This window comes from Hermetia illucens, chromosome 4 (assembly GCF_905115235.1).
Source record: "Hermetia illucens chromosome 4, iHerIll2.2.curated.20191125, whole genome shotgun sequence".
NCBI lineage: Eukaryota > Metazoa > Arthropoda > Insecta > Diptera > Stratiomyidae > Hermetia > Hermetia illucens.
The window spans coordinates 64794867-64866955 of NC_051852.1; the positions used below are offsets into that span (position 1 = coordinate 64794867).

Consider the following 72089-nt stretch of genomic DNA (forward strand, 5'->3'; position numbering starts at 1 on the left):
TCTGTCCCCTTGTGATTTTTTTCTATGGGGTTTTTTGAAATCCCGTGTTTATGTGAACCGTCCAAGAACCCTACAAGATTTGAAGACCAAGAAGAAATTGCCAACATAACATCTGCTATGCTAACAAGAGTCATGACAAACGCCAGAAATCGATTTACGCAATGTATAGAGAATGGGGGACGTCACCTAACAGATTTGATCTTCAAATCAATGAAAATAAAAACTTTAGACATGTACCTACATTATAAAAAATAAATAAATATTTTCCGATGCATACAATAGTTTTTATTGAGTTTTGAAAAAAGGAAGTTATGCTGCCGCACCCTGTATATATAGCTATAACTACTTGTAACTATGGCTATATATACATAACTATAGTGGAGCTGACATACGTGAGTGCCACTTTAGCCAGTAGAATCGCTTGGCATGGCATAGAGATCCAGGGCGGATCGAGTTCGAAAAAGAGTTTTCGCAGAATGCCGGGTGGTATGCTTGGCTGGACAGTGAAAGCTTTCGAGGGGGACACGTTTTCCGCGGTGCTCAAATCCGACATATCCCTGAATGGTACGGCTGGAGAGAAAGCCACCCAGATCACCCAGATCGGGAGTGATGAGGTCGATCCTGCTATACGCGGCCCCTGCCTGGGCGGGAGCGTTGAACCACTCTGTCAACCGGAGAAAGATAAGTTCGGCACACCGGCCAATTGTGCTAAGGGTGTGCAGCGCATTTAGGACGGCGTCGACCGAGGCAGTATGTGTCATCGCAGGAATGATCCCTATAGATCTTCTGGCGAGCGAGGCACACTGGCTCTACGAAAAACGGAAGGCAAATCCGATTTCCGAAAAGCCATCAGGAGTGAGTTGTGTGGCAAGTGGCAACAACGGTGGGATAACTCCGACAAGGTCCGGTAGACCCATATATTGATCCCGTGTATCGAGAAATGGGTCGACCGAAAGCACGGAGAATTGAATTACCACCTGACACAGTTCCTTACGGGAAGTACTTGCATCGCTTCGAGTTGGACGAGTCTCCCAACTGTCCTGAATGCAGTGCTACACCCGAGGACCCGGAGCACGTTATGTTCCATTGTCCCAGATTTCTGCAGCAGAAAAGGAGGTTGAATAGCATCTTAGGGGCGGACATCGAGCCCTCTAACCTGGTGGAAGAGATGCTGAAGTCGGAGCAAAATTGGATGGCGGTAAATGAGGCAGTAGCCGTGGTGCAGACAAAACTCCTGTAGTTGGGTCGAGCTCAAAAGGTGGCGCGACGGAGACGCGACATGGACGAGGTGGTATAGCGAACCAGAGCCTCCCCCGCGAAGTAATACTTCACGGTGGTCCCGTGGGGAGCGGCGGAAGATTGGGGGTGGTTTTAGTGGGTGCGAATCCCACACACTGCTGCAACCTAGCGCAGCAGCGTCTTTCTAAGATTTCCACCATCCATTAAAAAAAAAAATATAAATATGCCTACATATAACTATGACTATACAGTCAGTCCCGTTCATATTAGTAGAAATTGTAATGGTGGATGATGGTTGAGGAAAATTGGTCCATCGAAAAGTTTGAATATTATCAAAAAGCTTGGCCTTCCCAACAAAATATTTAAATTATTCCATGAACCAATTTTCCCCAAACAAGTGGTACTATCCACCATTAAAATTTCTGCCATCATGAACGGGATATAACTATATATATAACTATAATTACATACATATAAATATGCACATCGAAGTCGATGGTAACAGACCAAAAGGCTGCCCGAAACAATGGTGGCTTGGTACACTGCATCGTAATTTAAAAGCCTCGCGATTGCATGCAGATCAAGCTTTTGATAGAACCAAATTGCGAAACCGATCACGACGAGCCGGCCCCGCTTGTGAACGCGACAAAGGCTGAAGAAAAAGAAGAAGACATAACTATGACTATAGTCTATAACTATAACTACGTATGACTATGACTATATGTAACTATGAATAAATATAACTATAACTAAACATATTTTAAAATTAAACCAAACAAAATTTTCCACAACACAAAAACAAAAATAACAATTACATCATTCATATCATTCACATCACTCGTCTTAATATATTTCTACCTCCTCATACTCTTCCTCTTCTTCATTCGGTCGACCAATATCTTCCCCCACTATTTTCGTCTCCCCACCCACACTTCCAGTTTGACCGGAAGGATTGTACTTGGAACAGTTCATGTACTCTGTCCTGCATAGCCGGGTAGGCTCTCAAAAACATATATTCGGCTAAATAGCCGGCATAGTGATCCTTTTTTCGGCCATATTTAGGAATTTTGGACCGTAACTCCCTCCAATTCCTTTCGATATTTTGGGTGTCCGGATCAATAAAATTTTTGGAGTGATTCACCGTCTCGTGGATGAACCATATTCCTCAAGCCGGGAATAGGACAGCCAACAATCCGATATAATCTTTGTTCCTTTTTCTATCCTTTCAACTATTATTGAAAGAAGGGTTTCATGCGTCCTGTCCGGGACGTCAACTACAAAAATCTTTTTCGTTTCCCTCTCTATCGCCCCAAAAATCCACTGACCCTCAATAATAAGGCCCCGATTATATTTCCTTTTCCCCAGTTTTGCCTCATCGATTTCAACCGTTTTTTCGACCCCACCGAATTTTTCTTTGCATGTCTTTTGGAATGCCCATTCCAAAAGGACTTCTCGAAGGAAGTTATTCCAATCAACGATTGTATGCGGGCTTGCGTCGAATTCTTGCAATAAAAATGAAAATTTGGGAGGATTAATTGTTATGTAATACATTGCGTATCTGCAAATGCGTTCGATGCTCCATTTTGAATTCTCAAAGAACGTATATGTCCTTACGCTCTGCTTAAAGTTACATTTCTTTTGAAACTTCTTCTTACCTTTATAAAAAGTTATCGTTTTTTGGCAACGCCAGAAAGAGATTTTGCCAACCTTCAAGTCAGCATCACATTTGGGGCACTTCAACTCCTTCAGAAGCACTCCATGGGCCTTTAAAAATTTCATTAACTCGTCCTCAGAATTCGCCACTTGCAGCTCTTGCATGCTACGTCTGCCATTTCTCTGTCAATCTGTGTGATAGAAGTATAACAATAAACGTTGAAGAATGAATAAAGATGAAAATCTTACAGTATATCAAACTCAACCGAGCTCGAACAACGCACTCAAAATTGAATTTTCTAAATAAATCATACCATCACATTGGCGAAAAACACTTTATATGGCAGTCCAATATGAACAAATTCCAACGAGTATTCCCGTCAGTGATCAGTGATTTTTCCCTTCGTTATAACAGAACATGTTAATGAAATGAAGCTGATAGCTGTGATTATACCATTTGAAATGAAAATACGCCTATTTTCATACAATTCTACATTGCCCTACAATTTTCTGTAATTTTCATGGAAAATGTCTCTTTCAAATCTGACGGGGAACATTGAAAATGACAGTGCAAATGCCAACAAATTGATTAAAATGTCAACGGACATTTCAATCAGTTTAATCAATGATTATCACAAAAAACCCAATTGAAATCGGTTCGGTTTCTCCCCACCCTACCATAATTTCTTAAGTCGAAATACGTCGATTTCAGCCAATTTGCAAATTGTCTTGTGATTTCCCACAAATGCCGCTGTTCCGATGGTTTTTTAAATTTGGCGGACATAATTGTGAATGACAGTCTAAACGTCAACAATTTGAAAGAAATGTCAACGGACATGTCGTTCTGTTTTTCCAGTAATTATAAGATAAAATGTTATTGAAATCGGTCTCCCCCTAGTTAAAATACTTTCTTAAGCCGAAATACGTCAGTTTCAACAATTTTTTAATTTCCTTCGTGATTTCCTGCAAAAGCCCCACTCAGGAATAATTACCGAAGACTAAATCATGGATGTAATTTGAATTTGCTACTGCAATAATTGAGTTCGTTAAACGCATTTGTAACATCCTATGACAAGTAAACGGTTGGAACGTTCTGAGACCCGTACCGCTTGGAAGCGCAGATCAAACCCCCGCAAGCAAGTGGAAGACACTCACCGACAAGAGGCTCGTGAGCGCCTAGGGAACCACAGCTTGTGCAGATTTATCGCCATATTGGATTCTTCCCCGGAGCATTGTTCCTATTGATGGAATTGCACACATACATGTGTCTGCGATTAGATTCGTTATTCATGCTTTCTAACGACTGACAAAGTAATTTAACCGACGGTCTTTTGTTTACATTCTGAATTTTTCGCCGTTTAAAAAATATTTTACTTCATTTTGCGGTATAATCAATAAAAGATTGGTGGAGAGAGGAGTTTGTCGTGTAGTGGAATTGGCTAGGGTGGGGAAAGTTGAAGGAATTAAAAGGTGTAGTGTCAAGCATGCAAGCATCGTAGGCAGGTGGTGGTTACCAACTGTCACAAAGGTTTGTTTTCCGCAGTGGCGGTGTTCCGTAGGTGAATATTCAGTCGAAACCGCATTGTGTAGAGGTACATTAAATTTGGCATTTTTGTTGATATGATATATTATCATCCGCGGAGTGTTCGGTGTCAATCGTGTTTTATTGGGTAATTTTCAAATGATGACCTACGACTTTTAAACAGTATAACGCAATTGCCCTTTGCTGATGAAAAAGACGTAGTGATAATTGAATCAGTATAAATTAAGGGCCCCGCTTAAAAATGTTTTCAAAGAAAAAAAAGAAACCCCAAATTTCTATGCCAAGCAATTTTGAACATCGCGTCCACACGGGTTTTGATAAACGCGAGGGTCGTTATGTAGGGCTTCCCCTGCAATGGGCTTCGATCGTAGGAAACAACCAAATACTAAAGTCTTCAAATCGTCCACTGCCACTAGTGGACCCGTCCGAAATAACACCAACAGAAATCTTGGATTTAAAAACAATTGTGCGTCCACACCAAAATAACAACAAAACAGATGATTCAGGTTTATGCTCAACCCAATTAAACACAATAGCCGGTAGCAATGGCATTATACTACCCAAAATATCAAATGTTGCTCGTTCAAATTCTCTACGAAGTTCTTCGCCGCCGCGGGCGCGTCGAGATTTGAAAGGAAATGCAAACGTTCCGCCGGCTGTGCCGGAAGAGCCAGTACAATATTCAGGCATGAAACGTGACGGCATACTAGCGACAAAAACACCACCGCAGCAACATATGCAACTTAACGATTGGAATTTGCGAAATCTGCAACAAAACATCGTCCCTCCACCCAGTCAGTTTTATACTGAGGGAACAACTTATACCAGTAAGAATATGAATGGAAATGGGTTGTTATCGATCCACACAGAAATGAATTCAGCACAATCCAGGCAACCACAAACCTCTCCTGCAGGTTCCATTGCGAGTTCTGTTCGACAGCCCCAATTTACTCCTTCCAGTCAATCGCAGCAGCATTCAAACATATCTGCTTCGCATTCCCCCCACCCCTCGAACTATATAAATCAAGGTAGGGGATCTCATCCGAAGCAAAATCTTAATTCACCACCATCGCATCGTCCTCTACCCTCAATCAACCACGACCAGAATCATAATGCCCAGTTGCAATCCTATCAATCACTTTCACAACATCACTCTCATCTCCCTCCTCAGTCCTCAGCTCTTACTGGCAATAGTTTGAAGGCAAATTCGAGAGCGTCCACCTCAAGTGGAGGTAATAATTCGGTCATTCAGATAAATGCGGCGAATCCGTCAGTTCCACCGAAACAGGATCAACGACTAACCCATGAACAGGTATGTTGTGTATGGGGCCTTCAGTGACATGTAGTTTCAATAACGATGTTCTCTTTTAGTTTCGGGCAGCTCTGCAAATGGTCGTTTCAGCAGGCGACCCCAGGGAAAATTTAGAAAACTTTATGAAGATTGGCGAAGGATCAACGGGAACCGTTTGTATAGCAACAGACAGATCAACAGGTAGATACTGATCCCTTTATAATAAAATTGTATTTCTCTAAAAAAGTTGTTCTTTTAAGGGGCTTTCAGGTTACGATTTTCAAGAATGATTTTTCTTTCATATTAATATTATAGGTATTCAAAAAAAAAATTCACAATTTTTGAAGCTGTTTTTTTTTTTCGGATTTTATGAATTTTACAAAAAAATCCTAAATTTGATCGAGCGCGTGATTCCTCAAGTCTGGCACATCTGAGAAAAAAAAGAAAAAAACCGAAATTAATCCTTGTTTAAATGGCTGAACAAGGATAATTTGTTTCCGACGAAAAATAAAATGGCGGCCACTTGAAAACAAAATCAGTTTTTAAGGGTAGAAAATCGGTTGAAAATTAGAATTTTTTTTTTTAACAATATGATCCTAGTTTACGCGATAGCCTCATCAATAACATATTAAAAATTCAGAGTGATCGGCCTAATAGTTATTTTTTAATCGTGTTCGTTAACTCAAATAACGTGATTTCGAGAAATTAACGTTTAAAGTTTTTCAAGTAATTTTTCAAAGTTAATGTTACGTACATCTATTCTGACATGCCTGCACCATTTATTAGTCCCTCCTCTTCCTCGTACTTCTCCTGAAGCTTTAATTGTTCGTCTCTCTTAGCTGTTCTAGCCTCTTTGGCCTCAGAGCTGCAATGATTCGATTGTTTTACGCGGGTGCAATCGATTTCCGCAAGCTGTCTAGAGGCTGAAATTCCGATTGCGATAATGCTCATCAGTTGTATTATTTTTAATACACTTGTTTTTCATTAAAATTGCAAGATTTAGCGTGAGCAGCAACTTTCATAATTATAAATACGAATCTGCGGTTTATTTTCTTTCTATTTTCGGAGATGAATGAAATTGAACTATAACGCCTATTTTTGAAAATTTCACATTTTTGTCATATTTTATAAATTTCAAAATGTTTTGCAAAGCGGTAAAAACACTAAATTGAATATACAGTACTGGAAAACTAACACCAAGCTCTTCACCATTTTTAAGGTTTTGTGTGAGGTGGAAACTATCGAACGCCACAATGTGGGACTTTAACCCACTAAAACTATCTAGAGACATTACATCGTGGGGTGGATTAAAGCCTTATCGGCTTACTCCTACTCCTCCTTTTTCGGAAGCGTTCTAGTCTTCGAAGCTCCTCCTGAATACAGCTTATAGTGCCACTAGCTGCATTCCACACTTCTTGGGATTCGAGCATTTGCGGAATAATCGTTTCCACTTGTAAGAGTCTCATCAGGAGAAGTTGAAGGAGGTTGTGGAGGTTCTCGTATTCATTTATACACTCAGGACAGAAGGGAAAATTGTCATGTTTAAAACGAGGTAAATACCTGCGGTATCCACCATGCCCAGTTAGAAATTGGGTGAAGTGATACTGGACATCATCATGGCTGTGCGTGATCCAACGTTGGATATTTGGAATCAGCCTGTAAGTCCACATCCCCTTATGCGAATTATCCCGACGTTCCTGCTACACCCTGATTGTGCGCGCTCTTTTTTCTCATAGATGTTCGGCATTATGATCACTGCGTACTTTCTAATTGTATAGTGTTCGGATCTCCTCAGCCAAAATATCAATGGGCACCATTCCCGTGACTACGAAAGCTGCCTCGTCTGACGTTGTTCGGAATGTGCTAGCGACTATTAACGCACTCAGACGACATACTGAAGATAATTTTCTCCTATACGCCTGAACATTAAGGGCTTTTGTCCAAACGAGTGCTGCATATAGTAAAATGGATGAACACACTCTGGCTAGCGACAGCCTCCTCAGTGGTTTGAGTCCTTCAATATTGGGCGTCTACCGTTGATCTGCCAGCGCGAAAACCATATTGGTGTGTGGAGATGCCACCTGCTTCTTCTACAATTGGGAGCAGCTTGTTACATATGGTACGTTCCAGCAACTTTTCTATACTGTTCAGCAAACAAATGGGACGATACGACGATAGATCTCTAGGTGGTTTACCACTCTTTGGTAACAGCACCAGTATTTGCCTTTTGCACTGAGTCGGGAAGGTGCCCTCTTCCAAGAAGGTATTAGAAGTGGAAACAAATCGCCCCGGTCTTGCTTTTATCGCCGTATTTTCGCAGTCAATGGTAAGCTCATCCTCTTTTATACTTGGGATATTCATTGTGCTCTCTTTTGACTGCAATAGTGCATTTGCTTTGCTGTTGGAATAGAGTGGCCACTATTCTTCGCAATAAAACCGGGCACTTTATCTCCGTGGCCCTGCTTCCCTTTAACTTAGCCATTACCGCTGTATAGGCTCCTCCCCACGGGTTAATGTCGGCCTCTTCGTAGAGTTCTTTCTTTACTCCGTTTACTTTCACGCATTGCCTTCCACAGCTCTCTTTGACTAATTTTGCACTTTGCTTTCTACTGTGCAATTTCCTGCTCATCATTTGCCCGTTGGTAGTTTCTTTTCGGTTGCAGGTATATGAAACGCAGTCGTTTGATTTCGTCATTCCACCACGGTTTCAGTAATCTGTGAGCGTATTTCTGGCATAGAGGCATCACAGGTTGCGACCAGGTTTCTGACAATTTGCTTAGATTTTTCACTCTCTGTAACTGTTGGGGTGGAACTATCCCTAGATGGCTTAGTGAGCATTTCCACGACAAACATCTTTGAACTCCACTGCTTCGTCCGGCATGACTTTGTCTTTTGGATGCTCCATTCTCTTGTTTTAAACTGTTCTTAACAGTATAGCTTGATGGTCGTTATGCGTGTAATTTGCCAGGTAATGTCCCTCATCAACGCACTGTTTACGAAGGTAATATCTACTACTGAACCTATCCTCCCTTTCCGGAATGTATAGGTACTTCCCATATGTATAGGTACTTCCCATATCATACTAGCAAGAACAATGTCCAGGGAGAAAAAAACTTCTAGAAATATGAGCCCTCTGTTATTAGAAACGTTGCTTCCCTATTCGGTAAACCATGTGTTGAAGTCTCCCGCGATGACAACTGGGGATCGTACACTTGTGTCTAATGCTAGTTCATGTAACATTCGTTCATATTCCACATTTGTTGCACTTGGCGGAGTGTAGCAACTATAGACATGAACACCGTTAATTTAACTCGTACTAACCCATTTTCAGGCGTTTTCTTCTTTGTATGGTTCGCTTATAATCGCCGCGTCCATATCGAGCTCTAGACTGATTGGCTCGAAAGATCGTGTGCGGCCTCATAACGGTTGAGATTTATCTGAATAATTCTCATTTACTCTTTGCTTTTGGTTCCATCCTAGACGACGGTGAACGTTATGCTTCAGCACGACAAATGCGTATAGAATGTTCAGGGTATTACCCATCTCCTTCAGGCAATTTTCCACTTTGATTACTTTTGCTAGGACTGCATCAATTCTCTCGTCGTTGGCATGCATCGCTTCTTCTTTGCTGGGCCCGGTATGGCCTTTGCCACAATCAATACCTGGTCGTCCATGCGTCTTCAAGGACCTGGGTGGAGAACGTAGCATTTCACCATTTCCCCCCTTAAGTTCATGCTAGAAGTAACAGTTGGCAAGAACATAAGGAATAACATAAGTCATAACTTTGGGAAGTTTGAAAGAAATGCAACTATTATTAACAAAGTTACAGAAATAAAGGTGAAAATTTTCCTCTTTTGTGAATTTCACTCATTCTGTAACGTGTATTATGTGATGTGAATTCGTCAATACCGCCACAATGTGACCTCATGTGAATGGGATGTCACAGGGAAACATTTTGTTTTAGTTTGTTAATCATTTATATGTCAATATCAGGCCTAATTCAGATAAATATATTTGTACATTGAACAAGCGGTATTCAATATACGTACTTTATATATACATATGTATAATTTAATGCACGAAGTAAATCGGAAATATGTGTACGATCAATTTATCTACATGCATATTTAATACAATATTCGGTGATAGGCAATGTTTGCTTCTTTAGGGTGAACATATTATATATGTCTGTAATATGTACGCATTTCTTGTAGTGTGAAAAAAGTTTGAAGGAATATTTTGGGTTTTTAGCCATATGCGAATGGAAAAATTTGTGTAGAAAGTTTTCGCTTAAGATGAACCCAAAACCTTTATACCCCAAGCACCAGCTTCTGGTATTCCGACTTCTTAACTTTTTCGTTGAGGCACTTGCAAGATCCGTACTTTTAGCTTTTTTGGCATTTTTTCTATTTTTATGAAATTTTCCTTTTTTACTACATGAAGGTCGAGTACTATCATATTTAGAACACCTTTTATCCATATTTCAACTTATATCATAACAACCGATATTTTTGTTTTGATCGTCGTACATGAACTGCCACGTTGTATAATTGAAGGAAGATGTTAGCCTTCAAAAATGCATGACTAACGGTTCGTTTCCCCACTTTTTCTAGAGAATATGAGTAAAATATGTAATATATAGTCGAAGTGTAAATAGCAGCAGATGTTTTAAAACAAGTGGTCAGCCGCTGGAAAGTTGAAAAATACGCTCTCGCCGCATTTCGTCTTATGTGTTTAGTAACTAGTTTAAAATCTCCCCACATATGTGAATGGAGGGTGCAACATTGCTCAATTAGTACTTTTTGAAACTGGCCCCATATTTGATATCAGGTGAAGCCCCAAAAAGTTCTCATTCTCAGAACCTATCCAACCGAAAAATCTGAAAAAATCACAGTAGTGTATCTAACCGAAATCTAGGCCTCAAAATATATCCCGTTCCGATATCTGCACAAATTAAGTTAATAATAGTATATTAGCCTATTTCAGAAATTTAGCCGGAAGCCCCCTTAATTTCATGCTAGAACTATAAAGGCAATTGCATAAGGGGATAACATAAGACATAACTTTAGGGAATTTGAAGAAAATGCAACTGTTGTTAACAAAATTATAGGAGGTGAAACTTTTGTTTTTTTTATTTGCATGAATTTGGTGCATCTTAAAACGTGTATGACGTGATCATAACATATCAATTCGTCAAAACTACAATAAAATGAGCTCACGTGAATGGGAGGTCACAGGGAAACATTTCGTTTTAGTTTTTTAATCATTTATATATCCATATCAATTACTCCAGACAGATATATGTATAGTGCCTAATTCAGATAGATATGTACATTAAACCAGCGTATTTCATATGCACATATGTATGCTTTTATGCACGAAGTAAATCGGAAATATGTGTACGATCAATTTATGTACATGCACATATAAGCATACTATTGGGTAATAGGTTTTGTTTGTTTAGGGTGAATATAATATCTACGTCTGTAATATATACGTATTTCTTGTAGTTTGAAAAAATATCAAGGAATATTTTTGGTTTTTATCCATATGGAATGAAAAAATGTGCGTAGAAACTTTCTCAGATAAGATGAACACAAAACCTTTATATCCGAAATGCCAGCTGCCGGTATTCCGACTTGTTTAAATCAGTCATTTTATCGAGAGTTTTATTATTTGTCTCAAAAGGCAAGAGCGCTTTTCGAGTTTGGTATTTCTGAGAGTATTACGTGCGTTTTACTACAGGAAAACTTGTTGTCATGCATTGTCAATGATATATATCTCCTTTCTGCAACGACCCCGTTTCAGCCGAACAGCACGAGCACAATCTCGATTGTTGAACCCGTCAATGATGAGGCAATGCACTATGAGGCGGTATTGCTTAGTAGTGGTCATGAGGGAACAACTGGGGAGTAAATAGTGCGCGGAGCTTTTTACATGTAATCTGTCATAATTTTGAAATATTTAAGGCAAGGGGATTTCTTTATTATGTTGTATTGTTTAACGGGTTGAATTCACTAACTGGGAGAGCAGTTGGGAGCCAGTTGCTTTGCTCAATCCTCACCCTTCTTGATTAAACAGGAGCAACACAATCATTACGAGTCAAATTGGTCCCTTTTCCAACATTTTGTTCATTCAATTCTTCGTTTCAACACAGTGATAGGACGGTTACGAGATATGTTACTCCTGTCTGTACACAATATGAATATATTGAATAATTCCCGACTGCAAGCATTCGGGGCTAATTAACTACGACAGAGCAATTGCGGTTCAGGTGCTTTTGTCCCAATACTATAATTATAGTCTCTTGATCGAAGTTTATCTAATACTCACTCAGAATCCGAGTTGAAACACAGTAAAGAGAATAAAATTCTTGCGAAATTTTTATTTTTTGATATATTTGAAAAAAATTGTGTTGAAGCTTTCTATATATTCTTTCCTATGGAAATCATTACTGTGAATTTAAATTTAAAAGAAAAAAACAATAAATGTTGGATATTTAGTTTTTGAAAGATGCTTCGTACTAAAACACTTTCAAATGAAATGAAGGAACTAATTTTAGGTGTGAGAATGGTAACACTTTAAGAGAAGTGCCTTTTGGTGTCACAAAATGTGCGGTATGGAGGGTCGATATAAAATTGAAGGAAAGTGGTATAGTACCTCAACGAAAGCAATGTTTGGTACTAGCCTGAAACGATCCAAAGTTCCAAGTACCAACGGTGAAGCATGGGGGAAGCGTAATGATCTGGGGCTGATATTACTTTTGTGTGAAATTTTCGGCACTATCAACATTTACTATAAGGTACCGCCGTGATAGTGTTGGTCCACTGATCCAAGTTGAAGGAACTACGAAATCGCCAATGTGTTGTAACATTTTAGAAAAGCAAATGTTGCAATATACTCAAGAAACGATGGAAAAAGACTAGGTCTTCCAACAGAATAACGATCCTAAGCACATGTCTAAGTTTGTTCATGTGGTTTTACATGAAAGTTTCCAAAGTTTTAACCACTATTTTATGCTTAACGGGTTTTCTGTTTGTAATTTTTTTTTTTGTTTTATTGGTTTAGAGTACGTGAAAAGAATCATGATTAATAATTTTTTAGTATAAAAATAACGTAAAAACATTCGTAAATTTAATTTTTCTGAAGTAAGTCTTTTAGAGGGAATCGCTAAAACCGCTAAATACTCACTCTCCTATATGGCAAAGAGACTCGACGCAGCATTGTATAGATCAGGAAAGAATTGGAGGAGTTCTGAAACGGTAATTGTATGGTGCTGGGAAAACAGTCAAGTTAAACAAATTTGTATGGACTATAATATCATCATCTCAAATAAAAGACATAATATTATGATTTCGAGAAGGTTCAGCGTTTTTAAACTTGAAACGCGTTTTTCTCGAGCAGAAGAACAGAATAGAAGAGAACAAGGGCCCGAACGTAATGTGCAACACGGTTCCACCTGTCAGCAGTCCTCCTCTCTTCGACAATGTTGTCTGGGGAGAGATCCCCTGTGTTTAAATAGAGCTGTTGACGAACCCCATCCCACCTTCCACAAGAAAAAAAACGTGTGGTGGGCGTTGTCCACAACTCCATTGCAAAACACATAATCCGGAGATGGCGCCTTTCCAATCTTGTGCAGGTAAAACTGAAAACTTCCATGCCCACTTAAAAATTGGGTAAGGAAATAGTCAGTCTCACCGTGCTTCCGATTCAGCCACGCACCTAACTTGCCGATGAGTCGCGCAGTCCATCTGCCACTAGTTTCATTTTGCCAAGAGAGCTGCCACTCGTCTAGAGTGTGGTGCCGTTCTTCGCGAGCAACCACCTCCCTTGGCTCATCTGACTTGCGCTTGTATATGGCCTGACGCTCCCTAGCAAGAAAGACAACGGGGATCACTCCCGCGATCACCATCACGGCCGGTTCAGAGACAGTGCGGTACGCAGAACTTGAGTGTTGGGGTGTCAGCTTTGGCCTCTCTAGAGGTGGGGTCCTGTTGGTTTCTCCGATTTGTTTCATTACATATTCAAGTTCTGTCGTGGTTTCAAAAGAAGTTGCTCGAAATGTCAGCACTGCTGGCCGAAATAGTAGAATTCCGTAGCGGGTCGACGTATCGTTTTTCCAACTAAGTGTATTCTTGAGGTGTTTATAGCGATTAGATTAACTTAAATAATTAGACACGCTAGTGGTTATTTATTTTACTACGCATATATCGAGTTTTCGAGAACAACTTGTTAGTTCTTCAGTGCTACACGTTCTGACGTGTAATGTGTACCAAAATAAAAAGCCAATAGCTAAAATGAAAATTCGTCTAAGCATCGTTCTTGTCATTAAGATAGCAGAAATGTTCGTCATTTCCAGTGTACACTTTATCGTAAAGGTATTTATATTGGGCTTCTCTGGTAACAGTTATCGTTTTCTTTGGTTCTTGGATGGCATTCCTAGAAATTTGCCAGCATTCGATCATTTATTTAACCATGCTTACGTTATCCTTATTCAGAAATATCGAAATGTATTTCAGACCTTTCCAGAGTTTCTCGAGAACCTCGCGCTCTTCCGTAGTTCTGCACCATGTGTTTCTGCGGCAACCAAGGCGTCGGTCACTTTGGGATGCATGATGTAATTCGCATTGGCGTTGTTCCTGTAATGGGTGATTTATCCGTTGCCTTTTCCGGCTTGTGATAAATACGTTTATGGCTATCTGGCCCGTGCATCGACTAAATTCTTCGTTCGAAACTGCATCAAATTTATCCCACGATGAAAGTACCAAGTATTGACGAAGGCTTGGAACTTTCGAGTCGCTTTCCAAGTGCGACCCCCATATATCAGCACAGAAAAAACGTTAGCACGGAACTTGATGATGGTGCTGAGATACCTTCGTTCTCCGACTTTGGGCATATATTTCGGTGCTGCTATCGACAGAAATGACACCTTCTAGATATTAAATTGGTCAACCGTTTAATGCAAATAGAAAAGCCCGACGACCAGTGAGACTAACGAAGGGTGAATCATCGACAGGCTGCCATTGAAAGGCAGGCTGTTATCTTCCAAGGACTGCAAATTAAAACATGAATCCAATGGGATATATAAAGTGAAATGTCCAGATTTTGAGAAGTGCTACATAGGACAAACTTTAAGACTGGTTTCGGTGCGTTGGGGAGAGCACAAGAGAGAAGCAGAAGCGGCCAGGAGAAAGAATGAGAAGAGCACAACACTGGAATCAATGATAGCACGGCACCTGATTGAAGAGAGACATAGCATCACATGGGACAATGTAGAAGTCATCAAGGAATATGGGAACTGGAGGATGTTGGATGCGCTAGAGAGGTTGGCACCAGAGAGGGAATCAGAAGGGAACAAGTTGAATCACTCCACGGGCAACGTGCAATCCAAGGTTTTGAAACAGGTGGCAAGGGTGAAACCAGGCAACGTTAGTGTCTCCACGATCTCTAATTAAGTAATCGGGTAACAATTCTAAGATCCAAATGTTAAATTTAATATTTATAGTGTAGAACAGGCCTTAATATTTTAGTTGATCAGGTATTGAAGAAGGGCACAACTTGTGCCCGCAGGAAAAAATCAATTGTATTTTATTTTGTTTAGATTCTTTTAGAAAGCATGGATAAAGGAACAAAATGGATGAATTCTTACTTTTTAAAATTATTTCAATGACAATTCTGGCGCACTAAATTTAGGACTTTCTTATAACATTATTTCGAATGTATGTGCGCACAGAGATTTTTTTATATATTTTGGGTTTTAAAAAATTACTGTTTTTTGGCTTAATTTTCTAAAAAGGATCCTCCATTTTTTATGGTAGACAGCAGATTTTTTTTTGTACCAGGTTGCTCCGCCAGTCTTGTTTCTGTCAACATGTAGGCGAGCCACTCAGGTGGGTGGAATTGCAGTTGTGGCGAGTTGCGCCACTTTCCTGTGTAACGAATCTCCGCTAAGCGACTCCACACTATCCCACCCCCAGCCGATACTGGGGTTTAGGGGCGCAGGTCGACTCTCACGCGCCGTGTACATTTCTTTCCCGAGCCCTCAGCCCTGGGACAAAAGACTTTAGCCTGGGCATGGAGACGTTCAAACTTACAAAAGTGCTCCCCTCTGTTCAATATTCATATGGTGATTGTAAGGCCTTTCGGGAAGCATCCACGCGAATTAAGACGTAAGTGCAGACGTCCAGGTCTTTGAGGTGTTAGCCTTCGTCAAAAAATAACGGGATAGCGGGGGTAACTTTAATTTGGTCACGGCATCCTGGAGCAAGCGTAAAAGGCCAGTGGTGGAAAGGGCTAACCTGGTATCGAACACAGGATCTTTACGATGCGGTGTACGTAGGCCAAGTAGAACAAAAGGCAGGACTTCTGACCACGAAGAGTGTGCCATTATAGCAGCCTTTAGTGCCCTATGCCAGCGTTCCAGAATCCTGTTGGATTGCGGGTGGTACGCACTCACCTGATGGCGAAGCCTAGAAATTTGCCTAACTCCGAGAACAGGGTAGACTCGAACTTCAATTTCCTGGTCAGTAATGACTACGGCTGGAACTTGGGATCCATTCCTGACAAAGGGTCTCGGCGCACGATTGTGCGGAAATTTCAGCCAGAGCTATTGCTTCCGGACACCGCGTGAACCAACCGATGATTGTGAGATAATACTTAAAGCCATGCGAGTCTCGCAAGGGGCTAATGATGTCAATGTGGATCGTACGAAAATGCTTTGTAGACCTATTGAACCTACTTCTTTCTATACGTGCTTGGTAACTTTACACTTGAGCCGAAAAGGGGAAACTCCTGCAATTTATATTTGGATTTGTCTCTGAGGCTCTGAAGCACTGCATAATCCTTCTGTGTCTCGGCGATTGTCGAAAAATCGACCGTGTCAGAAATTTTAATATTTGAAACGCGTGATAAAGCGTCTACAACTACATTGTCCTTGTCGGACACATGCTGTATGCCCGAAGTAAGCTAGCTTTAGAAGTTTAAGTGTCAACTGAACGCTTTGCCGCGCTTCTGCTTAAAAGCGAAGGTCCGTGAAAACTGTGCTTACCTTCTAGGGAGTATCGGAAGTATTTTATTGCCATGTACGCGGCTAATAGTGCACGATCGTATGTGCCGTAGTTCTATGGAGCTGAATCCAATTTCTTGCAAAAGTAGCTCAACGGCTGCTAGATTTGGTTCACCGTTTGATGAAGGGCAACACATACTGCGATGTCTAAGACCGCGATGAATACGGCTAGCGTCGCATCTGATTAAGGGAATGGCAGGAGTGTAGCACCCCCTTAAGTTCATGCTAGAACTTCGAAATTTTGCAGTCATAGGGGGTAACACAACAGGCATAACTTTCGAAAGTTTGAAGGAGATCCAACTATTATTCACAAAATTATAGAAAGTGAAACTTCTACATTTTGTGTGAATTTCATCCATTCTTGAACGTGCATGACGTCATCAGAACATATTAATTCGTCAATACCAGAACAAAGTGTGTTCACGTGAATGGCGGCTCTCAGGGAAACACAGTTTTTTCTTCATTTATACATCAATATCAATTACTCCAGACAGACATGTATGTATTCATACGTACATATATGTAAATGAAAATTTGGCGTAATGCTTAATTCAGATAGATGTATTTGTACATTGGACAAGCGTCTATATTTTAAAGCACGAAGTAAATCGTAAATATGTGTACGATCAATTTATATACATGCATATATAAGTATAGTATTCGGTAATAGGCAATATTTGTTTGTTTAGGGTGAGAATAATATCTACGTTTGTAATATGCTCGTATGTATATCTTGTAGTTTGAAAAAAGTATGAAGGAATATTTTGGGCCAAAAACGATTTGAAAAATGTGTGTAGAAAGTTTCTTAAATAAGATGAATGCGAAACTTTTATATCCGAAGCGCCAGTTTCCGGTATTCCGACTTGTTTATAAATAACTGTGCCTATAATCATTGTGTGTTCGCGGTGTTTCTAGTGAAAAGTTTTAAGGAATTAAGACGTAACACCGTCTCTATCGCTGGTAGTGATTATTTTATTCAGCACTCGTGCACTTGAGAAGAAAACAAGTTGTTGCTGAAATATCGTTATATATTGAATAAAATAATCAGTCCTAGCAATGGAGACGGTGTTACGCTTTAATTCCTTCAAGTTTGTGCCGCCTCCTGCGGTTTAACATTTTTTACTTTTGAAAATAGATTTTACAAATTATTTTATACATATACACAACTTAATGTTTATCAATTAAAAATTTTCAGTTAAAATAAAAGAAATATATGTGCTTCATATTCGAGGCTCAAATTATAATATATTGCTAGATTGAATCCTCGTTGACTGAGAACATAATTAAAATGGGCAAAGGCAGACAGTGGTTGCCGTACGCACAAATTACACGCAACAGAACAAGACAAAAATTGACAAATTTTGACTGACGAGCCACATGCACTTATAGAGTTGTTCACTACTTCAGTGCTGGAGGGAGGTCTCCGTACAACTTGTTTCACAGCTCGGCACCACTTCAACAGTTTTTTTTTTGTCGCAGTCACCGTTTAGAGAATATATATATATTTTTAAAATTATTTCAATGGCAATTCTGTCGCACAAAATTCACGACTCTCTTATGATATTGTTTCGAACTACTAACTAAGTGATATTCCTCCTGATATTTTTTTTTCATATTTTGGGTTTTACAAAGTTACTGATTTTAAGGTTTTGTGTAAAACAGACAGGTTTTTTTCGGAAATTTGGTGGAAAGGTAGGAACTGTGAACGCTCACGCAAACAGTGAGTTACATGATTCTACCTCGAATTTAAGGGGACGTCCCATTGCATGCAAAAGGAGGATGTAAATTGTTTGTTCACCAAGTCATGTGGGGTATCAGAAGAAAGCGCTCGGTTAGTACTTTTCGGTGTTAGTTTTCGAATTTGTTGCAAAGGTGGGTTTTTTGGCGGGTTGAAATTGACCATTTCTTTCACGGATCCATTCTCGGAAACTACTCAACCGAAAAAGGTGAAAAAAATCAGGAGGCTGCCACTATATGGTCCCTAGGGTGCGAAGTATCCTTCATATAAATATCTGTTCAAATAGAGTTAATAATAGTATATTACTACAATTATTGTCTGCTTGATTCTCTATAACGGGATTCAATGTAGCCATCATACTGTGTACCCTCATACAAATTTTTCCAAGATGTTTGGATTATGCTAAGTTTACTTTTTCCCCAACTTCCTGCACACTAATAAACTACACGTTTCATGTTTATTATTAAAATCAACGCAAAATGGCTTGCAGAAGAAATCCCCGGTAGTGTTTGAATGTATCCAGTACACCTTGATCCATGGGTTGTATTAAGCTTGTTACTTTCTCTGGTAAAAAACTAACAACAATATCACCACTTCTAAGCTCGCTTGGTGCGCGGGAGCTTTATTCATAATTAAAAAAGCCTTTCTTGGAAGTTGTTTGGATTTTAAGGAATTTTTCCACGCTTAAAACAAATTTGTCATAGAACCTTTCATTAAATAATTCAGTCGACGTCCAAGCGTTCATGGTAATACACTGGCACATAGTGTTTGGAGCAATATTGTTTAAACATCTTGGAGAGTTAGATTTTATAATATACATAAGTCATAACGTCAACACCGTCAGCGTCGCCTGATAATTTTTCGTCGCATAGATTTAGCTGACAAATGCCGCGTTCTATTTTTAAACCTGTCTAGTCAAACTTAACAGGTAGTAAATGTTTTTTCCGTGTCTCCTAAAATTTAGCCAGTGATTTAGCTTTTCTTGGATTCCTTTTTCACGCTATTGGGTAAACTAAAGAAATGTAGCTTCATTGATTTTGTCATGGTCGGCTAGTTTCATTTGCTATTTAGCACTTTAGTGAAATATTGAATCAATTTACTTTTGGATTTGATCCCATCTACTATTGGCAGTATTTCACAAATTTTAATTTGTCTGACAGCTTCAACTTTATCAGTCATTATCACAACAGCTCGTTTACGCTTCGAAGACATAGTGGAGAAAAATAAATTTGCAAAAACACACTGCAATATTTTATACATCTACATTAATGCCCAAAGACACAATCCCATAATAATATACATTAAGTTGTGACTCGGATATGGAGAGTACAGTAAAAATAAAAAAATATCGATTGTCTGTCTGTCACACTCGATTTGCTTGGAAACGGCTAAACCAATTGTTACGAAATTCGATGAGAACATGTCCTCTGTGAATCGTCATTTTGCACTGGGTTTAATTGGGCTCCCCATACATATGAAAGGGGGTGTTCATTTTCTTTTTCACAGAATATGGTCGTTTCTGGAGGGGGGGGGGATATCAAATGAAAGGGCTCAATTAACTTGACTTTTCAAAACTAATGTTATTTCTAATATTGGGTGAAACATATGGGAGTGGGGGTTCAAAATGTGGGCCCCAAAAAGTGTAACAATTCTCTTTGTCAGAACCTATCCAACCAAAAAAAGTCGCAATGGTGCATTCATACGAAATCTCCACATCTCATTCCGATATCTGCTTAAATAAATTATATTAAAGCATTCTTGAAATTTGCCTGAAAATCCCCCTAAAGTTCATCCTAAAAGTACAAAATTTGGTACGATTCTAAGTGATAATATTGGGTTGGGGAAAAAGTAATGTATTTGTGATTGAATTTGAACGCTTTATTTAACATACTTAGAAGGCGTTGATTCGGTCCAAGAGATTTTTTTGCGTCAACTCGTGTGGCACCCAAACATCCAGCTTTTTTGGAATCCAATCTTCTGTAAATGGTTCCAAATGATTTTATGGTCCTTACCCAGTTCCTGGCCAATCGACCGAATGCTCGCATGCCGGTCTACTTTGATAATTTCGAAGATTTGTGTATTTCGGGGTCCACTACACCAGGACGAAATCGATCGAACCAACGCTGTGCTGTGCGAATCGTTGCAGTATCGGACCCATAAACTTCACAAATTTTTTTGGCCGCCTTCGTTGCATTTTTACCTCTCAGGTAGTAAAAATGTAAAATATTACGGATTTCTTCCTTGCAATGCGACAAGTGCAACACAAGATATGTTTAAGTGTCGCCATCTATTGACAAAATACGACATTACTTTTTCCCCATCCTAATATAATGCAGCATAATTTTGGACAAAAATCCAACTATTACTAAGAAACTTAAGGTCATAATTGTGTATTTCACGTGAATTTTTCGTACTCTAAGAGGTGTATGAGGTTGGCGGAATTGAAATTTGGAAATACATATGTATACCAAGGAATTGAATTGGGGGTATACATGGGAAAATATGAATAGGAAATTTCTCAGACAAGATAAACACAAAACATTTATACTCGAGCATCTGGTATTCCGACTTGTTCACCTAAAAATATGGGCTTTTCACATTTCTAGTGGTCAGTTATTAATTTTATTGTGCCTATATTTACCACAACAGGATTTTTTATGCAATTATTTCTTATTATACAGGGTACCCCGTTGACGATGGTAGAAATTTTAACGGTGGATAGCAACACTCGTTTGAGGAAAATTGTTCCATGGAATGGGCATCCTATATTTTACCTTTACAGAGTTATAGCGTGAATAGTGTCAAAAAGCTTGACCTGTCCGAAAACAATACAACCCCTCCACCGCTCTCATCTAAACTCAGATTTGACACTATTTTTAAAAATTCATATAAATTTCATATAAATACATATTTTCCTAATTGCAAAAGTCCCCGTCACTTCAAAGACAACTGAAACTAATTTAAAAAACAATTTTTCGTTTACATTTTTCGCTATATTCTAACGGCACATTAAACTTACAAACCAGTAAAGTTGATAAAAATTGTCCCATTATGTTAGCTTTCGAATGACATGTAAAAATTATGAGCTTAATCATGAGAAATTTATGAATGTTGCGCATTAAATGCGAATAACCAAAAACCTGAACCTTGATGTATGTAATTAGAAATGTAAGACAACAATATATCGTATTGGAACGGTATTGAATCACATCGGGGCAAATTTCATTTGTAGTTTCCTAGAATATTTTTCTGAAAAATATTTTAGTGGAGATGTGTCGTGTAGACCTGTAGTCCTAGCAAATTCAACAAATGTTCAACCAGGTTAAGGGTAACCGATTGGCGAAGCATATAGAGTCAACGTGTACCCATTCTTGTGCCGAGAAGGAGCTATATTTGGTGTTGTGGTCCTATTGGAAGGCAAGCTTTACAACAAATTAAAACACAGAACATTAGAGTATACTTTCGTTCATGTCCTAGTCAATAAATGCCAATCTATTCACTCTGGTCGCTTTAGAGCCCCAACTGATTCCTGCCACTATATTGCACGGTTGCATATAGCAAGTGAGCTGAAAAGTTTGTAGGCTAACATTAAAATTTTTTTAAAAAAAATTTTGCTTTATTACTCTTATTATTATATATATGTTTGAGGACGATACAACGACTAAAGCGGTCATACAATTTTTTGATATAATTTTAAGGTTTTGTGTGAAAAAAACCTTATTAGAATTGATTCGGTGTCTTCTGTGACAGACAGATTTATTCGGAAACGGCTTGATCGATTGTCACGAAAATTGATAAGAGTGTGTGATCTGTTGTTCATTTTACATACAGCAAGTGGTGCCATTTTGTGTTAAGCGTAAGCGGGTTCGCCATACATGTGAATGGTGGGTGCAAATTTTTTTTTCATAAAACGTGGGGTATCAAATGAAAGAGCTCAATTAGTACTTTTCGAAACTGGTTCCATATTTGACATTGGATGAAACATAGGGCTCAAATTATGACCCACAAAAAGTGTAACAGGTCTCGTTCTCAGAACCTATCCAATCGAAAAATCTGAAAAAAATCGCAGTGGTGTATCTAAACGAAACCTAGGCCTCAAAATACATCCTGTTCCGATATCTGCACAAATAAAGTTAATAACAGTATATGTCCACATTTTAGAAATTTACCCGAAACACCCGTTATGTTCATCCCAGAAGTACACGGGTGGCATGGGTGTATGGATAACATAATACACAATTTGGCCAAGTTTGAAGAAAATCTGACTATTATTAACAAAGGGGTCAAACTTTGCCATTTTTTGTGAATTTCGTGCACTCTACAAACTGGATGACGTCATCATCACATATCAATTCCTCAATACTACAACGAAATGAGTTCTTATGAATGGGGTCGCAAAGAATTATTTTGTTTTACTTTTTTAAGGTTTTCTTTGTAAAACAAAACCTTATTAAAATCGGTTCAATGTCTGTCTGTCTGTCTTTCTTTTTTCGGTGTTGGAAGGTGGAAAGGTTCAAAACCTACTGCTGGCTTCTGCCACGCAGTTATGTGCGACTTCTACTCACCAAAACCCCCTCCTTCTCATTCCACTCTCCCCACGGAACTCCTATCAAGTATTGCGTCGCGGGGCTGGATCAGCTTTTAACTGCAGCTCATTATGGTTCTCTCCCTTCCTTGTTTTCGTCGTAGTTCTTCCTGCCTAAGCTATTCCAGGCATCCGTTGACTCCAGCATAAAGTCCACAATGTTTTCGGCTGTTAAACGCCTGTCTGCGATCGCTTCCATTCTTGTTCGGTGCGCGGTGAACCTGGGACAATCAAATATGACATGCTCCGCATTCTCAGCCTATCTTGGGCAGCAAATCGATGTAAATAAGCACGATAACCTCCATGATCACTCAAGAATTGTGTTAACTCGTAGCTTAATTCCCCATGGCTTCGTTCAAACCATCTCCGAATATCCGGAATGATGCGGTATGTCCAACGACCAGTTTGGGACTCGTCCCATCGCTTTTGCCACCGTTCGATAGATTCCCACCGTGCCAGCTGTCGCCGAAATGCGCTAGACTCTCCAGCTGCATACGTTTTGTCGTAGAGTCGCCGACTTTCCTTCGCCAAGATGTCTATGGTGAGCGTCCCTGCTAGTACATATGCTGCTTCTCCTGATGTTGCCCGATATGCACGGCATACCCGGAGTGCATTTAGCCGATACGCCATTCCCAATTTTCGGCAGTTCACTTTGTTATTCAGAGCAGTTGCCCAAATTGGAGCTGCGTAGAGTAGCACGGAGCTGACTACCCTGGAGAGCAGAAGACGTCGACTTTGTCTTGGCCCACCAATGTTCGGCAGTATCCTCGAGATCGTTGCAGCGATGGAAGACGCTTTAGTTGCGGCGTACTCAAGGTGGCTTTTGAAGTTGAGTCTTCTGTCAATGATTACTCCCAAGTATTTGAGCGATGGTTGGGAGTAAATTGTTTTTTCGCCAACTTTGATTTTCACAGTTGTGTTCTTTCTTCTCTTGCTAATGAGAACTACTTCTGTTTTATGTTCGGCAAGTGAAAGGCCAGAATTTCTCAACCAGGAACTGATCCCCCATATCGCTTCATTTGCGTAGATCTCGATCTCGTCTTGGTGCTTTGCAACCATTGGTATTCCGATATCATCGGCGAAGTCAATATTTGTCACGTTGTCCGGTAGGCGTAGTGTCACACTCCAACGTACATAATTAACCACAGCAAGAGTCCTAGGACAGAACCCTGTGGCACTCCGCAAGTTGTCGAGAATATTCTAACCCCATCGTCCGAGTCGCAGTAAAGTCTTCTCCCAAGGAGAAACTCGACCACAATGCGCACAATGTACTTCGGGGTCTGTATCTTGTCGAGTGCCTCGAAGATTTTTTTCCATTTTGCATTATTGAACGCATTTTTTACGTCGAGGGTTATTACTGCACAGCATTTTCCTTCTTCTATTGCAGCCTGAGCCAAGCCAGTCAGCATGCCGATTGCGTCGACAGTTGATTTCGCCTTACGAAATCCGAATTGTTTTTCGGAAAGGCCTCCTTCCTTTTCCGCAACAGCGAGCAGTCTGTTATATATTACTCGTTCAAATAGTTTGACCATGGTATTGACCAGACATATCGGCCTATATGAGGAGGGGTCACCCAATGGTTTACCTGCCTTCGGAATGAGTATTAGCTTTTGTATTTTCCATTGCTCGGGGAATTCTCTTTCCTTAAGGCATGCCGTGAAAACTTTGGCAAACATACCTGGCGCTGTCCTGGCGGCTACTTTCAGGGCAATGTTAGGGATTCCATCCTGTCCTGGAGTTTTTTTTCAGTCAATCTTTTTGCTGCGTCTAGAACCTCCTCATTTACCACTATCGGAACTTCGTCGGGATTTAAATGTACTGCAGGCAGACTTGTATCGTTCACATCCACTGGGAATAGAGTGTTCACTATATTCTGCAACAACTCTGGGCAAGTAATCGGTGGGGAGCGCTCGCCTTTTAGTGATGACATCACCGACCTATATGCGCCACCCCATGGGTCAGATTCAGCTTCAGTAAACATCTGCTTAAAATGTTTCGATTTGCTCTTTGCCATAGCTACTTGCAATTTTTTCCTCGCATTTTTATATTGCACGTGTAGCTCCTCGAACTCAGGTCGGTTTCTTCTGCGCTGGGAGCGTCTCCTAGCTTTGAGGCACTTTTTCCGGCATTCTTCAATTTCGGAATTCCACCAAAAATTAGGATTTCGTCTTCGGAAAGTGCTACGTCGAGGCATAGCGGCATCGCATGCCCGCTGCAATTTTTCCACGACCTGTGAAACTTTGTTTTGTGCGCTTCCCAATAGCAACGTATCTTCCAGAAGTACTTCCTTGAACATTTCTGCGTCGATTTTTTTAGTTACCCAGCTCATCGTTATTTCTTTTAATGGCTTCAAATTATTCCTTTGCGAGGTTTGAAAGATGATAGCCTGATGATCGCTGTGTGTGTACTCCTCGCTGACACGCCACTGCAAGTCTCTGATTAGAGTATCGCTGACGAAGGTGAGGTCTACCACCGATCGCAATTCTCTCCTCCGGAATGTGTTGGCACCCCCAGAGTTGGCAAGTACTACGTTCAAGCGCGAGAATGTCTCCAGCAATATTCGTCCTCTTGCGTTAGTTTCTCTGCTACCCCATTCTTCTGCCCATGCGTTGAAGTCGCCAGCTATTACTTTGGGATTGTAGCGACTTGCATTGAGGGATAGTTTCTCCAGCAATGACGTGAATTCCTCTAATGTGAGGCTCGGTGCTGCGTGACAGCTATAAATGTATATCCCTCCAATCTTGGCACGGGTGAACCCGTCCTCTGGATGTTTTTTCGTATCTACTATAGCTTGGCTTCTGCAGCTCCATATCGCCGCCTTACTGGTTTTGTCTGCTATCCATACTCCGCTATGCTTCCTGCAATGTGGGCGCTGTCACTATTTTTTGCTTCCACGCAGAATACGCACTTGGGCATTCCGTTGCAGTCCTTTGCCAAATGGCCTTGTTCTCCGCATTTGCGGCACAGATTTGATCTGTCTTGCGAGCTAGTGCAAGCTTTCGCTATATGACCAACCTGCCAGCACTTATAGTATTTATGCACTGGACTCTGTTCCCGTAGCCGACAGACCACCCATCCAATACGTACTTTGCCCACTGCAATCGCCTTTGTTGCTGCTTCAATAGGAAGACTTATCGACGCTATCTGCGTGTCGCCGTACGCTTTTCTAAGGTGTAGCATATTAGACTCGCTCACTGATTGTAATCCCAATTGGGTTTGCAAGGGCTCGCAGATCTCAGATTGTGGTGACTTCATCCAAATCTTTGCATTCGATCGCCATCTGTCTGTCTGTCTATCTGTCGCAAGCACTTTTCTCAGAAACAGCTATACCGATTGACACGAAATTTGGTGAGAAGGTAGGAACTGTGGACCCTCAGACATGCAGTGAGTGATATCCTTCTAGGTTGAATTTAGGGGGGAGTCCCCGTACATGCAAAAGGGGAGTGTACAATTTTTTTTCACTGAATGTAGTCATGTGGGGTATCAAATGAAAGGTTTCAATTAGTACTTTTCGAACCTGGTCTTAGTTTTGAGATTTGTTAGAAAAGCGGGGTGTGGGAGAGGTGGAAAGTGATGATTTCTTTAACGGACCCATTCTCAGAAACTACTCAACCGAAAAATCTGAAGAAATTCATGAAGCAGCCTCTATATGGTGCCCAGTCCTCCAAAAACTCTTCATATCGATATCTGCTCAAATCAAGTTAATAATAGAATATTACAATATTTTTGGGAAAATTGAGCAAAACCCCCCTTAAATTTATCCCAGAGTTACAGAACTTGGTAGTAGTATACAATATAATATGAAGCATATTATCCCCAAGTTTGATCAAAATTGTACTATTAGTAACAAAGTTACAGTAGCTTAAAGTTGTCTTTACCGTGTAAATTTACAACCCGAAGTGCTAATTCTGACATGCTAAATGCATTTTCATAACGGGCTACGTGCAAATGGGATAGTTCTACACTTAAATATATTCACAGAAGAAACAAACAAACCCTTTTATACCTGAAGCGCCCAGCTTTCGGTTTCCCGACTTGTTAGTAATTTGTATATGAATGTCAATTACTCCAAACAGACATGTGTGTAGGTAGGTCTATAATATATGCGTGCTAATGAAGTTTGCGGGTAGTTTCTAATTCAGATAGATATATTTGTACAGATTGTACGGATAGAAAAATATGCGGAAGCAATACGAAGCCCATTTCGTACAATTTGACATCGTTTTCATTGATGTGTGACTCGATGCATTGCCTTTATGGAACAGCACTTTCTTTTTCTTCAAACATTCCAATAACGCTTTTTAATAGTCGCTGTTTATGGTTTTTCCCTTCTCAAGATAGTCGATGAATATTATACCATGCGCATCCCAAAATACTGATGCCATAGTGTTCCCACTGTTGAGCCTTTTGCACGCTTTGGAGTCGGTTTACCACCTGCAGCTACCCAAACATTCATGCACGATATGTCCAATACATTCCTCTGATATCTGTAGAGCCTCAACTATCTCAATCAACTTCATTTCGCTGTCATCCAAAATGACTTTGTGGATTTTCTTTTGTTTTCTTCGGTAAAAACCTTTTTTATGGCGTCCACTGTGTGCATTATCCTCGGTGCTTATTTCGTCTCGTCTCAAATTAGCAAACCACTTCTCAACGGTTGATTTTACTGGTGAAAAGTCCAAATAATGTTTATCAAGCCAAGCCTGGAATGCAACAGTATTTTTTTCGCGAAAAATCAATGCTTTATTAACAGGAAATTCCTTTTTATCTATTTTCTTCAAAGTAACAAAAGTTGCTTCACTCAAAATGCTCTATCCCTCAAACTAATAGTCCGACAACGATTAACTAAAAATCATACGGATTTAATAACAGTAGCGCCCACTTTGTGTTAACCTACGAACTCAGCCCACCGGGTTTTTGATTTGATTGATTGATTTACTTTTGCTGGACAACAGAACTCTAAAACAAAAGTCAAAGATTTTGAAAGTATGTTCTTTCACAAAAGCAGACTCTTTTCTCGATTATTTTCGGAGATGAACGGTTTCTTTTTGGGCGGGCAATCATGAAACTTCGATAGCCACAATACTCTGGGTATGCTCTAAGAATGAACCTGTTCGCCCGTGCAAGCACTTTACGTCCCGGCAGCGAGAGGATACCAGTTCAATCATTTCATTTAGCAAAACGTGATATTTCCAAATACTAAGTTCGTTTTAATTTCTACTCAAAATTATTTAAAAATACTTATTTATTAAAAAGGTACTGAACATTGAGGAAAAGTGCGGATGTCTTAATGAACTTAAAAAGGAATTAAATTTATTACCTTTGATTAATACTGAGTCAGCAACTCCATTACCTGCACCTTTATAATGTGCCAAAAGTTATCGAAGGTGTCTAATTTCTGCTGAATAATCCGGAAAAGGCAAAGCAGATGTAAGATCACATTACTATTTTTTTCGGCGATGGCAGAACACAGAATCATATTCAAAAGTCGGCCATTTTCTCGAGAATAGTGTCCTTCTATTGATGCAATTACTTACATAATTACTGTTATACGTATTTTAATTATTTGTTTATTTCTTCCATGTATGGAAGAACGTTCGAATATTTTACTTAAATAGCCCTCAGCAGTTATTCCCAATGTTGTAGACTTGAGCGATTACATGCGGTCGCCTTGAAATATTGCAGATGATAACAATGTTGTAAACTTGCAATGTTGTATCATGGAAAGTTAATGCTCTGGTGCAACCTTTCGTGATGTATATAGATGATTTAAAGAAATCTTGACGATTGATTTAGTGATAATGTTGTAAACATTCTCTCGCCTGAAGAAGTCTAGAGCTGGTTAACTGAGCAAACATTTTTCTCCCGCCTGAGGAATCTGCAACTGAATAAACGTGCAAACATGGTTCTCCCGGCTGAGGAATCTGAAAATGAATAATTATGCAAGCGTTGTTCTCTCGCCTGAAAAATCTGGAACTGAATAATTGTGCAAACATTTTCCTCCCGCCTGAGGAAATCTGGCCCTGGCCGCGATGATTCGGAACCTCATTACGCTAAGAAAACTAACATCGATTTGCACATAAATTAGATTTTCCCTTGTTCTAGGATTCTTACGAATTACAACTTTTACACCACGTAATCGCCGAAAGCTAAACTAATATTTTTATGTACACTATTTTATTAAAAGGATTTTTATGAAACAGTTATAATACAATACAACCTACAATCTTACATACAAATACATATTCTTAGGTACTTACAAGTTTACAAATGTAATGAAAAGTGGGGAGTGCGGGGGGTCGACAGTGATCATTTCTTTAACGGACCCGATCTCAGAAACTACCAATCCGACTAACAAAGTTATAATAGGTCAAAGTTGTTGGTTCTTTGAAAATTCAAGACTTTGAATGTCAAATCACCTGAAAGTGGATATTCCCACATAACATATGCATATATTACGTGCTACGCACTAATGGAACAAATGCACACCCAAATGTCTTTTTAAAAGAAATACACAAAACCTTTCATACTTGAAGCATCCAGTTTCTCGACTTGTATATACTATATTCAACCTTGGATCAATAAGATCTTAAGATTGTTCTTTGACTTTTCCAGATGAATATATGATTCAATTTCCTGACGTTCGTCAATGTACTGCAAAACATCTTTCTTGTTAGAGGCCCACTTTGTTAATGGAAGTTGAGCCTTCCCTAACGTCTCCGCAATTTTGCGAATGGTTTCCTATGTGGTCATATTATGGGCCCCATATAGCTGGTCATTCTTCTTGATAATCTAGCGGATTTCTTTCTTTGTAATATTATCATCTCCTACTTCAAGAAGTATGCGCGTGGTTTGCCATGGTGCACGATCCAACCCGTAGGACACTGTCTTTAAGAAGTATTCCTTAAGTGGTTTTTCAGGATTTTTTCTCCAAAGGATTCAGAGTGTTATGTGATCGCCAGGTTTCAATAGTATCTTTCGATACATTTTAGTGATACAGCTAGAATACACATACACACGGCGAATTTGTTTTGCAATTTCAGCCCCGGGTGGATCATCTCATTTAAGCTGATCCGATTTTATGTGGGACTAGATGCATTGAACACATTCCGTATTTTCGTTGAGGTTGACACTTAAGTACGGAGTGTAGTATGCTTCTCCACTGGTGTTCCCCTCGAATTCCTTTGGGACCTCTTCCCTGTGCCCCAAATTCAAATATATGAATTCGTCTGACGTGAGCTTAAGGACTTCATTCTTTAATCATCTTTTTTCCTGCGCGAGATAATATTTAACTGGAATTCCCAAACCTTAAGTTGTCTTGCCGCCAAGGAATTGGTACCACGTATCGCCCGTCTTCCATCCGATAATGGTTTTTGAGTAGAGCTCCTCACAGCCCTGATCATCTATGAGATTCGAGTCGTCTTTACTTAACGGCTTATCAAATTCTTCCATTGACACATATGTTGACGTATACTGTGGCAATGGATTTTCGGCTGGACTGGACACTATCTAGCCCAGCCTCGTGTTTTGGAGAAGAAAACTATCCACTGTTTCTACACCATTCACAATTAGCTGCGGTAGGACATTAGACCCTAGTAACACGGGAACATGCGATGCATATTCGGTTACAGGATCCGCCAACTTCTTCCCCTGTAGCAAGGCTTGCACTCGATGTGGCACTTGAGAGAGGCAACCTTTAGTCACCCTTTTAACCACCAAAGCCTTTGTGCTGACTTCGGAGCCATCATCCCACTGAACTGATACAGACCACCGATGAACCCTTTCCGACTGAAATTCCGCAACGCCGGAAACCTCGATATTAGTTTTCTTCTTTTTTAAGCGAAGTTTGTGCACTAGGTCCTCGGTTATATAGCTGCTCTGGCTACCTTGGTAGATAAAACAACACACGCGAAAAACGGCGCCATCTTTATTTCCCATTTTAACCACCAGAGCCGTTGAGTTTTCGGCATGGTGAGTGGTGCTACACTCCAATTCAGTCTTAGTTGGATGCATCATTGTTAAATGCTGCTCTTTACATATCTCACATTTGAGGTGCTTGCGTTTATTGCAAGTTTCGCCTCTCTTGTACTTATAAGAAGCATGATAAATGCATAAATAGTGCAGATGGAGCATCTTTTCCTTGTTTTCGCTTTCAACAAGTTTGGAACACTGGACGGTGCTATGCTTCCCCAAGCAGAAAGCTTGTAGATAATTTTCTCCGCATACCCCCAAATGGTCCACTATTCGCTTCACGTCACTTCTCAGCTTGCTTTGGAGTATCATGAGATGCTCCGCGTAGCCGATGTCAGACCCATTATAGACTGAATTGAACAGACTTCGGAATGGTTCGTACTGGCTGATATCGCTACTGAACGCAGGGATTCGCGGGATAGGTGGATTGAGTCGAGGATCGTGCCGACCACAGAGAGGGAGATTCTGTTGGTGGCCTTGTTCAGGATGAATCCATGACTGGCAGAATTCGGTCCATTATTCCCCGCAGGCTGGTTTCGACTTCCAGTTCCACGAGCCCCCAAGCCTCTCCATATGATATTGCATATCTGCTGGGTGCCTGTGGAAGATCCCTAGTTACTGAAATGCCTTGATTATATACGTTTGGAGCTTCAGGTGGGTTTCTGTCACTCGATCTGTCCTGGAATTGGTCGTTGCTGAAGAATTCTCTGCTCCCTATCAACACAAAGGCGTGGTATGGCTCCCCTGCTAGAACCTTTTCCCATCCTGTTTCTAATCGCGATTCCTTATCCTCGCGAGGGCGTAGAAGTGCTCCATTATTTTGAACTTCCTTCTTCAATCATGGGGATCCCGGATACCGCACACGATGCCTCTTCCAATGTCTCCACATTGACCTGAGTGTGACCTTCCTCCAGAATGAGTGATCCATGAACTTTGCGTATGAAATCTTTTGCCCTGGCATAGACACTTTGCATAAGTCCAATCTTGTTATCCCGGAAGTATACTTAATCTTCTGGTGGATTTTCTAGTAGCAGGCGCTTGTTATCGATCATAAAATCTGAATAAGCTTTCTGGATGTCCTGCGCTTCTCTTATCACAATTTACATAGAGATTCCCGGATTTCCTCGATTTTGAAAATCCGAGAAACTGAGTTATTGAAGAGGGCGCACTGCTGAAGAAGTTTCCTTCTGTGACCACTCAAGGAAAGAAGTTTTTTGATGAAGGCGCACTGCTGATGGAGCTTCCTTCTGCAACTACTCAAACGAAATCCAAGAAAATTAAGCTTGAGGAGGGCGCACTGCTGAAGGAGCTTCCTTCTTCGACTACTCAAGCGAAATCCAAGAAAATTAAGCTTGATGGAGGTAGGTAGGTATCAGTGGCCGCTCCGAGGAGCACAATTAGCGCTTTGGTGCGCCGTTTTGCCACAAACTCCTAAGACCATGACTGTTGTTATGGGAGCAGGGAGGCAGAGTCCAGCCGGCTCGGACCTTCAGAGCCAGCCCGTAGCATTCACGAAGGAAAGCAGCCCTCCGACCCTGCAGCTAGAAATCTCTCTGAGGTCCCCAAAGAATGGTTTACCCAGTGTCCGCAGCCTGACTCTAGCCAGAGCTGGGCAATCGCAGAGAAAGTGCATGAGGGTTCCCAGGCCCAAAAATAGCGTAAAGACCTGAACCACACAATTGAAATCCCAAACTATAACCAGACCCAAAAATAGTGTAAAGGCGCGAAACTCAAACCACTCTCAGGCCCAAACTGTAACAAGGCCTAGCAATGGCGTAAAGGCCTGAACCACAAGCACTTGAAGTCCAAAATCAACGTGCAGGCTTGAGTCACAAACACTTTAAAGGCCTAAACCACAGTATATCTAATAGGCAGTACCCACACTAAAATGCGCCAACTTGCAAATGAATTGCGGAAGCCTATCCGTATACGTGCTACGCGCTAAAGGACAAAGCATAATCTTCCTCAAATCGTATTCGTATGAGAGGGATGAAAATAACATGTCGGCCATATTTGATTGAACGAAAACTTATATGTCATGGCTTCTGCTAAATTGGTATATTTTTGTATTTTGAATCGAAAAAAGATAAATTTCTGAATGAAAAAAAGCATTTAGATGGCATTTATCTTGCGTAGTCTCAAGCAAACTATATTTGGAAGCTGCCGAAGCGATAGTTTCATTCATGAAATGCGTGTCCCTCGAGAATTTCATTCCAAAAGTTGGAAATTTAAAGTGTACGTTTCATTGTTTACTTTAGTGCAAATAAAAAGTAAACAAAGGTAATACAACGAAACGAGTTTTTAGTGGCAATGGAAACGGGAATTTTATTTGGAAGGGTGTAGTTTATCTCGAAATAATTGCGCTTTGATTGCAAAATTAATGAGATCAATTTGTGTATGTAAAGCGTTTCTTACCGCAAAGTTTAAATATAATAATAATAATAATCGTTGGCGCAAAGGCTTTTGATAGCGTTCCGCATACCTAACTGCAACCTAAACTAATAAAGTTTTTGGCGACAGTCATGGAAGGGTGGCATACCACCTTATCGGTGCATACATCTGAGGGTGCTAATACCTCAGAGCCCATCATATACGGAGGGGCATCTTCCAGGCGGATTCGTTGAATCCCCTTTGGTTTTGTATGGCTACTGAATGAAGCTAGAGGGCATGGTTTTGCTAAGTGCGAACTGACACATTTGATGTACTTAGATGACATCAAGCTGTATGTTGGTACTTAGAAGTCTGTTGCGAATAATAGACATGTTCAGCCGTGATATTCGGATAGAGTTTGGATTAGGCAAATGTCGAATTCAAGCCATCCGCAAAGGTCATCATGAGCCGCATGCCGGACATAGCATTGGTGACCTCCACATCGAAATTATGACCGAGACAGACTTCTACAAGTACCCAGGAATTCTGCAAGGAACCCATGCTCGACTTGGTGATCTGAAGGATGCTTTGCTGTCAGAATTCCTGCGACGTGTAAAGCTGGTGATGAAATGGCATCTCTCGGGGAAGAATAAAATAAGCGCTTTGAATGTATTCGCTATCCCTTCACTGGCTTATGCATTCGGAATATTGCCGTGGACGAAGACCGATCTGGAAAACGTCCCGCGGCGGATATGGACAACTATGTCCAAATTCCGAATGCATCATCCAAAGTCTGCTGTGGAGTGGATGAACGTGCCTCGTGACATCGGAGGTAGGGGCGTGGTTGACTTGGTGACACAACATCATCGCCAAGTCGATTCGCTGCGCGCTTATTTTTACGGCAAAGAGCAGACGAGTCCCTGGCCAAAAGTAGTTTCACGAATTCACTTATCCATAGCCAAAAACGTGCCAATCTCATCAACACATTGGCAAGTTCGGGCGGCATGTCAAACACAGCTGATCCGATTTTCATTATATCTCGCTCATGCTCAAGGGTAGAGCAATTTGAATTCGTGTGTACTCACACTGATTTCCCTTTTTTGAGGGGTAAGGGGGAGTGTGGTACCTGTATAGTATCTACCTGTGGCCTTAAACTATAACCAGGCCCAAAAATAGTATAAAGACCTCAACCACAAGCACTTGAAGGCCCAAAATTAACGTACAGGCCTGAACTACAAACACTTGAAGGTTTTAACTGCACTATTTTTTTTATTTGTTTCCGTAGCACAACATAATTTTCCTTCTCCTTCCTTCAGTATAAAAAGAGTCGACAAAAGGTTTTCTACTCACTGATGTTCCCGCGTTGATTTGACCTCAGCGTTGTGGTTTTTGTGCACCTCACGTTGAAAGTACTCCTCACTGATGATTAATTAATCCAAATTTGAACTCTGCTTGCTGGCAATAAAACTGCTCGATGGACCAAAATGTTTGGGGCAATCCTCTGCCGTCGGCCGTCCTTCGATACTCTCACGGGGTTTACCCGGCTCGCTCGTTCTCGGACGTAAATGCTTGCCTCTGGCTACTCTTCCCAAAGGCCGCCACCTGAAATTACTGCAACAGGGCGGAAGAAAAGAAACTCCCAAGAGATATTTAGTTAAATTGAAAATCTTTATTGATAAAATTGCTTAATCTAACATGTACTCATACTATACCACTAACGGACGGTTTACTTCGATGACTTGCTGGGTATTAGTTTCCAGGTGGACAGCGACCCGTAGCACACACGGCCCAAACTTTATATTTGCTTGATGTCTTGCCTATGCCTATGGAAACTAAAGAACGAACAATATCGAATCGCACTGCTCGAACGAAAACAATAAAGGTAGGGGGCTACAACCTTGAGACCTGTGAAAATTTCTTCTATCTAGGGTCGAAAGTCACAACCGATAACAGCTATTACGATGAAATCCGCGCACGGTTGTTGGCTGCCAACGGAGCCCATTTCAGCTTACAAAAACTATTTCGCTCGAAACGTCTTACCATAGGGTCAAATCTCTTACTGTACAAGACTACAATCTTACCAGTTCTTATGCATTCCTCGGAAACCTAGGCTCTTAGCAAAAAAATTGTGAACCCTTGGCCGCGTTCAAGAGTAGAATTCGCCGAAGAATTTTTGGCCCCCAACATGAGGATGGACGATTCCGTAGCGTACATAACGACGAAATCTATGAGCGATACCACGACCCTCGGAATGTGGATAAAATCCGGCTCAACAGGACGAGGCAGACCCTGCCTGAGATGAAGCGATGGCGTAGATGAGGACGCCAGACAACTTTTAAGGATATCGAACTGGTGGACCTGGGGTTCCTTATTAAGGCATGCCTAGACCGGATACCGGTTGTTTCGCCATTGATGATGATTGAAGTTCATATTCTTTGAAAATAAGCGAGTGATATAAAAAGTATTTGAAAAAGGCCCTCTAATGTGGTTTCCCCCCTAAAAATGTACTTCGCAGCATTCGAAGCTTTTTTTTCCTCGAATGTTTTTTATTGCGAAAATCTCCTTAATAATAGGAAAAAAATCATTAATTTTACTTACTTCCTTATCAATTTTTCATACAAAAAAGCGAGAAATGTTATTTTATCGAACATTTGCCTTTTGTCCAGTATAATTAAAAATTAGTATAACTGTATTACTTACCTTGTGAATTATTTCGTTCGTTGATTCAACCAGGATAAATAAATACAGAAAGATTCGATCATTCGAAAAAAGTAACCAAAACTTTCAATAATTTTTATACAGTAACAATTTAACACAATTAGTAATAGTAAATAATTAAAGATATTTTAGACATGTATTGTTTTCTGTGTCCGGATAGCTGAATGGTTAGAGCACAAGGCTGTCGTACGGAAGGTCGCAGTTCAAATCTCGCTGGTGGCAGAGGGATTTGCATCGTGATTTGACGTCGGATACCAGTCGACTCAGCTGTGAATGAGTAGCTGAGTTAAATCAGGGTAATAATTCCGGGCGAGCGCAATGCTGACCACATTGCCTCCTACAGTGTACTGTAGTGTACCGTTTCGGTTTTGAATGAAGTGCTCCAACACACTTCAAGGCCCTGATCCACTATGGATTGTTGCGCCAACGATTATTATATTATTATTATTATTCACTTATTTACCAGTAGGTCCGGTATAATTATTTCATACACTGTACTGTGGCGCGCTCGATTCTATGTGCTATGCGAAAGGGGGTGTATATTTTCTTTCACAAAATATTGTCATTGAGGTACTTTCTGAAGCTGATCGGAACCGCGCAGTCGGATTGAGCCGTCAAAAGGGAGGAACCATAACCGAGGCTGCCACCAGCGGCGGTATCGCGTCTTCCGCGGATTTCTCCTCGCGCAACATATTCCTACTAATCCAGGGGAGCGGAAACAGAAAAGAGGACGGCGGAACACCGGAGCAGAGAACAGCTGTGGGCCAATTGAATTCGCGTCCGCTGACGCAACAATTTCCGCCGCCAAGCGGTCTGGCAAATGACAAAAAAAAATTGAAAAACTGAAGTGTGAAAGAAAATCCAAGTTCAAAAGGGGTTTTTCGATTGCATGTGAAGTTCTTATTATTTACACCAGCAGAAGTTCTATCCAAATAATATGGTGGAAAGGAAAGTTAAAGTTTTGAGAAAAAGGTACGTTCGTCGAAGATTTGTGTTAATAGTAGAGTACAAAAAAACTTCGAAAAAAATATATACGCAAACAATTTGTTAAACAAATTTTTTTAATGAAAGTAGATAAATGAAGGTATCTATAAATGTCAAATTAGAGGAAATTATTTTTCGCTTCTTTTTATTTTCGGTCTTTAGTATTTCGTATGACTGCCTTTCGTTCTAATCACCTCTGCAACTCTCATTAAGCCATATCTTTTCTAAAGTGTTTTCTAGATTTGCTTTGTTTGCTTACAGTACGAGCTCTATGACACGGAGCCGAATCGTCCTGAAACACCAAAGTGCTCATACAGTGCTACCGTCTCAACAACGCAATCTTCGATAACTTTTTTTTACTTTTCTGCGTTGACAATACCGCTGAGGTCAAATCTCACTCATTTTCTTCTTCGCACTGGGGACGGACTGTCAGATGCCAACAAATTGAATTTCAACTCATCAGAGAACACGATTCACCTCCTACCGTCCACAGTTCAGTCACGTCGTTCCAATGTCCAATTCAGTCTTTTTTCCACCATAGCTTTCATTAAAATCGCCTTTTTTGTTGATCTTCTTGTTCTGCGTCCTAATTCATTCAGCCGCCCCTGCACCGTTCTCACACTACTTACGCATTTTCCCCTTCCAGGAATTTAGTACGTAATTGGTGAGCAGTTGCAACTCTATCTCGCGAGGATGCTCGCTTTAATGGCCGCGCGGTCATGGGAGTAATCACTTGCTTTCTCCCGCTCCGTTGTTTTGGTCCTAGACTGCCATTTCTGGCATACTTTTTAATAAGATTTCTAACATTTCCCTTAGAACAATTGGTTTTTCTGCCTAGTTCCCTTATTACTATCACCCCGTTCCCGCAGTCATTATACGGGCCTTTTCTCCAACACTAAACTTTTTTCTTCCTGACATTTTTTCACACAAAATTAGGGGTTCACTTTCAATACTTACAAATCTCAAAGCAAACTGATACTGAACCAAATCTGAATATGACAATCTTTTTATAACACGAATATTTAGCTTTAAATCCCAAAATGGACATCATTAGGCGAGACTAAATGTTATCTACAAGTAATTAAAAAGGTGGAATCATAAAAGTGGGAACCACCAGATTTGGTTGTGCAAGCCGAACGCATATATGTCGAATTGGAGTTTCGGCGGCTTCAGAGTCAGATGTCTGCGAAAATACAATCGGCAACAGATTATATCCAAGACTGTTCGGAAGCTCAGTTTTCTTCTACATTATCACCGACTTCTTCTTTTTCTTCAGCCTTTATCCCGTTCACAAGCGGGGTCGGCTCCTCGTGATCGGCTTCGCCATTTGGCTCTATCGAATGCCTGATCTGGGTGCAATCTCGAGGCTTTCAAATCCCCATCCAGCGTATCAAGCCACCGTTGCTTAGGTCTGCCTTTTGGTCGATTACCATCGACTTCGATGTTCAGACCAATCTTGGCAAGTGAATTCTCGTTTGCACGAATTGCGTGACCATACCATCGAAGACGCCTCTCTCGCAACTTTTCCACGATCGGTGCAACCCCATAACGATCGCGGATATCCTCATTTCGGATGTGATCTAAACGTGTGACGCCACTAGTCCAACGTAGCATCTTCGTCTCCATTACCGCAAGACGCCGTTCATTGTCCTTTATGGTCGGCCAACACTCAGAACCATAGAGAGCGACTGGACGGACGACATTGCGGTAAATTTTAGATTTGAGACGTTCGTTGATACGTCGATCACAAAGGACACCAGTTGTGGAACGCCACTTCATCCAGGTTGCGTATGCGTGAAGCAATTTCATAACGCAGTTCTCCATTGGCTGATAGCGTTGACCCGAGGTATTTAAATCGCTCAGTTCTGGGGAGATCACTGCCGCTGACAGTGATTGTGCCTGTTTCATGGGGATCGGTCGTCAAAAATTCAGTTTTGTTTAAATTCAATCTGAGACCGTGTTGCATGAGGCGATCATTCCATTTTTGAACAAGTTGCTCGAGATCATTTTTGCTATCAGACGCTAGGAAAACATCATCTGCATAAAGCAGTGTGTAGGGCGCTGGACGTTGGATACCCCGTGTGACGGTGTCCATAACAAGGACAAAGAGGAGTGGTGAGAGGGCACTTCCTTGATGAATACCAACAGAGACACGAAGCGGTTTTGATACACCTGCCATACTTCGAACTTTACTTTTCGGATCGTGGTAAAGCAATTGAACCCAGCGCACGAGTTCTTCTGGCACGAAGTGTTATCGTAAAGCATACCAGATGAGTTCGTGTGGTACACGGTCAAACGCTTTCTCTAGATCCAGAAAGGCAATGTAAAGGGGGCGATGCTTCTCACGGTGTTTCTCCATGAGTAACCGCGCAGCGTGTATTGCGTCAGTAGTTCGGCAGTTCTTGACAAATCCGGCTTGATTCACGGTTATTTCAACGATTTCGCGAATACGGTTGTCAAGAATGCGTTCAAAAATCTTCATGGTATGGGAAAGTAACCGGATCGGACGGTAATTTGAACATTCTGCTGGGCTACCTTTCTTTTTCCATATTGGAACAGTGGTACTTTCTTGCCAGTCAGATGGTGTTCTTCCTTCCTGAATAACCCGGTTAAAGAATTCACTGAGCCACAGTGTTGGGTCCTAGCTCTTCACTTTCCAGAGCTCAGATGCGATGTCGTCAGGTCCTGTTGCTTCCCCGATTTCATTTGTTTTATTGCCTCCTCGACTTCAGTTGCGCTGACTGGTGCTCCAAATGTCGGCAATGATTGTGGAAGTGGAGGATGAGCAAATTCTTCAGTTGAAATCTGCTCGAAGTATTCTCGCCATCTATCCGTTGCGGCTCGATGGTCGGTAAGCAAAATACCGTTCTTGTCATTAACACAACAGAAGTGTTCAATATCCTGTGTGCGTTCATCACGGCTTTTAGCAAGTCGATACAGATCTCTCTCGCCATCCCGAGTGTCCAGTTTATCGTAAAAATTTTTGAAATGGTTCGCTCGGCATTCTTATAAATTTGCCGATTAGAGGGCGTTTTATCGTCGAGAAATTTGTGGTAGAGGCGTTTCTTCTTTCTTCTCACCAAATCGCCATCATTTAATGCGTGGCGGGCCAGTGCGTTCCTCACGCTGTTCTATCGGTGGCTTAATTCGCAGGACGGCAATCAACGGCCGATGTTGAGGTGCGATGGTCTCATAGGGAACGATTTTGCAATCAGTGACAGTGGTAAAATGTTGGTGTCTTATGAGAATATAGTCGATTTGCGTTTTATTGTCCCCACTATAAAATGTGGGAAGATGAGACAATCGTTTGATGAACCATGTATTCATAAGTACAAGGTCATGGGTGTCCGCAAAATCGATTATACGCTCGCCACCTTCATTGCGCATTCCGAACCCCTTTCCCCATGGCACATGACCATTAAGGCAATGATTATGTAATCGTCAGCAGGCACGTGACAAGTCTTTTCATCGAGAAGTTGCCAGAAGACATCTTTCTCGGCATTAGGTCGACCTGTCTGTGGTGCATACGCGGTGAAGAAGTGAATAGTGCGATCAGCTGATATAATGGTGAGCTTCATCAGCCGGTCATCAAATCGTTCGACTTCTTTAATGGCATCACGGAAACCCTCTGAGATGGCAATGCCAACACCATATTGAGTGTGTGGGTTACCAAAATAGAGAAGTTTGTAGCCATTTTTACCGCGTTCGCGTTCAATGTCGCAGCTTTTGGCACCAGACCATCGGGTTTCTTGCAGAGCGCAGATGTCAATGCACCTTTTCCGAAGGGCTCTTGCGAGTTCCTCGGTCTTTCCAGTTAGGGTACCAACATTTAGCGTGCAGGCACGCATTTGTTTTGTTCGTTGTGTGCGGACTAACTTGCTTACGTCCTGACACCGTCCATGCGTCAAGAACCCTTGCCCATTTCTCGACAGGACCGGGGCCCGTCTTTCCGCGTCGACTGAGGTGGACGCCCTAGCATTTCTCCGAGGCTTGTGACTCAATCCGATTATCATATTTGTAACGACATTCTATGCATTTTCTTGGTCGACCTGTCGCGGGGCCTGTCACCAAGAGAGATCAGGTAGGATTTGGCATAGTAGGATAACTCCAACTATACTCTATTTATCTCTTTCCCTGATCCCAGCATTTTATTTTTGTTTTACTGAGGATAGTACAGAGTACGTTGCCTCAAACCCTCCTCCTTTACCTGGGCTTGGGACCAGCATACTATGTTAAAAGCATGGCGGAGTTTACATTAGCACCGACTCTGTGTCTAAATTAGAAATTAGGTGAGAACTGAATTTGCGTGCCCTTATCAAAGTAAAAGAAAATCTGACTTTATTCTCGTGCACTACTAGAAACCACTTGATGCACTTAGAGGGTGCACTGAAGCCGTTTGTTGTTTCTCACGGATTTTGGAATATATTCTATCTGACATTGCGTATTTTTGTGTTCGCCTCTCTATTTACTAGAGTTTGCTGAGAGTATAAACCAGATTCAGTATGTAGAAATGCAAATATATGTGTTAAAGTGTAGCTGGGATATACTCCGCACGAATTCCCGACGTAATCGACAGCTCGATTGCAACCTCCCGGTGTGCCGTTGTGAATACCGTACGTTTACATATGAATGATATTCCTACTGGGATCACTTCCGGTGAATTCTATTTTCGATATTGCACGCGTCCCAAACGTTGTCTGATAACTCGATTTTAATTCACACTATGCGTGACAATGTAATACCGGAGCTTTGAAGTTCACACTTTGCTCCTGTTTCACACACACTTCGTTTCTTTTCGGTTCAACTGTCGGGGTCACCAACTTTGAGGAAACCGTCTTCCCCAGCAAATGCTTGTTTGTACCCGAAATCGTAAGACTAAAACAACCGGACTAATTACGTTTAATATCATTTAATTTTCTATTCTACTTAAATATTTAATTGTACATATTGACAATTTTTTTATAAATGTTAAACTCGTATATAATCGTTTGTGTGATAAAAATTTGGAAATGCGAGTTATGTTGAAAGCCAATTCATTTTGTTTTGGTAACATCAACTGAAATATTAAATCTTAAAGTGTGAATAAATAGATATATAGTTAAAAAAGCTCATGAATTTTCTTTCCGCCCAACCGGACCGAGGGGCCACCAACCTAATGATGGGCTGAAGGCAACATCCGAAGGCCCGCATCACAACGAGGATGTGTTTCAAACACTTCAAACAGTGACGCGGTGGTTTTAAGCTGCAGAAACCTATAGATTTTAAATTGAAGACAGTACGAATCATTCAGTCTATTCACTGGGACTACTTCGATCTTTTGTAGTCTCCAAGTGTGCTTCATATCGTTTGCCAAGGGGCCGTAGTTCCGGATTTTTCTTGCTGTTTTTCAACAGTGTTTTGCTCCAACGGTAGGGTTACATCGATTATGAAGCACGGTCGTTCGTCTTTGAGAAGCAGAACTAGGTCGGGTATATTGTGGTTAACACTATGGTTAGTGGCAATAGTTTGACCCGATCATTTTCTAAGATTCTCTGCGGAGTATACTTATAATAAGGATGGTAGATTGGCACTCATTTATACTTCAACGAAAGCTTTCGCCGCGTAATCTTTCAGATGGAGCTACGACGATTGGTGCACTCGGTACTGCTCAACATCCTATATGCAGATGTTACGTACTGGATAGTTTCCTTTTCACAGTTGCATGATTAAATAGTCGTGAAGAATGTACCGTATGTAATTTCTTTTTTCTTTTTTGGGAGCGAAGCATCCTGAATTGAATGAATGCATAGAATACCGTTTGTTGCGCTTCATGAATGGATTTCTCTTTTCACATGCCAATTTTCTGTTGGACTGAAGTAACATTCGACGTGAGATCCCATTCTCCGCGATTCAAGTTCAAATGAGACAATTTATTATCTGCCATGACGGTAGCGTGATGTCATTGGCCCGAAGATTGTTTCTCAAAGAAAATCTCACGAAGAGAATGTACCTGATTGTAGTGCAAAGTTTTTAAATCAAGTACCCCCTTCCTCCTGTTGTTCGTAAAAACTACCTTTACCCGTCTATTGACAGATTCTAAATCGGTATCAATCATACTGAAAGTATATAGAGGGACGGGAATGGCGTGCCATGACTCTATTTTTTCTGAACAGCTCTGTTTTAGGGACAAGATCCAGACGCCTTTCAAATTCCCCCAGCAAACTTGATGTCGCCAATATACATTAAATGACTTTGTGGCGCAGGAGGATTCGCGGCATTCGAAATTTATTAGCGAACGAAGACTAATTGGTGATATTCCTTTTGCATAATAACGTTAGAGCTGAACGACCCTGGCCCCAAAACTAGTTGCGGAGCGAAGAATAGCTAAAGTGGTGACCCCGGAGAGAACACGGCAACCATTGCTACCGCCGCAGCACAAACCCTAGACGCCATCATCGCAACCCTAGCCACCATCACCACCGCAGCAGCCGCCAACACCAGCGCCGCCGGCTTAGTCGACGCCACAGCCGTCGCCACCAACACCAGCGCCGCCGGCTTAGTCGACGCCACAGCCGTCGCCACCAACACCAGCGCCGCCGCCGTAGTCGACGTCACAGTCATCGCCACCATCACCACCGTAGACGCCGCCGCAACAGCCCCAGACGCCAACACCGCAGCCCCAGACGTTATCAATAACAGCAAGTGCAGCAGTTAATGTAATAGTAAAATTAAATTCAATATTTAAAAAATCAATTAAGTTATACCCGCTACAAGAGACGTCGTCAAGGTGTTTATCATCATCGCGGGTTCTCTATTCTCTTGGCGAGGTCCTTCTTAATTTCGGTCTGCGCTTGAGGGTGTCCGCTTCGGGGTGTTGTTGTCTTCCTTGTTCGTTCGGTTATTTGTGGGTGCGGCCTGCGGTGTCGGTTAGAGCAAATTCACCGTGTCTTCATTATAAACTCCTACTTTTCTTTTCTCTCCCGCTTCAACTACGCGGTGGTCGGCCTGGACGACCTCTTTTGGTGGCCAATGTGGTGAAGTCCGCTTCGTATGCGCAGTTGAAGAGCGAATTGATTAGGCGCCTGTCGGTAAGTGAGTCGGCAAAACCAGACGACTTGCTGGCGGGTTTAACGTTGGGAGATCGAACTCCCAGCCAATTGCTGCGCGAAATGAGGCAATTGGGTGGGAGCAAGATCGGCGGCGACCTGATCAAGTCGCTCTGGCTGCGTCGGCTCCCGGAGGGCACCCAGGCGGTCCTCGCTTGCCTCTCCGGTTCCCTGGAGGAACTGGCAGCTGCGGCCGACAAAGTCCATGAAGTGCACGTACGCCCGACCATAGCGGCCGTTCAACCGCCGTCTGACAAGGTGGGCGACTTGAGGCGCGAGATAGCCGCCTTAGCAGCCGAGATGCGCGCGACGCTGGACGCTCAGCGGTCGGGCGCCAGATTGCGAGCTCGCTCACGGTCTGCCACTCGAGAAGGGCGTTCGGGTAGCAGGTCGTCAGGACAGCTTACGGACAAAGGCATATGCTGGTACCATCTTAGATTCGGTGATAAAGTGACCAGATGTACGCTCCCGTGTAAATTCGCGCCAATCGCAAAAAACTAGGTCCGCGGAGGGTCCTGGCGACGGCCACCCAGAACGCAGCGCCACGTCGCTTAACTATTTTCGACCCCCTCAGCAGGCGCGACTACCTCGTCGATACTGGTGCGGAGGTTTCGGTTCTTCCCGTACCCCGGCAACATCGACTTTTCCCACAGCCGCTCAAACTGGCAGCAAATTCCTCCCGCATAAACACATGGGTATAGGCAAGTGGATGTGAGTCTTGGCTTGCGTAGGACGTTTTCGTGGCATTTCATCCTGGCGGATGTTAGCTTCCCTATACTAGGCGCAGACTTCTTGTGTCACTATGGGTTGCTGGTGGACTTGCAAAATAAGTTTTTTATAGACCCCAAGACCAACCTTAATTCGTCGGGCCAAATGTTATCTCACACAGGCAATAACCTTTCCGTTCTTTTGGAAGACATCACCGACTCTCGTGTTCTGACACTTCTCCAAAAGTTCAGCCAGATTACCACCGAGTGTAGTCTCTCAAAACCAGTGAAGCACAATGTGCAGCACCACATTAACACTACTGGTTCCCCGATCTTCTCGAAGGTGCGTCTTCTACCACCCCAGAAACTGACTATTGCGCGTAAAGAATTTGAACAACTTGTTCGCATCTTTTCGACCTTGGACTTAGCGGAGGCTTATCATCAAATCCCTGTAGCTCCTGAAGACATTCCAAAGACGCCAATATGTACATCCTTTGGACTCTTCGAGTTCACCCGACTGATTTTCGGATTGTGCAATGCGGCGCAAACCTTTCAAAGGTTTTAAGTAATCCAATTAAGTAATTATGATTACTTATTATTTTTATTGAAATATTTAAGCGAACTCAATGCGAATTTTATACAGCAAACTCAACGCGAATTCTATACAGTAAACTCAACTCAAATTCTATTTTCAAAAAGGACTTCCATATTCTTTAGCAATTTTCAACTTAATAATTAAATTCAGTGACAGGTCTGAAAAACATAATTACTGCGATCTTCCACTCCCTTGGTGTGCCACGCAAAGTGGATAGATCCGCGCCATCTATTCGCTCGCAACATTCGAAATAAATTTCGAATGCTGCGAATCCTGCCGCGCCACATCACTCCGCCCCCAGATGAAACCTAGGGGGTTTCAGCGACTGATCCCCGAACTTCGTTCGCCGTTAATCTACAAAGCGGACACGACGTTGCTTCGGGGCGCACGCGGGTTTCAGCCTGGACAAAGAGACCGCCTTTTTGTGACCACCGATCTCGAGCTGGAAGAAATGTTCTCCCCGCTCGAGAACGCGGTACGGGCCCTCATATGGAGGCTGCAGCGGCTTCCGGACGGCATCCGTCCTGATCAGCACATGCGTGCATGTGTCCAGTTCCTTGGGCGAACAAGCAGGTATGGACGAGTGTCGAGTGGGTGGTGTCGCCTTGATGCGCCGGAGATTGTCCCTCAGCAGACGCACCAACCCCGACTCCGTGAGACCCGATCTCTTGTCGAAGACCGGATCGCTTGGGAGTCTTGGGTTCTCCCCGTAAACCAGCTCCGCGGGGCTGGCAGCAAATTCCTCTCGGCGGGTTGTACGAAGGCCGAGTAGGACGAGAGGCAAGACTTGCGTCCAGGACGGGTCGTCGCGTGCCATAATGGCGGCTTTCAGCGTCCGGTGCCAACGTTCCAACATCCCATTGGATTGTGGGTGGTATGCCGTAGTCCGCTGGCGTTTAAAACCAAGGAGTTTGCCTAACTCGGAGAAAAGGGTGGACTCAAATTGCATTCCCTGGTCAGTGATGACCACTGCAGGGACGCCAAAGCGAGGTATCCACTCTCGACAGAGGGCTTCAGCACATGATTGCGCCGTGATGTCTTTCAGAGGTATTGCCTCAGGCCACCGCGTGAACCTGTCGATGATTGTGAGGCAATACTTATAACCATGCGAGTCTCGCAAAGGCCCTATAATGTCGAGGTGTATGGTGTGGAAACGCTTGGTAGTGCGGGGGAATGAGCCCACTTCTTTCCTAACATGCCTGGAGACCTTACATTTTTGGCATGCGATGCACTCTCTGGCCCAGGAATTAATATCCTTGTTCATGGAGGGCCAGAAGTATTTTCCGGTGACTAACCGGTTTGTTGTCCTGATGCCGGGGTGCGCCAAGTCGTGAACTGCGTGGAACACTTCCTTGCGAAAGGTGGCCGGAATGTATGGCCGAGGTCCCTTTTCCGAGTCTTCGCAGCAGAGCGAGAGGTTTGAGCCGAAGATGGGCAACTCCCGAAATTTGTATTTGGGGTTGGACTTGAGGCTCTGAAGTGCTGCGTCATCCACTTGCGCCTTGGCAATAGCCGAGAAATCGAGTGAGGCGGGGATGTTAACTTCGGAGACACGAGACAAAGCGTCAGCAACAATGTTGTCCTTCCCGGACACGTGCTGGATGTCCGACGTAAACTGGCTTATGAAGCTCAGGTGTCGAAGCTGACGAGGGGACGCTTTGTCGGGCTTCTGTTTTAAAGCGAACGTGAGAGGCTTATGGTCCGTGAACACTGTGAACGGCCTGCCTTCTAGGGAGAAACGGAAGTATTTGATGGACAGGTATGCGGCGAGCAGTTCGCGATCGTAGGTGCTGTAGTTCCGTTGAGCGGGATTCAACTGCTTCGAGAAGAAGCTCAACGGCTGCCAAACTTGGTCCACCTTTTGGTGAAGGGCAGCACCTACTGCGATGTCAGAGGCATCAACAAAAACGGCTAGGGGTGCATCTTGCAGAGGGAATGCCAAGAGTGTAGCGTCAGCCAGTTGTTGACGAGATTTGTCAAACGCGCAGATAGCCTCTTCAGACCACACGATCTCTCGTGTGTCCTTAGTTTTGGGGCCAGACAAGTACGCGTTCAAAATGGACTGGAGATGGGCGGCCTTGGGCAGGAAACGACGGTAGAAGTTTAGCATGCCCAAGAACCTCCTCAACTCCCTCACTGTCATTGGACGCGGGAAGCTTGTGATTGCTTGCACCTTGTCTGGGTCGGGCTGTATTCCTTCAGGGGAAATGAAATGGCCGAGGAATCTCACCTGTTGTTGAAGGAATTTGCATTTCTCAACGTTTAGGACTAAACCGGCCTCAAGGAGACGTTGAAAAATGCACTCGAGATGGGCTAAGTGCTCAGACTCAGTGGAAGAAGCGACCAAAACATCATCCAAATATACGAAACAGAATTCGAGGTTTCGCAGGACTGAGTGAATGAACCTTTGAAAGGTTTGCGCCGCGTTGCACAATCCGAAAGTCATCCGGGTGAACTCGAAGAGTCCAAAGGGTGTGCATATTGCCGTCTTTGGAATGTCTTCAGGAGCTACTGGAATTTGGTGATAAGCCTTGGTTAAGTCCAAGGTCGAAAAGATGCGGCAATTCGCGAGGTGATGCGCAAAGTCGTGGATGAGTGGAATTGGATATCGGTCAGGAACAGTCTGTGCATTTAGCCTTCTGTAATCCCCACATGGGCGCCATTCGCCGTTTGGCTTAGGGACCATATGCAGTGGGGAAGACCAACAGCTGTTTGAGGGCCTGCAGATACCCTGTTGAACGAGTTGTTCAAACTCTTTCCGTGCAATTGCCAGTTTCTGAGATGGTAGAGGACGCACCTTCGAGAAGATCGGGGAACCAGTAGTGATAATGTGGTGCTGCACATTGTGCTTCACTGGTTTGGAGAGACTACAGTTGGTAGTAATCTGGCTGAACTTTTGGAGAAGTGCCCGAACACGAGAGTCGGTAATGTCTTCTAAAAGAACGGAAAGATTATTGCCTGGGTGAGATACCATATGTCCCGACGTATTAAGGTTGGTCGTGGAATCTATAAGAGACTTGTTTTGCAAGTCCACCAGCAATCCATAGTGACACAGGAAGTCTGCGCCTAGTATGGGGAAGCTGACATCCGCCAGGATGAAACGCCACGAAAACGTCCTATGCAAGCCAAGACTCACGTCCACTTGCCTATACCCGTACGTGTTTATGCGGGAGGAATTTGCTGCCGCAAGTTTGAGCGGTTGAGGGAAAAGTTGATGATGCTGGGGTACGGGAAGAACCGAAACCTCCGCACCCGTGTCGACGAGGTAGTTGCGCCTGCTGAGGGGGTCAAAAATAGTTAGGCGACGTGGTGCTGCGTTCTGGGTGGCCGCCGCCAAAACCCCCCGCGGACCTAGTTTTTTGCGGTAGAAGAGAATCTACACGGTAGCGTACATCTTGTCGCTTTATCCCCGAATCTGCGGTGGTACCAGCAAATCCCTGGGTCCGTGGACTGTCTTGACGACCTGCTACCTGATCGCCCTTTTCGGATGGCAGACCGCGAGCGTGCTCGCGATCTGGCGCCCGAACGCTGAGCGTCCAACGTCGCCCGCATCTCGGCCATACTGGCTGTTAATGCAGCAATCTCGCGCCTCAATTCACCCACCTCATCCGACGGTGGTTGAACGGCCGCCAAGGTTGGGCGTACGTACACCTCCTGAACCTGGTCGGCCGTCGCTGCCAGTTCCTCCAAGGAACCGGAGACGCAAGCGAGGATCGCCTGGGTGCCCTCCGGGAGCCGACGCAGCCAGAGCGACTTGATCAGGTCTTCGCCGATCTTACTCCCACCCAATTGCCTCATTTCACGAAGCAATTGGCTGGGAGTTCGATCACCTAAGGTTAAACCTGCCAGCAAGTGGTCTAATTTTGCCGACTCGCCTGCCGACAGGCGCCTGATCAACTCGCTCTTGAGCTGCACATACGATGTCGACTTCACCACGTCGGACACCAGAAGTATGGACTCTTCGTCCAGGCCGATCACCGCGTAGTTGAAACGGGTCGCGTCCGATGTGATGCCGGACATTTGGAACTGTGCTTCCAGATGCACGAACCACAGTTCGGGGTTCCGCCGCCAAAACGGAGGAACGCGTACGGCGAGGGCGGTCACTTGCGGGTTCGATGGGCCTGCTGCGTCTTTATTGTCAAAAGACATCTTGTTTCACGAAAAGTACGAGATTGAAATGCAAACGCGGTGAGTTTATTCTGAAACGCGGTGAACTTTACACCGACACGGCAGGCCGCACCCACAAATGCACGCACGAAACGAGAAAAAACGAAGCGGACGCTATCCAGCGCAGACCAAAAACACCACCAATGAGAATGGAGGACTCGCGATGCTAAACACCTGCACGCCGTCTCTTGCAGCGATTTCAATTCTTTTATTACTATTTTTTTTTTAACTGAATAAATAATATATTATATATAAATGAATAATAACTTCTCTTAAGAATAACTCCTCGTTGTTTGTCGGCTGTAGCTGCGGCGTTGGCGGTGCTGGGGACGTCCGTTTGTTGCCGTTGTTGATCGTTGTGGCAATGATGACTAGTTCGGTGCGTGAAAGGTGTTGTGCAGGAGGGCGTGCGTACGGGAAGTCGCGTGAAAATCCACTTCTGGTGAGGGTCCGACGTGTGTCGCGCAGTACACTGTGTAGAGAAGGTTTTCTCGCGTTTTTCTTTCTTGCTTCTGCTCCGACTCGGGATGTGGAGATGTGACACGTTTTCGTGATGTTTACCACGGCACTCCACACTCAACTGTAGATGCGAACGCGTGAAAATCGCTTGCCGTACGGTCTACTGATGTTTTGGAAGGATTTCTCAGTCCTTGGAAGTTCTATTTCTGCCGTGTTGTTCGGACGAATTTTTGTCGTTAATAGAACTTCACCAATGTCGGCGATGGTGGAGTTGAGTGCGGCGGCGAAAGTGGCTGCGGCAGCGATGGCGGCTGCGGCTGCGGAACTCTTATTTATCTCCAATCGGTTGTTGCGGCTGCCTGCTGGGCGATTGTGCTTGCGCAGACTGCGATTTGTTGATGGGGATGATGATGTGCTTGAGTTTTTCAATTTTGCAGGTTCTGGGAATTCGGGATCCTAGTTGTTGATGCTGTTGGTGCGAGTTCCGGGGTCACCAATTAAGTAATCCAATTAAGTAATTATGATTACTTATTATTTTTATTGAAATATTTAAGCGAACTCAATGCGAATTTTATACAGCAAACTCAACGCGAATTCTATACAGTAAACTCAACTCAAATTCTATTTTCAAAAAGGACTTCCATATTCTTTAGCAATTTTCAACTTAATAATTAAATTCAGTGACAGGTCTGAAAAACATAATTACTGCGATCTTCCACTCCCTTGGTGTGCCACGCAAAGTGGATAGATCCGCGCCATCTATTCGCTCGCAACATTCGAAATAAATTTCGAATGCTGCGAATCCTGCCGCGCCACAGGTTCATTCACTCAGTCCTGCGAAACCTCGATTTCTGTTTCGTATATTTGGATGATGTTTTGGTCGCTTCTTCCACTGAGTCTGAGCACTTAGCCCATCTCGAGTGCATTTTTCAATGTTTCCTTCAGGCCGGTTTAGTCCTAAACGTTGAGAAATGCAAGTTCCTCCAGTCAAAGGTGAGATTCCTCGGCCACTCCATTTCCCCTGACGGAATACAGCCTGACCCAGACAAGGTGCAAGCAATTACAAGCTTCCCGCGTCCAAAGACAGTGAAGGAGTTGAGAAGGTTCTGGGGCATGCTAAACTTCTACTGTCGTTTCCTGCCCAAGGCCGCCCAACACCAGTCCGTTTTGAACGCGTACTTGTCTGGCCTCAAAATTAAGAACACACGAGAGATCGTGTGGTCTGAAGAGGCTATCCGCGCATTCGATAAATCCCGTCAACAACTGGCCGACGCTACACTCTTGGCATTTCCTCTACAAGATGCACCCCTAGCCGTTTTTGTTGATGCCTCTGACATCGCAGTGGGTGCTGCCCTTCACCAAAAGGTGGATCAAGTTTGGCGGTCGTTGAGTTTCTTCTCGAAGCAGTTGAATCCCGCTCAACGGAACTACAGCACCTACAATCGCGAACTGCTCGCCGCGTACTTGAACATCAAATACTTCCGTTTCTCCCTAGAAGGCAAGTCGTTCGCAGTGTTCACGGACCATAAGCCTCTCACGTATGCTTTGAAACAAAAGCCCGACAAAGCGTCCCCTCGTCAGCTTCGACACCTGAGCTTTATAAGCCAGTTTACGTCAGACATCCAGCACGTGTCCGGCAAGGACAACATAGTTGCTGACGTTTTGTCTCGTATCTCAGAGGTTAACATCCCCGCCTCACTCGATTTCTCGGCTATTGCCGAGGCGCAGGATAATGACGCAGCACTTCAGAGCCTCAAATCCAACCCCAAATACAAATTTCGGGAGTTGCCCATCTTCGGCTCAAACCTCTCTCTCTGCTGCAAGTACTCGGAAAAGGGACCTCGGCCATATATTCCGGCCACCTTTCGCAAGGAAGTGTTCCACGCAGTTCACGACTTAGCGCATCCAGGCATCAGGACAACAAATTGGCTAGTCACCAAGAAATATTTCTGGCCCTCCATGAACAAGGATATCAATTCCTGGGCCAGAGAGTGCATCGCATGCCAAAAATGTAAAGTCTCCAGGCATGTAAGGAAAGAAGTGGGCTCATTCCCCTGCACTACCAAGCGGTTCCACACAATACACCTCGACATAGTAGGGCCTTTGCGAGAATCGCACTGTTATAGGTATTGTCTCACAATCATCGACAGGTTTACGCGGTGGCCTGAGGCAATACCTCTGAAAGACATTACGGCGCAATCATGTGCCGAAGCCCTCTGTCGAGAGTGGATACCTCGCTTTGGCGTCCCTGCAGGGGTCATCACTGACCAGGGAATGCAATTTGAGTCCACCCTTTTCTCCGAGTTAGGCAAACTCCTTGGTTTTAAACGCCAGCGGACTACTGCATACCACCCGCAATCCAATGGGATGCTAGAACATTGGCACCGGACGCTGAAAGCCGCCATTATGGCACGCGACGATCCGTCCTGGATTCAAGTCTTGCCTCTCGTCCTACTCGGCCTACGTACAACCCGCCGAGAGAACCCAAGACTCGCAAGCGATCCGGTCTTCGACAAGAGATCGGGTCTCACAGAGTCGGGGTTGGTGCGTCTGCTGAGGGACAATCTCCGACGCATCAAAACCACACCGCCCACCCGACACTCGTCCGCACCTGCCAGTGCGCCCGGGGAACTGGACACGTGCACGCACGTCTTGGTCAGGACGGATGCCGTCCGGAAGCCGCTGCAGCCTCCATATGAAGGCTCGTACCGCGCTCTCGACCGGGGGGAACATTTCTTCCAGCTCGAGATCGGCGGACGCAAAAAGGCGGTCTCTCTGTCCAGGCTGAAGCCCGTGTGCGCCCCGAAGCAACGTCGCGTTCGCTTCGCGGACTGATGGAGAACGCAGTTCCGGATTCAGTCGCTGATACTCCCTGGGGGCGGAGTGATGTGGCGCAGGAGGATTCGCGGCATTCGAAATTTATTTCGAATGTTGCGAATGCGAGCAAATAGATGGCGCGCCGAACTCTCCACTATTTAGAACTCGTCACGGGTGTGGAGGACTAGCGGTGAGAAGGTGCCGTTGGTTGGGACAGGAAAAGACCGCATGGAGATGAGCCGCTCTCTCCTAGCGGTTTTATAAAATCAAGTTCAATTAAAATTAGTAACTAGCTAAATTCGGTGTATCGTTTTATTTAAACCAAAGAAAAAACAGACGTAGAACTAAATTGAAATTGTTTAACAATTGATCCCAACTATAACTAAGCTGACAACGTGAAACTTTGTTCTGCCTAGCATTAACCGTAAAGGTTCAGGGAAGATATTTTGGAAACTACGACCAAAGTGGTGAAATTACCAGCTGCGCTCGATGCGAAAGTGGAATTGTTACAGTGAGGTGACACAAAGCATCTTGAAATTTGATTTTTGTATGAGCTGCCGAACGGCCAGCGAACGAATACTAATTGGTGATATTCCTTTTGCATAATACCGTTCGAGCTGAACGAGCCTGGCTCCAAAACTAGTTGCGGAGCAAAGAATAGCTAAAACTTAATGTACATTTCGACAATATGCTATGTTTAACTTGGAACCCGTATTTGCTTCCATGCAAAAGATGGAATAGTGGATTCAAAGCCAAACAAAACAGTGGGCTTAGAGAGTCGTCTCTCCTGATATTTGTGAGGATGCCAAAAACTTCGTGCTCCAATTCTTCATCACTGTTCTCAGGAGAAGCACGACATTCGGATTGATTTTATACAAGCCTCACGCTTGTAAATGTTATATGGAGTTAAAGGGTGATTCATAGGGTCGATGTTAGTGAGATTTTTATAAAATCCTCTTTGGTTTTGGAAAAACAAGGTGTTGTTTGTCCTTCGCTGAAAGCTCTTTTGATAATTACGGATACGAATGGAGCATATCGCAAGTTTCTGCTTCAGCGTCGAAAGGATTTCTTCGATTGGCATATTATTGGACAGATGGTAGTTTCCAATGATTTTCGCAACACATCAGCTCATACTGGATGATAGATTTCCAAGAAGTGCTTGCGTGACACGGCCAATCTGCTTCCTCAATTTTTCGACTCTTTTGTTGAGTCGATACACCCAGAAAGGTGAAGTCCTCATGCGCACACCTATGTTATTCGCTCCAAGAATTTGATTATTGAGACGAATAATCGTATCTGCTGGAACGTGGACCAGGCCGTGAACCTCTGTCGCAGCAATCTCACTAGGCACACGGCCAGTCGAAATTCTGTCAACGGCAGCCAGTAGTAGTTGCTGCAGTAAACTTTAGTGTGTGATCTTTGGCCTGGCGTCTGGGAGAATCTCAGCATATTCTGTGAATCTAACCCTTTGATCGCATTCAATCAAAGTGTGCATAGAATGCCTTACAGGTGGAATGATTGTGTTGCTCCTTTGATTAGTTCGGTAAGTTGATGACTCCACATCGAGCTCAAGTGAATCTTCTTGGAAGATTTGTTGTCTACCTGATAGGGCAATTCGCTTGTTATTCACTATCATTGGATACTGGTTGACTACGGTCTGCTCCGGAACATGATTTAGTTCCGAAAATCGGGTTATGAACGCATCATGGAATCGGTGTTTGTACTCTAATGGATGGCACGGACGATAAATTCATTGTGTTGGTTCATCAAAACTATACGACGCCTAGGTCTTCCGTGCCTGGTGGTTGACGGCATAACCGCCAAAACAGGATAGTTGACCCGGTGCGTCATTTCATTATCCGTAACTCATGCGCAGACTAGCTTGTGAATCACGGGCGCCATGACATCGAAAAATAATTTTTGATAGCAAAAATTATTTTTCGATAATTTTTGATAGCAAAAATTATTTTTCTCCGCTTGGAAGGAAAGTCCGAAGTGAAACAAGCATTCCCAACGTTTCCCCGCTGTCATTAGACACAGTTAGCCGAATTTTCTGCGCATCTTTCTAAAACGATCCATATTTTCGTTCTCAAGTCAACAGCGAGTTCGATAATTTCCAGCGTTTCGACTAAAGTTTCGGAATCGGCACCCAAGCCGGTGTTCAGCCAGCATATCAGTCACTAAGCCAAACAAAATACTAAAATTCGAGACGCTTCAAAAAACCTTACCTTTCGAGAAGTTTACAACTTCTCTGAGACTCCCTTAACTCCGTTTGAAAAGGTTAAGCAGAAACCAGTATTCCAATTTTTCCTTATTATACACAATTTATGAATCTGGACAATATTTGCCGGGAGGTTCATACGAGGATACCAGAATATTCAGCTTCAATGTCGACAAATCAGTTAAGGAACGCAGAGCAGAAGGCACGCATGTAATAAAAAATTTCCCACATAACCTTGGAATTTACTTCACCTCCGCAAAGCCACAGGAAGAAGAGAAAGCTAAAAAAGCACGCAAGCGCTGGAGAAAAGTTGAAAGAATGGCTGGCACGTAAAGCCAAAGCTGAAGCCGCCAACAACCTCGCGAAAACCATGGCTGGCGTGCCAAGGGATTTAGAATCCTGTACACGTGTCCTAATTAGGACGGACATCCCTCGGAAGTCGTTGCAGCCGCCTTACAAGAGCCCCTTCGAAGTCCTTGAGCGAGGCCGGCATCATTATAGTCTCAATGTCGGGGAAGTAAGTGCGCGCGACGCGTCCGTTTTGACCCCGGTAGCCGAATTGAGGGAGCCGTACGCCTGGTTCCCCGCTGAAACTCTTTTTTGGTTTCAGCTGGGGTGAAGTGTTGTGGCAGAGCGAGCAATTTGCGTGTCGGACTCACGCAAGTGCGAATCGCGGTGGCCGTGACATCGAAAAATATGCAATATGTGACAGCGAAAACTGTTTTTCGGTGTCATGACCGAATTCAGCACAGAAACGAACCCGAAGGAGCGGTACTCCTCTCTAACAATTACGTAATAAATTTTAATTTAAATGTAATTACAAATAACAACGATTATAAAATTAAATGTATAAACAATCAGCGAATAAATTTTAACTTAAGTGGTTGCTCACCAATGCACCTATTGGCATAGCTGATTCACCTTTAAAGGAGATCCTCTAGAGATGGACAATCCAAATTCCAGAGAATTTTTCTCCGATAAGGAACCCCCGAAGTACTTGAGTGGGGCAAGCCTTATAATGTGTAATCTCTAATAGCTTCTTTTATCATTGTTTCTTATGCTGCGTATTTGCCAGTTAGATTTAGTTATGAGTTTTTCTGTCAATTGAAAAATAATATTGATCGTTGCTAATTGGACATTTTTTAATGCTTGAAATTAAGAAATTTTAATCCAGTACTTCGAATGATTTTCAGGTCGACAAGTCGCCGTAAAGAAAATGGATCTTCGAAAGCAGCAAAGACGAGAACTTTTATTCAACGAAGTAGTCATCATGCGTGATTATCATCATCCGAACATTGTGGAAACATATTCCAGCTTTCTGGTTAATGATGAGCTTTGGGTAGTAATGGAATATTTAGAAGGAGGTGCGCTTACAGATATTGTTACACATTCTCGAATGGATGAGGAGCAAATTGCAACAGTGTGTAAGCAATGTTTGAAGGCGTTGGCATACCTTCATTCTCAGGTAAATCGAAAAGAGACAAAAATTTCCATTATAGAAAACATTGTTTGCTTTTAACAATTGATTTTACAGGGCGTGATTCATCGAGATATTAAATCTGATTCAATTCTTCTGGCAGCTGATGGGCGTGTTAAACTATCAGATTTTGGCTTTTGCGCTCAAGTATCGCAAGAGCTTCCAAAGCGTAAATCACTGGTTGGCACTCCATACTGGATGTCGCCAGAAGTGATATCGCGCCTTCCCTACGGCCCAGAAGTTGATATTTGGTCGTTGGGCATAATGGTTATCGAAATGGTTGACGGCGAACCACCTTTCTTCAATGAACCACCGTTGCAAGCGATGCGTCGCATTCGTGACATGCAACCACCGAACTTGAAAAATGCTCATAAAGTTTCACCTCGATTGCAAGCTTTTCTTGATCGAATGTTAGTTCGCGATCCTGCAGAACGAGCAACAGCAACCGAGCTTCTTGATCATCCATTTCTACGACAGGCTGGGCCGCCATCTCTGCTCGTGCCTCTAATGCGCGGAACAAGGCATACCTGAGCGGGGTAATATAGGACTAACTTAGATGTTTTAGTTCTATTTTGAGTTAAGTGAGTTTGTTTCCCTTTTACCAATGATGTATAATATTTTATTGCATGTATAATTTAAGTAGTTTGAAAATAGGAATGAAAGACCAATTAGATATACCCGCCGTCCAAAGTTGCGTTCTAAGTTACGCGTTTACTACCAGCACCTTGAGAACTTCATCCCCATGGCATGTTTTAGTGAAATATTTTTAATAAATGCAATTTTTTATTCGCTTGAGAAACACGATAAAAATCTAAAAGATGAGTTCTGAGATGTTACTTTTATTTTACTTTCCTTTCGGGTTGTATCAATCATTAGTTTTTTATAATCATTTGTAAAAATAGATAAACAATTAAGGTTAAAAAAAATATTTAGAGATTGACCGTGCCTATTTTTTATAGTTGATATCGTTTTAAATGAATTTAAAATTTAGAATGATCTATTTATGTTTTTGCAATTCAATTTCTTTTCTAACTCGTTGATTTTCAAATGAAGTAAATCTCTTCCTCTTTTTACATGTTGAAATTATTGTCACCTGGAGGAGGCAGTAAGAAGGTAACTTTTAGAAAGTAAAAGTTCATATACTGAGCATTGGAATAAACTTCTCTGCTTTTATTTGAGATAATGTAAGTGTTATCCCACGTAGCTATAATTTCTAAAATTCTTGATTAGAGAGAAGCAAAATTGGTGAATTGTACTTCGTTGTTGTACAAATAACAAGATGGGATGAGGAATTAGAAGAAAAATAGGGGGGATATCCATGTCAAATATTATAGAAATATGAACTCAAGCGTAGTATGTATCTCTTCTTCCTTTCTCTCTGTCGTTTATTATTTTTGTGTTGTTACAGGGAGGTGACACATACTTGCGTAATGCGCCCTTTGGGTGGCAATATTAATGATGCAAATTATTGTTCCAATGAAGGTAGTATTATGCGATGATTGGTAATTGGAGATAAATATATATTAAAAAAGAAAAACAGGACAGAAAAATAACATGAATGTACGGTCAGTAGTCATTCATTATTGTTAATACAAGAAAGCCCCAATCAAATACGAGGAAAGAAAACGTTAGTATAATCATAGATATAATATTTAATAATTACCAAAATTACGATTCTACTATCAAATTGCTTTTAATATTAGATTATCGGGCATTTGACGCAAGCAATAAAACGTCATGTGTGGAAACACTGCTTTCATTGGGCATTGTATACATTTATTATTGCGTAGGTACATGTATTGATCATATGTTTCTCTACAATAAAACGCCAATTGGCCGAGCGGTCCATTGTGAAGATCTCTACGATACACTGGGCACTCGGGACGACGAGGGCGATATGAACCGACTGGTTAAAAAGCGACACCAACGCATTCAGGATATCGAACAATTCTGTTGTATTAATGGCGACAACAGTACTTTCCTTATCGATCGACGAGCTGCAACAAGTAGATGGCACGAGGATTTCAACAGAAAATTTTTTTATCCTCTACTCCCACGAGCATTGTCGACATTTGGACCAATTTCACCAATCAGCATGACTGAGGTCGAGAAAGCAATAAATGAAATCGGGGAAGGCAACAGGACCTGAGGATATCGCATCTGAGCTGTGGAAACCCAACACTGTAGCTCAGAGAGTTCTTCAATAGAGTTATCGAGGAATGAAGTGAATAGAGAATAGGGTTATTTCACTGGCAAGAAAGTGCCACAGTTCCAATATGGAAAAAAGGTAGTCTAACAGAATGGTCATATTTCCGTCCGATCCATACCATGAAGATTTTTGAACGCATTCTTGACAATCGTATTCGCGAAATCGTTGAAATAACAGCGAATCAAGCTAGATTTGTCAAGAACTACGGAGCTACTAACGCAATACACGCTGCGCGATTGTTCATGGCGAAACATCGCCTTCTTTACATTACATTTCTGGATCTGGGGAAAGCGTTGACAGTGTGCCAAAGGAACTCATCCTGGCATGCTCTATGGCAATACTTAGTGCCAGAAGAATTCGTGCGCTGGGATCAACTGCTCTACCATGATCCGAAAAGTAAAGTTCGCAGTGTGGCGGGTGTATTAAAACCGCTTCATGTCTCTGTTAGTGTTCATCAAGAAAGCGCCCTCTCATCCCTCTTTTTGAGGTTTTGTGTGAAACAAAACCTTATTAGAATCGATTCGATGTCTGCCTGTTCGTCTGTCTCTCTGTCTAGACCGATTGTGAGAGCGTGTGGTCTGATGTTCCGGTATTCCGACTTCTTTGTTCTTGTTATGGACACTGTCACGCGAGATATCCAACATCCGGCGCCTTATACATTGCTTTCTGCAGATCCAATAGCAAAAATAATCTCGAGCAACTTGTCCAAAAATGGAAAAATGCAGATCCAATAACAAATAATTGCAAGCAACTTGAATCTGAATAATTAGAATTTTTGACAACCGATCCCCATGCAACAGGCAGAATCACTGTCAATGGCGGTGATCTGCCCGGAATTGAGTGATTTTGAAGTCAGTGCTACCACACAATGGTGAATTGTGTTTTGATATTACTTCACGCGTTAGTGCGGCCTGGATGTGTGATGCCTGGCGTGTTTTCCTATCGTCTTATAGCAAAGCTGATCTCCAGAAACTTATCCAAAAATGGAATGATCGCTTCGGCAGAGTTTTTAAAGACCGATCTTAATGAAGCAGGCACAATCACTCAGTGGCAGTGGCAGTATGGCTGAGCGATTTAAATATCTTGGATCAATGCTATCAGCCAATCGAAAACTGCGTTGTGAAATTGCTTCACGCATTAGCGCAACCGACGTGATTGACGTAACGACGGACGTCTCGAATTGAAAATTTACCGCAGTGTCTTCACTGTCACTCTCTATGGTTTTGAGTGTTGGCCAACTGTAAAAGACAATGAGCGGCGCATCTCAATAATGGATACCAATAATGGACCACTGGCGTAATAAGCTATGATCACGAACGAAATGACTGAACATCGAACTTGATGGAAAAAGACCAAAAAGCCGGCCGAAACAATAGCTTGATACGCTGGATTTGAAAGCCTCGCGACTGCATCGAGATCAGGCTTCTGGCTGAGCAAACTGGTGCAACCGATCAAGACGAGCTGACTCCGCTTCTGAACGGGACAAAGGAGGAAGAAGAAGAAGATACATGTATTTCGATAGCCATACATATCGCAAACGTAATGTGCAAGCAGTGAGTCGGTCTCGTGTATTAGGAAACCAATTTTTTTCAATAGAAACTTAACTACAAGAAATTGGCATACTAAAACGACCATTTTCCAAATGTTTTTTTTATAACCAGAGTGCTTAAGAAAAGGTATTGGTGACATTATTGTCTTTTCGGCAGCAGATTTTGTTTTTGAAAAAAATGCTTGGATAGCCTCTGATGAGTACGGAGATTTGTTACAAAATTCGCTGGGTTTCAAATAAACGGGAGAATTATGACTACCAATGTTAATCCTTCATACTAAACGAGATGTCCTTTTTGAGTGTTTTCGAATATTATCACAAAGGTTACCTGAAACAAAGGGAAATGGAAAGTCAAAACTTATGTAGCAGGAAGTGCAATATGTCTTATTCGCAAAAGTATTCAAATTATGAAGTCGTCAATCAAGAGTTTTCATATCCAATTAGTCTCTTGCCAAAGAAAGTGTCGATTCCAACATCTTTAAAGTAATTTCATGTCTATTAACGTGTTTTCAATTAAGCTAGAAATCAGTTTACTTTTAGTGGCTCAAATTAACGTGGTAATCACCCATTTGGATTGGTTACAATGCAAGCGGTGCGCTTATGTTGCGAATACTTTAATATCGGGTATATAATAATTGACAGTGTGGAGGTTAGCATTTCGCTCGTCCAATAGACAGGCTTTTGGAAAGAAAACCATTTAAAGTGCTGTCAAAAATTGTAGATACAAGCACATATTTTCATATTTCTCGTGAAAAGTGATAAGTATTTTTAATTGGTTTTGTTCAGAAATATTATGTACCTATATCAACTCAGGAAAAAGTTTTTTTTTGCAATCACATTTTCAGTTTCTTGTGTGTTGTCTTGTCTCAAATCATGCCAGTCGTACTTGAAGTCGTCCCGGCCGTCAAGATTGAGTTTTTTTCCGGTCATCAAAAATCACATGGGCACATGCTTCCATATGTCGCTTTTTGAGAACTGCATTTCATGTGAGTGGAAGATGCAGCCTGCATTCTGACAAGATTGGACTCCCAATCCAAAACCTCGAATCATTTATGATGGAGTGTCTGTTTTTAGCATTTCCCGCAAAACAGCTCACTTTGCTGGGTAAATTTTATTCGGCCTTCCGGATCGTCTTTTTAAGGTTTTGTGTAAAACCATCCATATATGATTTTATTATCTCATTTATAATTCGCCTAATAATGAATAACGTTTTAATGCAAGCAGTTAGCCTATTACCAGAAAGTACTTCTCTCCATATTTTCTTTTGCCATTGAGTGTACTTTTGGAAATGTCCATAATAATGCGTGAAAATTGTAGCATATGTGATAAATCTACTTATAATTTTTGTGAACTTGCTATTTTTGCTTATATAATAGTAAGCCTTTATTCAATGACATCTTGTGTACTTCAATACACGAAAAAATATAAGGGTTTATTTGTTCATTTGTTACCATTGTGTCATAGGAAAGGGAAGAACTGTGTCACAAAATGAGTCGTATGCATCAGACACATATATATATATTTTCTAATAATTTGTGATTGTGAAATGAGGACATTGGATTATTGTCGAATTATTTCATAAATTCCTTCCTTTCACAATTTTTCAGGCTGATCAGCAACATTTTCAACTTTTATTCTTAAAATCAACTGATTGTTACTTTAGGTTTATATATTATTATTTTAATTATGCTCCAGGAAAAGTACACAAACCTATATTAACTACGTTTACTTTCTATTTTTTGCTACATGCAGAAATTATAGAACAGCTCTCATTAGCAAGGCTTTTTAAAAAAATCGGCTTATCTTCTATTAGCTATGTTCCTAAGTTTTATAAACGTTTTTCAAGCAATGGAGGCGATCAGTTAAATAGTACATGGTTTGTTAAGCATTATTTTAAGGCATTTGCTTTGTGGAACCTGAAGTCTAGTTTTGTGACACTCTGAGACCAAACTGGAGCACCATATATTATAGTGGAATCTCCAATACGCGGAATAGAACTTTGTCCGTTTAAAAGAGACGTTCGCCTAACGGAATAAGTACAATAGAAATACATATCCCATTAAATTTATATTTCTTAACATTATTAATATATGCATGTATGTGCATTTATGTATTTTTTAGAAATAATAAAAATATATAGAAATGTACATACATATGCACATAGTTAGAATTAACTTATTCTTGGAAAAAATCGGTAATTTTTGATTGATGATTCTTTTCTTTTGAATTCCATCTGTATACTCAAAAGGAAGTTGACGTGTTTAGCATCTTCTTTTGAAATGAAGTCAAGCTTCAAATGCTCAATATGAAACAAAGCCTCTTTACTTGTTACACGTGTTTCTTCCTAAACATAAATATGTAGGAAGAAGAGAGATTTCAATTGTAAATGATAAACTAAAACTACTTACGTAGGTTTGGGTCCGACTTAACCTGAGATTCTACTTCATCATCTGATGAATGCAGTTCTGGTGGCAATGAAATACATAGTTTGAGCTATGATGTCCATAATTTGAAGTTTTCCATCCTCTACTGCGCTGATTCATTAGGTTGAGCCCAAAACACTAATTTGTTTCGCCAAATCACTAGCTGATCTGGAATCATTCATGTGGGCCAAAACATGGCTATCGATGCATTCTCTGTAGTTAATTTTAAAAATTTTGATTATTCCTTGGTCCGGTGGCTGACAAACAGCGGTGGTGTTGGTAGGCAAAAAACTTTTTTTTTGCATTGGAGAGATTGATTTTTGGATGAGAACAAGAGTCCATAAATATAATTACGTTCCATTCTTGCCACATAACTTTATGTGAAATTTGTAATCCATTCGGCCATTATTTTCCAGTCATGCATACTTTTTTATTCGAACGCCAATCGACTTTAAAAGAATTTATGTTTATACCTTTGAAGCAACTAGGGCTTTGATCTTTATCAATGATCAAGGGTGTTTCAAAATCACCATCCATATTTGTGCATAATAAAACTACTAACCCTTCTTTCGAAATGTTTCCTCCTTTACAGTTATTCTTAACTGTCATGGTTTTTTTGCGGGCATGGCCTTATAAAACAAGACGGTCTCATCGCAATTGAAAATCTTTTTTTTTCTGAAAATTCAGCATGGCCGGGTTAGCAACCAAAATCGGCTCCACGGATGCTCCTTTTCCATTTATTGTTTTATATTTAATGGCATGCCTTGTTCTAAATTTTTCCAGCCAACTCAAAGATGCCTCCTTGATGCCTAAAGCCTCGACAATTTTCAAAGCCTTTTCTTGAATTAATGGGACCGAAATCGGTACATTGGCCGCTTGCGCTCTGCAATACCACTCATATCTTGCCTTGTCCGTAGCATAATCTTCGGATTTTAGAAAACATATTTTTGAATTTTCATTTGGGTGTTGGGCCCCCTTGCGTAAAATTTATTCTTTTTAAGGTTTTGTTTGAAACAAAATCGAATCGATTCGATGTCTGTCTGTCACACCCGATTTATTCGGAAACGGCTAGACCGATTGTCACAAAATCTGGTGAGAGCTGTTGTTCCCTTGACATACAGTAAGTGGCGCCATTTTGTGTTAAGTTAAGGAGGACTTCCCATACATGCGAATGGAGGCTGCACATTTTTTTTACCATGTGCCAAGTGGGGTATCAAATGAAAGAGCTCAATTAGTACTTTTCGAAAATGGTCCCATATTTGATCGTTGCCAGTCATCAGACATTGATTCGCTGTCCCACACCTTGAGCATAAGTTGATGAACCACTTGGTGTAATTGGTCGGCTCTTGGCGACTTATGATTTTTCTTCTTACGAAATCGCTACCGTTCAATGTGCCGCGGGCCAGTGCGTTCCTCACGGTGTTTAATTGGTGGTTTGATTCGCAAAACGGCAATCAACGGCCGATGTTGAGGTGCGATGGTGGCGAACGGCTTTGCAATCAGTGAAGGTGTTAAAATGTCGGCGTCTTATAGTAGATTTGCGTTTTACTGTTCTAACTATAAAATGTAGAAAGATGAGACAATCTTTTGGTGAACCATGTATTCATAAGTACAATGTCATGGGTGTCGGCAAAATCGATTATACGTTACACCTCCACCTGTTACCTGCCTTTTCACTCACACGACCATTAAGGTCGGCGGAAATGATGATATAGTCAGCAGCCGGCACGTGACAAGTCTTTTCATCGAGAAGTTACCAGGGGCATCTTTCTCGGCATCAGGTCGACCTGTCTGTGGTGCATACCCAGTGAAGAAGTGAATAGTGCGATCAGCTGATATAATGGTGAGCTTGATCAGCCGATAATCAAATCGTTCGACTTCTTTAATGGCATCACGGAAACCATTTGAGATGGCAATGCGAACATTGTATTGAGTGTGGACTTCCAAAATAGAGAAGTTTATAGCCATTTTCACGGCATTCGCGTTTTTTGGCACAAAACCATCAGGTTCCTTGCAGAGCGATTTTTCCGAAGGGTTCTTGCTAGTTCCTCGATCTTTCTAGTTTGAGTGCCAGCATTTAACATGCAGACACGTATTTGTTTTGTTCGTTGTGTGCGGACTAACTTGCTTACGTCCTGACACCGTCCATGCGTCAAGAACCCTTGCCCATTTCTCGACAGGACCGGGGCCCGTCCTGCCGCGTCGACTGAGGTGGACGCCCTAGCATTTCTCCGAGGCTTGTGACTCAATCCGATCATCATGTCTGTAACGACATTGTATGCATTTTCTTGGTGGGCCTGTCGCGGGACCTGTCACCAAGAGAGATCAAGTAGGATTTAGCATAGTGGAATACCTCCAACTATACTCTATTTATCTATTTCCCTGATCTCAGCATTTAATTTTTGTTTTACTGAGGATAGTACAGAGTACATTGCCTCAAACCCTCCTCCTTTACCTGGGCTTGGGACCAGCATACTATATTAATAGCATGGCGGAGTTTACATATTCCTTGTTTTGATTTTTTATAATAATTTTAAATGAAGATGTATTATGTTATATATATTTCTTCAAAGGTAAGTTTATCATCTAAAAGTTCCATATACATTTTGAGAAAAAAACTTATAAATAATTTAATACAAATAAACATGTTCAAAGCAAGGAGTACTTTTTGCCCGATTATCCGTTTGACCCACTGTATATCAACTCAGGAAAGTTTTTTTTTTTTTTGCAAAATTCCTTCATTTTCAATTTTAGATCGCGACTTAAGTCTTGCCAACCCAAGAGACTAAACCGTATTTCAGATGAACGGAAGACGCAGCCTACTTTGTGAAAAGATTGGTATCCCAAACCAAAACCTCGGCATTTTCCGCAAATCAGCTTGTTTCACTCTAGGTGAAATTTTATTCGGTCTTTCAGATCGCCTTTTTTCCATAATTTTCATTCCCAACCCTTAGGAAATTTTTTGCTACACCTTAAGAAAGGTTTATTTCTCTTAACAATTTGTCTCGGTGTCATTTTATTCGATTTCAAATCGATTATTCTCTGTTTTTAACATCCGTTAATAATTTCTGCGTTGCTTAATAAAAACATTCAATAAACCCGCTTTGTAATGATATTTTCACAGCATTATGCTGTCCCTGTTTCTTCACTAGTTCATACCACGATACGACTACCGGCGTCCTCAAACAGGGCCTTTTCGACAAGACAAAACATTTGAGATTATACTTTTTCAAAACATTTGTGAGTTGACGTAAGTAGACAACATTTTTGGAAAAAAAGAATTAAAAGTGTTCACTACTTTAAAATGAGCGTGTTTGAGTTTTTAATTTTTCGATTCTCGTTCTGCCGAGACAGAAGGAAATCGGATTCCCGACGAAATGGGCATATTGGAGCGATGGGTTCAGTATTGATGAACTGCTGAACAACCAAAATACCGGCGAGTTGGAGGTCCCGGGTAGTATAGGTCCTATGGCGTAACGTGGATTGATGCTCTACTACCAAACCCTATCTCCACCTCCACGCGGGGACCACTGGGGGCTCTTTCTTAACGAAACGCTGCAGACTGAGAAGGATGAATGCGAGCCCCCGCGCATAAAAACGGGACAAATTGAACCAACTGGTCCTGGTCCACGGAAAACAACTTGTTACGAAGCCACAACAGGAGCCTCGGACTGGACTGATAACACAACGACGAATCAAGCAACGAAAACGGAATAACGATTTGCGCATTTTCTCATGAAACGTTCGTTCCCTGTACAGAGATTGGGCTGCCAAGCAGCTAGCCGATATCCTGTCCCAATATAGGGCTGATGTAACAGCGTTACAGGAAATGCGTTGGACAGGGACCGCTTTCCTGGAGAAGAGCTACTACACCATATATTATAGCGGTCATCCAGTAAACCATGTGCTCGGAGTAGGTTTCTTAGTCAGCCAAAACATGAAACCTGCTGTTATCGGCTTTGAAAACATAAGTGAATGGCTATGCAGTCTGCGCTTGCGAGGCAAATTTAGAAATATAAACCTCATTAACGTTCATGCCCCTATAGAGGAGACTGCAGATTCGGAGAAGGATACCTTCTACGAGGCAGTAGAACGAATCTCGAAGCCTGTCCCAGATATGATATCTAAATTATACAGGCGATACGTTGACTCCCATAGCTTACATCACAATACAAATGATAACGGATTATTCAATTAGTAGTGTCACACGAAATGGTTGTGGGAAGTAACTGGTTTGCGTGGAAAGTGCTCGACAGACAATCGCGGGCCTCTCCTGACGAGACCACTTTCAAACAAATTGACCACGTGCTGATCGAACGCCGCCAACTCTCAGCCTTGATGAATATTAGAACATATAATGGCCAATATAGACTCGGATTACTATCTCGTTGACAAGGTGCCCCGAGCTCGAATAACAACGCCACCAGAATCGTCTCTGACAATCAGGTTAGAGTTAACACTGAAGCCATCCGCAACGCAGCCCTCCACAACACCTATAAAAGGGAAATGGATCCCGCAATAATCGCAGTCAACAGAGATCCTGGAGATGAAGCATCAATAAATTATCTTCACAATCACCTGAAGAACGTTATCATAAATACGGCCACAAACATACTTGGCCCCAGCCGGAAAAAGAGTCAGAAGGGCTGGCTTGACGATGAATGTAAGCTGGCAACGGAACAAGAATGCTGCATATCGAGTAATGTTGCATTCTCAAAGAACGCGGGCACGCGAAGAGACTCATCACGAAGTCCGTTGAGCGGAGAAGCGACTTCACAGACGGAAAAAGGAAGCCTGGGAGAACAACAGGTCTGTGAACTCGAGAAGTACAGGGAGCAACCGCACGATCGGAGATGTGCAAATTGCCTTCAGCCAGATCGAGCGGGCGGCGCGAGATCTTCGGCTGCAACGTCAAACCGCACTGATCAAACGGGAAGAATAAAGATAGAAGACTACAACTTTGAGACCGTTTATAATTTCTCCTATCTAGGGTGGAAAATCACAACCGATAACAGTTACGGCGATGAAATCCACGCACAGTTGTTGGCAACCAACAGAGCCTATTTCAGCCTACAAAAGTTGTTCCGCTCGAAACGTCTCACCATAGGGTCAAAGCTCTTACTGTACAAGACAATGTTCTTGCCAGTACTCATGTATTCCTCGGAGACTTGGGTTCTTAGCAAGAAAAATTACGAACTCTTGGCCGCGCTCGAGAGAAAAATCCTCCGAAGAATTTTTGGTCTCGTACATGAGACAAGGACGATTCCGTAGCGTATATAACGACGAAATCTATGAGCGATACCATGACTCTCGGTATGTGGATAAAATCTGGCTCAATAAGTTACGGTGGGTGGCTCACTTAATCCGTATGGATGAGAATGATTCAGCCCGGAAAGTATATAAGATGCAATATCTATGGTAGAAAAAGAAGACGAGGCAGACCCTGCTTGCCTGAGATGGAACGGTGCCGTAGGTCAGAACGCCAGACAGCTTTTAGGGATATCGAATTGGTGGACCTCGAAGCAAAACCAGGATGTCTTAAGTTCCTTATTAAGGCATGTCTAGACTGGATACCGGTTGTTGCGTCTTTGATGATGATGATGGAGGTCCCGTCAACTGAAGACGACGGACAATTGTTGCGACCATCAAGCATGAAAGAAACAGTCCATGAAATTCATCGGCTCAAAAACCATAAGTCGCCAGGAGCCGATGAAATTAGAGCCGAATTGGTTAAATATAGAGGCGGTTCATCAACTGATCAATGTCTGACGAATGCCAACGAGGCATTACCTCTCCCATACATAAAAAGGTGGAGTTATAAAGGTATCATGCGGCGGAGTACCATCTATAAGATGTTCTCCGCTCTTTCCAGGCCTCATATGCACGGAACATTACCGGCCCATACCAAAGAGGCTTCACTCCAGGCAAAACCGAAACAGATCCAATTTTCTCTTTGCCGTAAGTGATGGAATAACTGCTGGAATATGAACACCAGTTTCAGCGAATTTAAAGGCGCCTATGGATAGCATAGTACAATTCGATATCCCGACGAAATTGCTAAGACTGGCTAGGTTGAACCTGACCACTATGCGAGGCCAGATAAAAGCAGCAGGATTACTCTCGAGACCATTCAACATCAAGAACAGTCTAAAACAAAGGGATGTCCTATCATGCGTCCTCTTTAACCTGGCCCTGAAAAAGTGATCCGTGATGCAGGTGTTAATGCATGAGGCACCATTCTCTTCAGCTCCAATAAACTACTGGTCTATCCTAACAATATTGATATTATGTTAAGAGCAATCCGAGATCTTCAGTCTACCTTCAGATCGAGTAGCCGGTGTGAGATCTTGGGCTGCATATTAATGACGGCAAGACGAAGTACATGGTGGCAACGTCAGCGCCAAAAAACAACGAATAACATCGAATCGCACAAGTTAAACGAGAACAATAAAAATAGGAGACTATAATTTTGAGACCGTTGAAAATTTCTCCTACTTAGGGACGAAAATCACAACCAATAACAGCTATAACGATAAAATTCGCGCACGGTTGGAGCCTATTTCAACTTACAAAAACTGTTTCGCTCGAAACATTTCACCATAGTTCCAGAGCTCTTACTGTATAAGACAATGATCTTGCCAATCCTTATGTATTCCTCGGAGACGTGGGTTCTTAGCAAAAAAATTGTGAACTCTTGGCCGCGTTCGAGATAAGAATTTTTGGCCCCGTACATGAGGATGGATGATTCCGCAGTCTATATAACTATGAGTGATATCACGACCGTCTGGTTTTGGATAGAGTCCTAATGAACAGGTTGCGGTAGCCGGGGCGCTTAATCCGTATGAGTGAGGATAATCCAGCCCGCAAAGTATATAAGGGCAATATCTATGGTAGAAAAAGGAGACCCTGCCTGAGATGGAGCGATGGCGTGGGTCAGGACGCCAGACAGCTTTTAGGGGTATCGAATTGGTGACCTCACCACAAAACCGGGGTGTCTGGAGTTCCTTACTAAGGCAGGCCTAGATCGGAAACCGGTTGTTGCGCCGTTGATGATGAATAATGTATAAAGTTTTATTGGTATTGTTGAGAGCAGTTAGCCAATATTTCTCTCTATATTGTTTTTGCCAGAAAGTTTACTTTTGGGAAAGTCATTATTCATTGTTAATATCAGTTTTTATGTCTAGTGAAAATTGTAGTCTATGTGATAAATCTACTTATAATTTTTGCGAACTTACTATTTTTGGCATACATAATAGTAATCCTTTATTCATTGACATCTACAAACAGGGTACGTCGATATAATTTTCCTGACCACTTTCGAGGTTTTGATATTCCAATTTGAAATTTCAAAATTTGAGTCTTCATGTTTCGGCAACGAAAGGGAAATTTATTGTTTTGGCTGCCCTGCTCTGCTTTGTCGCGCTAAAGGGCTGGGGAATTGGGTCCTGGATAGAAAAGAAGGTGTGCTGCTAGATGAACGTATAAATATGTGGAGCAATCATCGGTGTGTTTCGTTTGACTGGGATCTACTTCGCTCGTCATTCGTGCGATTCCACCTAGAAAAGAAGCATGGAAAGGGTTCACAGGTTGTTGGCTACCTCACCGTCCGATCAATTTCTAATCACTCATCCAAATAGCATCGAAATCCGACAAACAGCAAAGTTCTCAGCACGTGCGTCATATCATCGTGCCTAGTTCTCGTACATAGGTAAGATGTAATCCATTATCCAAAAGCAAACAGAAAAGTCTCGAGAAGTCATTTCAGCAAGTCTCAAGCAGTAATTGTATTGTATTTAATCAACCAAAATGTTTTGATCATTAGTTTGAGAGAATGAATAATCAATCGAGATGGCAAAAGTGCTTTTAGTTCTGTGTCCACAAAGTTGAAAAGATTCGTTGCCGCCGTTCAAATTGTAAATGAAAACAGAAGCGGAAATGGACTCCAATTTGTAAACGCCGTGAAAGTTCGCATATGAATTCCTAATAGCGAAATGCAAATTTGATTTTTCTTTCTGTATATGAACGATATTTATATGTTAATTGTTCGATAACAAAAAAATAAGTTATGAATTATTTTTAGGATTATTTGACATGAAGGCAAAAGGATAATAGATTTAAGTAATAATATGGTAACAACTAAGTTGTCAATGCAATTGCAATTTGAAAGTACATAACTAAGTGGATTTATATTTTCTTTTAATTTTAAGATTATAAAATTAATTATGCATTAATTGAGTTGATTTTACTCTAACCCCCTAGGAACGCATTAGTCAATCCGTTTTTACAACATCGAAAACGAAACGCTCGCAGTTTTTCCACGATCAGTGCAACCCCATATCAATGGCGGGTATCCTTATTTCGGATGTGAACAAAACGTGTCACGCCACTAGTCCAATGCAACAACTTAGTCACCATTACCGCAAGACGCCGTTCATTTTCTTTTATAGTCGCCCAACACTCAGAACTATAGAGAGTGGCAGACGCACGACATTGGGGTAAATTTGAGATTTGAGACGTTCGTTGATACATCGATGACAAAGAACACCAGTTGTGGAATGCCACTTCATCCAGGTTGCGTTTATGCGTGAAGCAACTTCATTACGCAGTTTTCCATTGGCTGATAGCATTGAGCCGCGATATTTAAATTGCTTAGTTCTGGGTAGGTTACTGCCATTCTCAGAGTGTGAAGCGTTTGAGGTTGACTATTATCAATACAGGGCTCCTCATCAAATGATTCATTTAAATCGCTTTCCAAAAAATGGAGGGCAATGAAATTTTTAGCTATGTGACACGGAGCTGTCCGGCCTTTGTCCGGTTTGCAAGCGGGGTCGGCTTGTCGCGATCGGTTTCGCTATTTTATTTTATCAAATGCTTGATCTCGATGTAATCGCGAGACTTTTAAATCCACATCCAGCGTATCAGGTCACCGTTGTTTTGGCCGGCCTTTTGGTCGCTTACCAATGAATTCGATGTTCGGACCAATATTGGTAAGTGAATTCTCGTTAGCGCAAATTACGTGACCATACCATCGAAAACGCCTTATTTGCAATTTTTCCATGATCGGTACAACCCCATGTCGAAAAGGGATATCTCATTTCGAATGTGATCAAAACGTGTGGTAAATTTGAGATTTGAGACGTTCGTTGATACGTCGATGAGAAAGAACACCAGTTGTGGAATGCCACTTCATCCAGACTCCGTTTATGCGTGTTTAAAGGAGTAG

At 42.2% G+C, this 72089-nt stretch overlaps 1 protein-coding gene and 2 long non-coding RNA genes across 6 annotated transcripts; 2 read left to right on the top strand and 1 right to left on the bottom strand.

Annotated features, from left to right (window-relative positions):
• Positions 1-3875: 3875 nt before the first annotated feature.
• LOC119656046 (serine/threonine-protein kinase PAK mbt) lies at positions 3876-58451 on the top strand. Of its 3 annotated transcripts, none has more exons than XR_005249984.1 (5): positions 3876-5747; positions 5807-5927; positions 56402-56673; positions 56743-58038; positions 58094-58451. XR_005249984.1 is itself a non-coding variant. In XM_038062312.1 (4 exons), the coding sequence occupies exons 1-4, from the start codon at positions 4677-4679 to the stop codon at positions 57214-57216; spliced, it is 1938 nt and encodes a 645-aa protein (XP_037918240.1). In that variant the 5' UTR covers positions 3876-4676; the 3' UTR covers positions 57217-58451. The 3 variants fall into 3 exon arrangements, 1 of the variants encoding a protein (XP_037918240.1); XR_005249985.1 differs by having other exon boundaries at positions 56743-57266; positions 57785-58451; XM_038062312.1 differs by having other exon boundaries at positions 56743-58451.
• A 2184-nt stretch (positions 58452-60635) lies between these two features.
• LOC119656048 lies at positions 60636-70635 on the bottom strand. 2 transcript variants are annotated; one of them, XR_005249988.1, is made up of 3 exons: positions 70492-70635; positions 70102-70422; positions 60636-60771 (listed from the first exon to the last, which is right to left on the bottom strand). It is a non-coding gene; the product is annotated as an uncharacterized LOC119656048 (long non-coding RNA). The 2 variants fall into 2 exon arrangements; XR_005249987.1 differs by lacking the exon at positions 60636-60771 and having other exon boundaries at positions 70021-70422; positions 70492-70632.
• On the top strand, positions 70390-71049 carry LOC119656047. Its single transcript, XR_005249986.1, has 2 exons — positions 70390-70574; positions 70632-71049. It is a non-coding gene; the product is annotated as an uncharacterized LOC119656047 (long non-coding RNA).
• The last annotated feature ends 1040 nt before the right edge of the window (positions 71050-72089 follow it).

What these genes read in the sequence shown, in the direction of transcription:
- LOC119656046 (XM_038062312.1), top strand. Translation starts at nt 4,677, where the DNA reads ATGTTTTCAAAGAAAAAAAAGAAACCCCAAATTTCTATGCCAAGCAAT. An exon ending in AACGACTAACCCATGAACAG is followed by an intron (nt 5,748 to 5,806) that starts GTATGTTGTGTA and finishes GTTCTCTTTTAG; the next exon opens with TTTCGGGCAGCTCTGCAAAT. An exon ending in TGGCATACCTTCATTCTCAG is followed by an intron (nt 56,674 to 56,742) that starts GTAAATCGAAAA and finishes TTGATTTTACAG; the next exon opens with GGCGTGATTCATCGAGATAT.